The following is a 57,521-nucleotide window of genomic DNA, read 5'->3' on the forward strand; positions in this document are numbered from 1 at the left end:
TCTTCAGGTCTATTATTACAAAGGAGGTAAACACGTTTTTCCAAAGAGAATTCTATAAGTAAGGGACTATTAATTTTGGTTTTTACCCATACACCGATGTGTGTTAGCACTGTATACTCAGTACTTTCCCGAGTCCTGTGAAAACAAATATCACAGGCATATTACTCGGATGTGATTCGAACCCACGACCCTTGCAATTCTAGAGATGGCGTCTATGAGATGTACACGAGTTAAAAAACGAAGGGTGTGACACATTTTTATAGCGTCCACCAGTTAACCCTTCAAGATTAGGGGGGTGGTGGGGCTGACGCCCATGATATCAGTTCATCGACGAAATCTGTCTGTGTTGGGCATTGCACGGTAGGCTCCTCAAAATCACCGAAGAAAAATTCAAGACACTCGTCAAAATACGGCAATTTCGACGACGGTTGGGAACAGCTGTCCATCTCTTCCGAACAACCAATTAATGTATCGAGAGCATGATCAAGTTCGTCAAACTTTTCTCCATCGTAGCTCTCATTCAAATAGCAAATACAACCTCGGTTAAGTTGCTCTTCAAAGTTGGAAGGGAAACCTGTTCTAAATGTTGTATAAAACTCTTGGTAGAGTTGTTGTGCGCATGGGCACGTGGTATTCCAGTCATCGGGATGATCTTTGCCGATTGTAAGTACATCAAGACAGACCTCAAAATATAAAAGAGTCTCTTCATCAGGACAGACAAACACATCAGTTGAAATATTGGAAAAGGGTAAAGATCTGTTGTAAAGGTCAAGCAAACAACAGATGAAGCGCGGAAACGGAAAATCGTCGACAAATCCACAACGGTCAGTATAGGGCAGCTCTCTGACACTGCCCTCTTTGACCATGTCACCAAATTCACTTACATCGTGACAGAGACAGTCGGGTGGTGCTTCCGTTCCAAATGTAGCATTGAGCAAACTATTGAATGAATCCCAACATGGACACACAAGTTCATCGTCGGCATACGCACCCGAGTAAATTCCACCACATTGATAATAAAAATCGTAGTCGAAAGCTGGACAGACAAATCCATATGTGTGTATAACTGCCGAGTCAGAAATGTTGTTAAAGTAACAATATAGGAAGCGTGGAAAAGGAAAGTCACTGTAACACTCCCTGTGGTTTTTATTACGTTTGTGAACTCCATTGCTTCGCTTTGAACGATGATGATGATGAGAACTATCATCAATGCTACGACGGCGACGTTTTCTCCCACAGCCACACCCTCCATCTTCTCCTTCAAATGTTAAAGAGAGAATCTCAGACAAAGTATAAAATGAAGGACACTGTCCGGATCCATCACAAACTTCCGCCATATCGCCATAGTCAGCAATGAAATTACTGCCACTGTGAAATTCATAGCAAATGGCAAGCCAGTGAAGTTCATCGCTATCGGGGCATTCGAACCCATTCGTAAGGTTGAAGCCAGATGTTTCGATATTGTTCAGGCACTCGATGAAATAAGGGTATGGAAAATAAAACGGAGGTTCACCTGTACCAAAGGTTTCGTTAAGTATGTCATAAAGATCGTCTACACTGGGACATGAGACATTAAAGGCTTCTTCTGAATCACATCCATGTTCAAAATAAAGGTAATCACAATAGTCCAGAAACAATAAGGTTTCATTATCAGGACACACTTTTCCATTTGTTAGATTTACTGGACCTGGCTCATAAAATTTCTCAATACAGTAAAAGAAATTGGGAAATGGGTATTCCCCTTTACCATACAAGCGTTTACAAGCGACACTACTTCTGTTCGAGCCCCTTTTCATCCTTACACGGTAATCAAAATCGTGATACTCGTAGCGGCGACAATGTAATACTGGCGTCTCAGGTGTTGACATTTCTGTTGTGGTTGGTGTGTCAGTTGTTGTTGACAATTCTGTTGTGGTTGGTGTGTCAGTTGTTGTTGACAATTCTGTTGTGGTTGGTGTGTCAATAATTATTGTTGTTGACACTGTTGTGGTTGTTGGTGTGTCAGTTGTTGTTGACATTCCTGTTGTCGTTGGCGTGTCAGTTGTTGTTGACATTTCCGTTGTGGTTGGTGTGTCAGTTGTTGTTGACTTTTCTATTGTGGTTGGTGTGTCAGTTGTTGTTGACATTTCTGTTGTGGTTGGTGTGTCAGTTGTTGTTGACACTGTTGTGGTTGGTGTGTTTGGTGAGTCAGCTGTTGCTGACACTATGGTAGGTGTGTCAGTTGTTGTTGACATTTCCGTGGTGGTTAGACGTATGCCAGTAGTTGCTGGTATTTCTTTTGTAATAGACACTTTTGTTGTGCCAACAGTTGATGATAACCCGGTTGTGGTTAACACCTCAGTTGTTGTTTCATCTGAAATATAGAAAAATAATTTGTATTTTAGCAAACAACCCAATTAGAGTTCAATGGTTCCGTTCAAGGTGAATCATATAATCACAAGTCGTAGAATCCTTGTTCGGAGCATATTTTTCTGTATTTTTCCGTGCCCATTTGAAATCTGGACTTTTTGAATTAAACATCTAAAAAATCAATCTTCCTTGAAGCCCACGTAGTATATTCCTTTATATTGCGTGCAATTTTGCGCAAATAAATATTAAGATTTTAACAATATTGCTCAATACAAGAAGGTTTACATGTATTCGAGTTTATGCACCAACAAGAGTCTGCTAAAGTCACGTTTTTTCTTGAAAGCTGAAAATGTGTGTTTGAAGGCACTGGACACTTGGTAGTTGTCAAAGATCAGTCTTCTCACTTAATAACAAACCTGTATAAATTTGAACGTAGTTGGTCGTCAAAGTTGCGAGAGAATAATTGAAGAAAAAAACACCCTTGTCGCACAAGTTGTGTGCTTTCAGATGCTTGAATTTTAGACCTCAGCTGAGGTCATTCAAATAATATTTAGTGAGAAATTACTTCTTTTGCAAAAACTAAATTAAAGGGAGCCAATTCTCACAATGTTGTATATTATCAACAGCTCTCCATTGCTTGTTACCAACTCAGTTTTTATGCTAACAATTAAATAGTGTCTTTAAGTCGCGTTGTTATGTGAAAGCTGAGTGAGAGGATTTAACGTTTTATGCCTAATTGAAGAAATTTTGCTCATATAGTTATTGGAAGTATATATTAAAAGTGTTGAAAAGCCCATACATGTCATTAAATAATGCGACAAGGTTTCAAGGTGAACTAATGATAACAACCCTATAACTTATATAGGATTTGAGGCATTGCATGGTGAGGTATCAATGTATATTTGGTTTGCAGTAACACCATGTGTGTATCTACTTGCCAGGTAGAGTTGTTCTTAGGGAACTGTCTTGCTTTATTCTACTGCCGTGGAGTAGATAATCGGAGGTTCGGGAGACTTCTCAGTTCTGAAAAGAGCTGTCCTGCTTAATTAACTATTACCAGGGCGGATGGTATAGAAATTAGACTGGACTACTACTTTAGCTTATAGGATCGTAATTAACTGTATTGCCGCGGAGTCAGTTCTGAAATTGGTCTCAACGTTTCGACTAGCTTGCTCTAGTCATCGTCAGGAGACTGTATAACTTCAAACAGATCTCATGTAGTTGAAGAGGACGTATTTAAGGACGTTTGGTAAAGGGGACGATATATACTATGTATGAACAGACTGCCTCCACAGTGACAAGCACAATGTGTAGACATGTAAATGCTCTAAAAATGAATGTTTGATTTTGCATTCTCACCTTTACACTCAATCCCAAGAAAGCTCCCGGCACAGTTGCATTCACAATTGGGCCGGTCCAATGCCCCACCGTTTGCACAGTATAAATTACACGCTGAAAATAATGATAATAATAGTAATGTTTACACCATAGAAAAAAATACACATTTTTCTAAACGTAGAAATATGGATGGACATTTTGAATAGTGATAATGTGATTGCAACAAAGGGTTTTTAGTCCCAATGGTTTATCTTTTATAAATTTGGTAAGAGTGCCAATTGGTGTTCTATAAGAAATAACCGTCTTAGAAACGTCTCATGCTATCATGAAGTTTACTCCTCTTAAAGACATGGACAATATTGGTAATTGCAAAAGACCAGTCTTCTCTCTATTGTGCATACAAAAACAAACCTGTGAAAATCGGGACTCAATTGGTCGTCGAGGTTGCGAGATAATAATGTAAGAAAAACACCCACGAATTCTGAGGTCTCGAAATCAAATTCAAAAATTTTAGTGAAAATTTACTTCTTTCTCGAAAACTACGTTACTTCAGAGGGAGCCGTTTCGCACAATGTTTTATACTATCAACAGCTCTCCATTGCTTGTTACCAAATAAGCTTTCACACCAAAACTTATTTTGAGTAATCACCAACAGTGTCCAGTTCCTTTAAATCAGTTCTTTTCCCTCCACACACAAGTGTTCATGGTGAGACAATTGTGTACAAATATTGAAGACATGTTAAGTCAAACTCACTGTTATACACATGCAATGTGAATGGAACAATAGGTAACTCTCCGATTGAGCCCGTTGCAACTTGCTCTTCCATGAATGTCCTAAATTCCTCACGAAATGGTCTGTCCGGATTGACTGCTTGGTTGAATATGCTCTCAAAGTCTATTGTGAGGCTGCCAGGTCTGTTGTATCACAAAGAAATAAATGACAACAACATTGAGTACTGCGAAAGGTTATTCATCTTTGCTTTTGCAAATTCATATCGCACGATGTTTAATTATAGTATGCAAGTATTGACTGCTTTCAGTGCTATGGGTTATCACAGGGGATCATTGTTTCAAAGTGGGAATTCCTCGTGATGGAGTGATTGTCTACTGTTTTAGAGTGGGAATCTCTATATTTTAAGATATAGGCCATACAAAGACATACAAAACGCAAGGCCACTTTCTACGATTTCGGTTGGTCAGTTTTCTTTTACCACGGATAAAATTGCCCAACTTTGATTAACTTTTACCTTATATCGTGGACCACTGTTTCGATATACACGTCATTGAGTGAACTACTCTCGTAAATCATATCCATCTGTTAAAGTGATAAAAACGATCACAAATAATATTAACGAGATATTATTGGATAACAATCTTGTATCAAGTATGTTTATAACTATCACAAACACCAATACACACTGTATCTAGGACTACTACTAAATAGTGGGTGCGTTCGATTATCGATTAGCTTCCCCGGGTTTACCCCGATCTGCCCCCGGTACGTTCGAATAGCTGTGACGTCATTCCAGGGGCTCACCCGGGTCAGCCCCAAGTGCCCTGCTTGTGGAACGGGTCACATGGGGCTGGCCCGAGGTGCATGACGTCACCACGAGAGGGCGAGTGATCGTTCGATTAGCTCTTGTCAGGGGCTCACCCGAATGAGCACCGCAGGGTCGACACAGGGAAGCTAATCGAACGCACCCATTTTATTTTTATAGAATTGAAACCTATGAACATTTCATTCAATGGGCGAACGCGTTTTTGAGATATCGGCGAAATTCAGGAGCGAATTATTTTGTCCGCGAAGGAAGAATAATCCCTGTAAGGAATACATACTCGGAGAAGTTTTTATTATTCAAACATTTAGGGAGGTGAGACCCTTTCCCAAAACCGTCTTACTTCGAAGTAAAATTATCAATTCTCGATATCGAGATTTACGGATTTATTTTAAACACGTGTCATAACACGGCGAAACGTGCGCCGGGAAACAAGGGTGTGGGTTTTCCCCAATATTTTCTCCCGACCCCGCGATGACCGATTGAGCCTAAATTTCCACAGGTTTGTTATTTTATATATAAGTTGTGATACACAAAGTGTGGGACTTGGACAGTACTGTTTATCGAAAGTGTCCAATGGCTTTAAAGGCACTATGGCGTGTTTATAGTAATATATACAAATAATTATAGAGATCATTCATCAAAACAACCACTATAGGATTAAACAATATTGAATACCACGCCGTGGGCAAAGGCGCTTTAATTACAGCATCTAGTTTTGTAGACAAAATGTGATTTACTCCATCTTTCTTGGTGAATGTCCTTTTTTGTTTATCTTGGAGCAAGTTCGGGTGGCGACCATTTGTCAACCACTGGCCATTGTTCCATGGTTACCTATGCATTGAATACATCCTGGGTACCAGGCAAAATCAACCAATGGTTAACTATAGTCGACTATAGTGCCTAACTCGAACTTGCTCATGGCTGAACTACTGACTCAGAAATGGACAATCAAAAATTATAGATATGTTAAACTCCTAAGCACTTCCCTACCATTTTTTTTCCATGGGCCTTTATGGGCTCTGACAGCCGATTTCACGAAACGCTAAGATCAATCCTATTATATCTTGAGTTAGGACAAGTAACTTAGGATGGGTTCGATGCGTCCTACGTCTTTGGATACTCGTCCTAAGTCCTATGATTAATCCTTAATTAGGAAAAGTTTGGTGGAATCGACGGCTGGTAAATAAATCAACGAAACATACCTCTGAGATAAACGTTTTGGCAAGGTTTTGATATTCAGCTGATGAGTGGTCGTTGTATACTGGTTCTTTGTCGAACGTCACATTTCCACCAACAAACTCTACATATTTTAATCCAAACAAACACATAATGTTATAACAAGAACGAACATGGGTCTTAATATAAAGAACAATAATAATATGTTCAACATAAATATGAAGGCAAAACTGAAGTAAAACTTTATTATAAATATCAGATTAACATATGTCTCGATTGAATGACATATCCGAGATTACTACCAGCCAATTTTATGGATTTAGAAAACGTAATCTCTTTTCAATTACATTTTGTTTTTGCCTTTATTAGGATACACGTTAATTTTTTTCTGCGGAGTTAGTTACAAAAAGGTCAAACAAAATCGGAGTGTCACTTTGTGTATCCAAACATATTGCACAACACCAAACCTGTTTAAAATTGGACTCAAATTGTTCATTGATGTTGCAAGAGAAATTAAACGAAAGAAAAAACACCCTTTTTGCACACATTTAACTAGGCCTGAAGTCTTGTTATATTTGCGTGAGCAATTAAAAATAATTTTTTTTTTACTTCAGAGGTAGCAGTTTCTTACACTAACAATTTATAATACCAACATCTCTCCATTGCTCGATATCAAGTAAAAGTGTATGATAACAATTGCAACTACTTTGCGAAGGTCATCCGCACTCGTACCATTATTCTCTGCATGAGGAGGCCATTGGGCCAACTTTGTGTGCTTACTGTATGCATAAACGTTTTTCATCATATCAATTTCTCATGTATAGCAGAAAACTTCTAGGTGCTTATGCAAGTTCCCTATGGATTTGCATGTCGTCACTCGTGTGCTAAACCCGGGGTACGTATAGCCAGCATTTACCCTTGCTTACGGTTTAACAGCTTCCTCATTAGAGCACGCGCACACTGATGCTGCACAACAGGGCCCAATTTCATAGAGCTGCTTAAGCACAAAATTCATTGCTTAGTAAAATCAGATTACCGGCCAAGACTCCACTCAATTGTTATGCTAAGTAAACAACAGCTAAATACTAGGCATAAGCAATGTATATGGCATGAAATTTGGGCCAGTAACATGTGTAAAATAAGCGAGCTATTTTCGTGCTTAAGCAACTTTTTGGCTTAAGCAGCTCTATGAAATTGGCCCTGACTTGTGAACAAGTCGTTAAATGTCTGTCGCGGTGATTCTCGCGGTATTCCCTGTGATTTTTCGCGGTATTCTCGTGAGACTGCTGACCCCGCGAGACTATACTGCTCTGACGACAACGGTCCCATTAATGGGCAATAAAAAGTCGGCAACCAGCAGTTCGCGCGAGAGCAGTGATCCCGCGAGAGCAGAATTCGTTACGACACCACCACGACTCGACTATAGGCCGGTTCATACATCCTGCGAATGCAAATGCGAAGCGAATTTGACGTGAATGGGACGTCACAACCCTCCTTTTGCAGCGATATTCGCAAGTGAGTTGAGCAGAGTTCAACTGCTGCGATTTTTTCGTTGCGAAGTTATGACGTCGACATTCGTATCGCATTCGCATTCGCAGGAAGTACGAACCGGGCTTTATCTCACCGCGGCAGACCACCGACTTGTCCACAAGTATATTTCTGCACAAACAGCCACCGCAAAATCATAAATAAAAATGAAAACAATGTACGGAATTTGTTTTCCAAAGCCTCGCACAACAAGGGCACGCCCACGCACACTGGCAAGTTAAACAAATTAACAAAATGAACAATCAGTTGTTGGGACATGTCACAATATGGTACAGTAGTAGGCCTACGTGAAGATCAAAGGTTCAAATCAAGTTCAGTGATTGAAGCCATAGATGCATGACTTCATTCAATTTACTCCTGCATCAAGCTTCAGCTATTAACAGGGAATAAACAAAATAATAACCCAACCCTTCCCAGGTTAAACGCATTGAAACAAACGCCCAAAACCACAACAAATACATGTCTTTGTTACGGTTGGTGCCATAGATGCATGACTTCATTCAATTTACTCCTGCATCAAGCTTCAGCTATTAACAGGGAATAAACAAAATAATAACCCAACCCTTCCAAGGTTAAACGCATTGAAACCAACGCCCAAAACCACAACAAATACATGTCTTTGTTACGGTTGGTGGCTGCTATGGTGCACGCACGTTGTGTTGTACACGCATACTACTATTGTTAGTTTTATAATATTCTGAAATCAGCTTGCCCTTTAATCCTACCCTTAATGCTCCCTGCATCCAATGCCTATAATGCAGTTACCACCTTTAATATAGGTTTTCTCTGTCAATTTCGGCAAATGAGCGGCCAGCTAAGTCTATTTCGCACGAAATTGAATGCTTTACTGAAAATGGTGGTTAAAATAAGTTTAAAAGTACCAACAGAAACGGAGCCCGTGAGAATGGGAGGGGAGTGTTGCGTACGCGACGTTTCATCGTCTGTATGTGTTTAACACCCAGGAAACCCGTTAGTGGCAGTTGAAATGATTTTTGAGAATGTTCACAATGTGCATAAATCAAATTATACCCACATTACATTATAGCGTTAATTCAGTTAAAATATAATTTTGCATTCAAATATGCAATTTGTACTATCAACTTACAAAGTTAAATACTACAAATACCCAATGTGTGCTGACCAATCATACATTTCTGTCTTATTAAATCACTTTAAAATGTTAAAACCACATCATTGGTGTTTTTATTTATTTATCAAATGACTACTGCTGATCGATGACGATAGGGGAGCACTGGCCACAACCCAGGCTCGATCCAATGGGGTCAACAAACAGGCTGCAATTATTTGTTGCTCGATATGTGGCCAAAATCTGTGTGCACCCCCAAATGTATAGCTTGAGCCAATGAAGCATTGGACCAAGTTAGGCTGAGGTTGTATAGGAGGTGTTTAAAACATTCATTGAACGACCTCTACTGACCACCAAATGACCTTTGGCCAATTATTTTGTTGGCCATCCCTTAATTTTGAAAACATTAAAGACACTACACACTATTGGTAATTGTCACCTCAAATTCTAAACCTGATTTCTCGAAATCAAATTCGTGGAAAATTACTTCTTTCTCGAAAACTATGTCACTTCAGAGGGAGCCGTTTCTCACAATGTTTTATACTATCGACCTCTCCCCATTACTCGTCACCAAGTAAGGTTTTATGCTAATAATTATTTTGAGTAATTACCAATAGTGTCCACTGCCTTTAAATGATGTTAAATTTAACTATAAGAAAAGGCTTACCAGTTTCAATAGTCTCAGCTGCAAGATAATCAGAAGATAAATAATGTTAAAGTTGCAAACAAAGTACATGGTGAACCGACTAAACTAGATTAAGTCGTGGTAACTCACTATTCATAAATGTCTGAGACAGTTTCGTTATTCCTATTGGTGGAGAGCGCGTCACGTGGGGGTGTTTAAACCTTTGATAAAGACCAGTGTTTATAATCGGTTGTGAGCGGATACTCCGCGCTAGTCTTGATTCAAGCTGTGGGTGAGTTGGCCGCGCTGTGTGTGAAAGGAAAACCAGAACGTCTTGCACCAAGACTATACGCGTATGCGCACGAACGGAACCGGAAACTGTCGGAAATAGGCATGCAATTACACACGGACATCGTACATGTACATGTATAACATGTACATACCATGGAGGCAGAAACATACAGAGCTCATCGGAAACGGATAACTTTACAGAGTTTCTTAGTAATACGCCTTTTAACCAAAAAGGTACTTATAAATGGGAAGGGTAGCTACTAGTTCTTTCACGGCCGTTTAAAACCTTGCAGGGTCATTGCCTTGTGATAAAGGCCCTCGCCTTCGGCTCGATCAGATCGGGGTGATCGGCATGATCTTTATAAGGTCGTAGTGCTGTGTGGACGGGGTATAAAGGAACAAAAGACCAACAAGGATGATTGATGGCTTCATAAGTACAACTTCTATGATTAAATACTAACACGGGAGACTTATACAATACAACAGACACTGTACACATGAATTGCCACCTTAGGAAATCACTGCCGTCATCATTGTAGGCCTACTGGGTAATAGCCACAATTTATGTAACTGTCCTAAAAACATTTTAATAAGTCGTTCTACAAAACCTAAACATAACTTACCGGCCATTTCTGCAAAGGTCGGTTGTGCTGATGTGAGAGAGAGAAAAAACATAGTTTGCTTTCATTACTTCACGAAGTAAAATTGTACACTTAAGTAGATTGCACAGTATATGAAGTGGGGGAATTGTGTTTCAAAATATTGCTTAAAGGAACATTACAGAATTTGTAATTCGGCGAAAATCAGTCATTTAACTTTAACATGCGCACGATGTGATTAGATCTCGGTGGTTGGCTGACGTGGAGCCATGTGAAGGCCACCAGATAACCGCCAGGGAAAGTCACATCGTGAAGCAATGGTCACATCCCACGCCAATAATACTCACTGAGACATTCTTGGCTCTTTAAGAGTCTGTGTCCACAGTATGAAGATAATAATAAAAATAATAATATCGAAGTCTTATATAGCGCACGTTTCTACCAAACAAGGTACTCAAGGCGCATACAAACTTTCAGAAAGATAGGTTATTGCAGTGATGAATTCTGAGACCCAATTATTTAGCACCTTATAAGGGTTTACAAGGTGCTACGGCGCATACATTCGCCACAGCCAGGAACACATTCTCCCTTTTTTCCGATAACTGCACCTGGTTCTTTTACATGCGTTACACAACACATGGGACCAACGTCTTTACGTCCCATCCGAAGGACGAAGCAATGGTTAAGTGTCTTGCTTAAAAAGACGCAAGTGTCACAGCTCGAAATAGTGTTCATCTCACTTGGACGACAAGTATTTTTGTGACCTGTTTTACTAACTTTTTCAAAAGCTTCAGCTCCCCAGCAAGTAATAATTTAAGGGAAACTTTCTTCTATCATCATCTTCAAACGGTGTAAGTTTAATGTAAATCTGTGAACATTGTGTTTGTGTTTAACAAAAGGTACCAAAATCCGTTAATGTATCGAAAACCCAAGTTCACTGGCGACTGTGGTATACTTACAACTTAGATATATCAAAGAAACCAGTACTCCTGTAAGCAGAGCTAGAATCACGAAGATTAAAATCAAAACCACGATGACACGAAGTACACGTTGGTCGTCTGAGGGGTACCTTGGTGTATACCTGCGCCCTCTACGATCATCATTAGGAGTGTCTAGAAAGTCTTCTTCCACTCCAAAACGAGGCCAATGGAATCTACGTGTTCCATGTGCACCTGATGGGTTTGTATACATGTATACGGTATCCCCAACCTAAAGACATAAATACAACTCAAATCAGTCTCATTGTTAACATTGCCATTGGTTTGCTGAATTTGGTGCATTGGACAAAGCCGTGCTTTGAAAAAAATGTGTTTAAAGGTGTCTCACAAAAACACATTAGTTTTAAAAATGTGTCACAGTCACAGTCTATGAATGGTTTTTGTAAAAGAAACATTACAGAATTGGTAAGAAAGGTCTTTCACCCGTGACTCAATAGCTAAAGCTCATCATCTTCAAGATGGCCTGCCTATCTATTAAACTGCTATTATGGCTGTGAGACATACATGGATCCTACGGATCCTAGGAACACGTTGCCTTGGATCGGTCGAGTTGGTCTTTGAAAGCGTTTGTAACCGTTTTTTTTTAATAAAATGCATATGAGTAGAAAGATGTTGTAAAAGTAGAATGCAATGATCCACACAAACATGCCTCAAAATTGCACGGTTTTCCTTTTACCTCGTCGACTAACACGGTCGGCCATTATGTGAGTCAAACTCCCATAGATGGCCGACCGTGTTTAGTTCGCAGTAAAAGGAAAACCACGAAATTACGAGGCAAACTTGTGTGGATCGTTGTATTCTACTTTTAAAATTTCTTTCCAACCATATGCATTTTCTAAAAAAGGGTTTAAAACGCCTTTTATAGACCAACTCGTCCGATCCAAGGCAACGTGTTCCTTTAACAAAAACACGGGTTGGAAATCATACGGAATTAGCCACGTTTGTTTGTTTGAGCTCTCTTATGCATACTCCCCATCTCAGGGCCGCGGCGCAAACAAGGTCGTCAACGCCTACACTACGCATCGTGATTGTCACAGTATGTTCTGCTCCCCCACACAAGACGACATGATGGTACATATTGTGTTATAAGCCGGGTTTTTGTGGGTTTTTTTTGCTGCGATATAAAGTCGTATTCTTTCGCATAGAATGGTTTGAGCTCCTCACATTATGCTCTTACATTATTGTTATTTGTTTCAAGCGCAAACAAAATAATATTTTAAAGCCATTATACACTTTCGGTAAACAGTATTGTCCAAGTCCCACACTTCGTGTATCACAACTTATATATATAAAATAACAAACCTGCGAAAATTTAGGCTCAATCGGTCATCTGAGTCGGGAGAAAATAACGGGAAAACCCACTCTTGTTTCCGCACGTTTCGCCGTGTCATGACATGTGTTTACAATAAATCCGTAATTCTCGCTATCGAGAATTGATATTGTTTTCATGTTTTCTCAACAAGTAAAGCATCTCATGGAATAATATTTCGGGAGAAATCTTTTACCATTATCTTCTGTAAACCCTGTAAGTTATTTGTAAATCTGTGAACTTTTTTTTTCTGTACCGAAAGTGTATAATGGCTTTATAAACGTTCGAAATTATTTAGAGCAAAATGATTTCAAAACACGAAAATTATGCTATAACTTAAAAAATATTTGGTAAGAACTAACTTACTTTTGAGCGCTCAAAACGATTTAGTTCAAGTGATTTTTAAATGTTCCTGTTTCGAGACAGTCCTTATTATTTTTTGTCCTATCCATGTCTCTTTCGCTTCTCCGTGCAACCATTGATCTATTTGCCTTGGTAAAGTACACAAAATGGTCTCTTCATATTGCTCGGACTTAAAGGCAGTGGAAACTATTGGTAATTACTCAAAATATTTATTAACATAAAATCTGACTTGGTAATGAGTAATAGGGAGAGGTTGATAGTATGAAACATTTTGAGAAACGGCTCCCTCTGAAGTGAAGTTTTTTAGAAAGAAGTAATTTTTCACGAATTTTATTTCGAGACCTCAGATTTAGAATTTGAGGTCTCGAATCAAGCATCTGAAAGCACACATGTTTGTGTGACAACGGTGTTTTTTCTTCTTTCATTCTTGACGACCAATTTAGCTCAAATTTTCACAGGATTGTTATTTTGTGCATAGGTTGAGATACACCAAGTGAGAAGTCTAGTCTTTGACAATTACCAATAAATGTCTTTAAAACCAATAATTTCAGAGTTTAATAACAACCGGCATGCCCACCCAAAATACTTACCATGTTACGAGGTGAGTAAGATGACTTGTACATAGTGACTTAGTTTTTTTAGAATTTAGTTTCATCAAATCGAAACATCAAGCGTCCTCCTTCTGTTTCTTTAATATAGCCTACATCCACCAAACATATCACTGTTGTATATGAGGCCCAAATTAAGCGTTTTGGGGTTGATTCTGTCCGATACAGTTGATCGACAGACCCAATATTGAGGTTGACGCATGATGATTGCAACTCTAGAAGTAAAGGTTCATTGATCAACATAGACAGTTTGGTGACGCGTTTGAGAGCCTAACAATGATTATACTTAATATATTGGCCTCCGAAAACGTCACCGGTCAGCAAACTCGTTTTAAGTATTAATCATTGAACCTCTAAACTCACTCGGGTATAAGTTGGGTGTGTATTTAGCATGCATGACAGAAGGAAGGCCACAGAAAGGTATACCTTTGATTTCTTCGTTTCTTTTTCATTGTTAATATAATAGCGCATAGCGAGAGGTTTGCACTTTGCTTGTCAATATTAATTTATAGCGAAACACAAACCATACGTTAAATACGTTACATTTTTTGCGACTTTCCTGTCACTAGCGGTGGTTCAAAATTTGGGTATTAGCACACGAGGGTATTAAAATGTGCTGTTCGATTTGGGTTTTTTTCTTTATTAGGCCGTGTCCGAAACGATGACTTCGGCTACAGCTACGTCTAAATCAGCGCGTCTGCCAGTGTTGAAGAATAGCAGACGAACGCGATCTAGCCGTAGCTGTAGCCGAAGTCGCCGTTACGGACACGGCCTTATTTATATACATACGACATACGACACCATAGTTGAGTGAAGAACCAAGTGCGCACGCGCAAACTCACATACGCCAGGTTGCCCATTGTCTGTATAAGGTAACGTGGGTGATTCATTAAACGACGACCGCGGTACCACAGGTTCGGCTTTTTAAGGCCCTTCGTTCGAGCTCCTTTTCTTCCTTCCTCTATGGTAATATACAATAGATCAAAAACCTATGGGTAAAAACCTAAATTAAAGGGACACACCGGCTCACCGTCACTTACGCAATTTAGGGCTGTAGAATCATCAATAATGTTTTTATAGATGGTTGCTGTAAAATAACATTATCAAAATGTCACGTAATTAGCGAAAAATGATTAAAAACCCCAAAAGCGGCAAAAGGCCAGCGTGTACGTGTTTCCAGCCGTTCAACTGTCAAATCTTCGTGACATCGTCGCACAATGTTGTAAGTCTGGTGCTTTGTTTATAGCAACGTTTTACTACGACGCAGCATACGGATTCAGTCTATCCATAAACTATAAACAACCAACATATACGGATCAGGCAAATCCTTCGACGGTGGAGGTAGTCGTGCTTCGACGTACATCCAAAGATCGTCACGAAGAACACGTCGTGTGCCCGGCAAAAGGACGTAAGGGAAAGTTCCCGGCAGAAGGACGTAAGCAATTTATGTTAAAATTTGTGTTTCAAGAATTATGAGCGGGAAAGTTTGGTAAATTTGTTGCCATGCAAAAGTCATTCTAGAAAGGTTAAATTCTGCATGGGGAATGGGGAAACATGTCTTCAGGGTAATTCTAGCAAAAGAACAAACAAAAATGACATATTTTTCATGTCAGGAGCCATTTTGTTGCTTACGTCCTTTTGTTACTGGGACGAACTACTTTATGTTCCCGGCAAAAGGGCGTAAGGCCTTACGCCCTTTTGCCGGGCACACGACGGGGGGGACACAAAAAACTAACCCAGAAAATGATGGGACAGTGACAAGTCAATAAAGCATTCCTGGCACAAACTAGGCATACTACTGCAGTGCATAGGCATGATGCAGTTTGGAATGCGATCGTGGCGTACAATCATGCTCCCGACGTGCTACTCCTAGAACTATTTCAGTTTCGTCCGGCTGAAACCGAAATAGTTCTAGGAGTACCGACGTGCCAGGACCCATTCAATGCCTGTAGGCGCCTACAGAGGCACAGAAATTTGCTTAGCACAAAATAGTATTGCATAGCAGAAACTAGTCAAATTTTAAAATTTGAAATGATGTGAACTTGTGGCTAGTGCCCAACTAAATTTTTGAATAGAAAGAAATTTTGTAAGCAGTTTTTTTTGCTAAACAGATGAAACTGACGGATAAATGGGCCATGTTGTTCACAGTGAAACATTTTGTAATCTCGGGGGTGGGTGTCGGGAGGGGAGGGGGAGGGAATCGTGAGGGATTCAAAAACGTCCTTGTGAGAATGTATTTTGAAACGTAAGCGTTGTTGCAAATCTTGAAACGTAAGCCTAGCTTGACTCGGGATTGAAAGCGTAATTTTTTTATTATAGCGTAACAAATCTAAAAAATGTATATGGATTGTATAGTAGCTGCGTAGCTTGGAACGTAACCATATCTTTTGGAACGTAAGCATATCTTGAAACGTAAGCGTAGCTAGGTATCTTGGAACGTAAACGCAGCTGCGTATGGAGCATAAGCGTAACTTGACTCAGGATTGAAGCGACACGAGGTGTACCGACTGACAAACCCACGATGACAAACATGTACTCCCAACCCCTCCCAAGCTCACGGCGAGACCCGCAAGCTGGGAGTTCATAGCGCCTGGGATTACACCTCCAGCCCCCCACGAGACACGGCATGCGCGGTATGGTATAATGCCCCGAGGCTTACGTTCTGATTGCTCCACGCCGTGGGCTATACAACAAGCTTCCGTTACACGGACTTTTGAATGCGAATCTTACGTTAGATTTTTCACCATTATTTACATTTTGTAGCGATAACTTTAATACATGATCTTTTTCGTCAATTACCCGTTAATAATTTTGTAAAAAAAAATTTTAAATTTGGTTTGGTAAGTTACTTTTTGACGGCTGGAAGTAAAACTAGCCCGGAAGGTCACGTGATTGTTTGTACCACTTTTTGGTTAGAACAATCACGCGACCTAAGTTTTTGTTTTAAAATGCTCAAAAACGGCAAATTTGAAGATTTTTGTTATGGACTGTTCTTCTTCATTCCCGGAAGACTGCTGAATTCATTTCTTAGTCTATGTTGTAGCCCAAATAGCCCAATTCGGCCGGTGTGTCCCTTTAATATTCTTTATCCCGATGCAAGTTTAACATCTCTTTTATAGATATCCGTTTCTTCATAGAAAAAAAAAAAACAATTATCGAGAAAAAAACACCGTAGATTTAAAGTCTAAAGCATCGTTTAAAACCGTTTAATTATCAAACAACAACTCAGGACAATGACACTAGTTTTTAAGTCACGAATTGTCAACAATAATATTCAAAACGTGATTTTTCACATGATTAAACGATGATTAGTCGTAGTCACTCAATTAACCACTTTTCGTGAATGAGTTGGCCCTGCTGATGGGGAGCGGCACCAAGGGGGAAGGGAATCTTTCACGAAAAAAGCCATGCGGTAACTTCAACAGGCCACTCAGGTGACAACAAGGTGAACTATTTCTATTCTACATCTTTAATTTTCATAAACCTATGATACAAGGTTTGCCATGCTTGTCAATTTTGTATAGCGAAATATTTTGTATTGTGGTAATAACAGAGCATTTATAAAGCGCCATAAAATAACTGAGCGCAAGGACAAAAGAAAAACAAACGAATTTAGGGATTGGTTGTGGAACAGGAATGTATTATAAGGAGATCTATAAATACCGGCATCGAAATTGCTTCTGTCAGACCCAGCAGGAAGCTCATTCCATAGACCAATTCGACCAGTAGATGAAGGATTGTTGTTGACATATAAGTGATGATTTAACCAGGGAACACCTCGTTCGTCTTTCAAGTGCATGAGTTAGAAAAACGACGCCCTTATTTCATCCACTATCAACCAAACATTCACTCATTTTTAAAGGCAGTGGACACTGTTGGTAATTACTCAAAATAATTATCAGCATAAAACCTCACTTGGTAACGATTAATGGGGAGAGGTTGATAGTCATAAAACATTCTCGGGAGGACGGCTATGATGATGATGATGAATTGGCATTAGTTTCTGAGAATAAAATGCTTTATTGTATATCTTTTTAAAAAGCTTGCTTTACTGATCGGTTTCATACAAACGATTTTGTTTAATCATCAGGACAAATTATACACAAATTAAATATTATTTAAAAGCCGTGTGAGTTTGTGTGTATTGTTTCTGTTGTGAAACACTGTGCATGTGTCTATTAAGTATTTTAGTGATGTTATGTATCCTGTGAGGAACATTCATAAACACTAGCTGTCATTTCTTCGGACAGGCCTTTTACTTCCAAGTCCAAGGTAGCTCTGGAACTACTTTGAGCTCTGGAGCTATACCTTGAAAAATGACCAGTACTTACTTGCATTTTGTAGTATTTTCTTCTTTTTATTCATATAAGTCAGTAATAAACAGAAAATAATTTGCTTTTCATTAAAAGTAGATACTTTTAGCATTTTAGTAAATACTTTCCACTAAAAGCTTGTATTTCCTTTTATTAATATGGATGGTATTAAACACTTGAATTGTTCAAGTAAAATAAAATACTAGTTTTTATTCATACGACCATTGTGATAGTGTGAGAAAGTGGCTCTCTCTGAAGTAACGTATTCTATATTGAATTGAATCGAGACCTCCAGCATATAAGGTCTCAAATTCAAGGCAACTGAAGCACACAACTTCCGACCAAGGCCATGCAAGGGTGTTTTTCTTCCATCATCCTCTTGCTAATTCAATCAATTAAAGGCAGTGGACACAATTGGTAATTGTCAAAGACTAGCCTTCACAGTTGGTGTATCTCAACATAATATGCATAAAATAACAACCCTGATAATAATGAAAGAAAAAAACACCCTTCTCACACGAAGTTGTGTGCGTTTAGATGGTTGATGTCGAGACCTCAAGCTCTAAATCTGCATGAGGTCTCGAAATCAAATTCGTGGAAAATTACTTCTTGCTCGAAAACTATGGCACTTCAGAGGGAGCCGTTTTAGAAGGCCTTTCGAAATCGCCGCCCAACTTTTTTTTATTTTATTTAATTGTGGACAAAAAGGTGTTCGAAAATGCATCAAAAACCTGTTTAGAATAATTAAAACTCACATGAGGTACACAGGAGATGTTGATGGTTAATGTGGAGGTACGATTGTGTCAGATTATTTCCTTCCAAAATAAAACAAATCGACTAAAAAGGATGTCCAAAATCCTTCGCTCACTTTTTCTGCCTGTTGTGTCTTCGCTAGTGGAGCGCATTAAACGAATTTGCTAAATGAATCGGGAAAAACTTGTACGCAATAAGCGTTTTGCGCTCTGCCGAATGTAAGCTGAACCTGCTGGAAGAGCAAAAGCGTGCGCAATCCGCAAATCTGCGCTTTGTTTGTACAAAGTGTGTACAAACAATAATGATGATTCTGATAAATTGCGTGCAATCTGAAGATTGTGCAAACATTGTAGATTGCGTTTTTTGTACACACGAGCGCGATTTGGAAATGCATGTCGTTAATTTTTAATTTTTTTTCCCGGTCTGGCCCCAATGCGTGAGAAAATGGTTGCTGTGCGTGTGAGCGTGAGACAGAGCCCAAATGCGTGAGTCTCACGCCTAATGCGTGAGACTTGGTAGGTCTGCTAAGGCCTCACATCTGTCATCGGGGATTCACACTTGGAAGATAATAGTTTAAAAAGAAACATCATAATTATGTTGCCACTGTCAAACATCGAATTTATTTGGTCTCAAAATTCATGCTGTTTATAAATATTAATTTCTCTTAAAAACTATAGGCCTAGCGTTTAAAATCATGACACGTGTCCAATTTAGCAATGCATGTTGGACTTAACGTCAACAGCAACCTGAGCCGATTGTGCAGACAAACATTATCAAGATCATGATAAAGACCCCGATCGGGAAGCCAGCCACTTTCGCTGGTCTTTTTTTCGAATGCGGGACATTTTTTGGGTTGTTGACTAAAGGCTAGAAGGGGCGACACTTGGTGGCGCTCTATTGTACACATCACACAGAAACAGTAAACGGTCGCTCAACACACACACACGGCGGACGGAAAGCGCATCCGAGTGGAAAAGCGAAACATCTGCCAACCTAAAATAGCACACAAATTTAGCCTGTGCCATTTTCCTGGGTGATTGTTAATTCTTCTGCTGGAGGGTGTATTTCTCTCGGGGAGCATGGAGTACATTCGATCAATTCCAACTCACATGGTAAAATATTTGTCTTTTGTAACTCGTAAGTGGTTTTTATTTCCTTCCGGGAAAAAAATCCGTATGGCGCCACCATTTTTTCATTCATCCCATTGGAAATAATATGTTATCCAGACACAGTTTGTAACTAACTCATAACTGAGTTTTTTAGCCGCACGTTCACTGTTCACCCACCTGCACTGTATGTCTACACCCTCGCATGCACACAACTACCACAGTATGCAATACACCAGATGGTGGACTGTACTTTCACGGAAGAAGAAGGAGAAGAACTGGGCGCTGTTATTCAAAATTAATTTTTGACATTTATCAGTCATAAAATAATGTCAAATTTCGAAAAAAGGAATACGTTAAATAATAGGCCTATATTTACAGCGCCCTAGCCCCACTTGTGTGGCCAAGGATCCTTGGCCACACAAGTGGGGCTAACAGTGCCCCAGTTACTGGGTCTACTAGTTTATCTCAATGGCCGTGCCGGGATATCCTTTTTTGTGAAAATGAGTGGAAAATGGTGGCACAATACAGAAAGTTATCCCATTTGAAAGCCACAAAACTAAAGAGGCATAAAGCTGTATCCCTTCAACTGTGCAGCCGTAGTCTTGTACACACGGTGAGATGCGGAAATCAAAGAAACAGAGCGCCCGCTAACGTTCGATTATAACAAGCGTGTACAGTTTTTGCCGTGCATAGATCGGAACGTTGGTTGTGTGTGACCGCGCGACACCAATGGTCTTGGAACCAAGACTACGGCTGCACAGTTACCTGGATACACAATGCACCACACGCAGCGCTGAGTCGTTGACCCCGGTGACGTGCACAAACAGCCGAAGCTCCGTCCCCCTCAGATTCAATTTTTCAACCTGGGACATTTTTTACTCTTTCGCTCGGGGATCTGGTAAGTTTTTGTCCTTTTTCTTCAAATTATTTCCTCAATGGTGTTTTGAGTGATATGGTAGATTCATTAGACATTGAGGATCAAGTTCGTGTTCCTAGAATTTGTGTCATGATTTGGTAAAAAAGTGGTAAAAATGGGAGCAAATCTGCTGACAAGCTGTCGAAATTGTACGTTTTTAAACATTTTGCCCTGCACACATTGCGTGAACTTCATAACCCTCCAGCCTGCCGGTCGTTGGGAGGAGGGTTACGTTATCGCAACTAAAAGCTGTAAAGTTAGCTAAAGGAGTATTTTAATAAGTTTTAGGACTAGGTTACATTTCGGTAGGCCTATAAAAATTTATTTTGTTTTCTCGTGAACTAGTGAAAAAAGTATCTCGAAGCAGCAAAATCATTGGCCACTATCTAGTTGCGATAACGTTACCCTCCTGCTTCGCCGTCTGCAGGAGGGTTACGTTCGTTATCACCACTAGCCACCATCTTGTTTTTTAATCCCCTGCACAACAGAGACAACAACAGAGGGCGCTTTCCTGCATATGGAGCTTGGCCCAAGACGTCAATGATCACTGCCTGTCGTGTAAATTCATTGCTGACGTCTTGGGTCAAGGCTAACCCATACTAGTTGCAATAAATTAACCCTCCTCCCGAAGGCGAAGCCGTCGGAAGGAGGTTACGTTATCGCAGCCTCCACGTAGCCGTCGGGAGGAGGGTTACGTTATCGCATCCACCTCCCGAAGGCGAAGCTGTCGGGAGGAGGGTTATGTTATCGCAACTAAACCCATACCTGCCATTCGCGTAGTGGTTGAGTTGACGGCGAGTTGACAGTAGGTAGTAGGACAGGGTTGGGCTCCTCCTGATGGTTGCGCTGCGTCTACGTCGGACCAGGTTATATATCCTGGGCCCAATTTCATACAGCTGAGACTATAAATTAACAAATTTCTGTATGTCGCTTCCACGTTTTTTATTCGATGTGAAATAATATAGTATCTAATTTACCTCGACGAGATACCCCTTTTTGTAAAAATGAGTGAAAATTTGGTGGCGCCATATGGAAAGTTATCCGTCACAAATTTTACAAGTTCACATAACAATCAAGTGTATTTATACTATTCAATTTCAAGTGTAGCAAATAGCAATTTATGAATTACCACAACCGACATAATTTTTAGGGGCAACATCCCTGCTTGTTTGTAGCCTGATAATACTTTATGTTTTTTTTTGCAGGACTACAAGGGACAGAAACTGGCTGAGCAGCTGTTTCAGGGAATCATCCTTCTGTTTGCTGTGAGTCCGTTTGTCTAAATCAATACAACAGTCAGTACAAATTACATACATACTAACATTGATATAATATGATTAAAGGAACATGCCTTGGATCGGACGAGTTGGTCTATAAAAAGCGTTTTTAACTGTTTGTTATAAAATCCATATGATTGGAAAGATGTTTTAAAAGTAGAACACAATGATTCACACAAACATGCCTCAAAATTGCGTGGTTTTCCTTTTCCTTTGCAAACTAACTCGGTCGGCCATGTATGGGAGTCAACAATTTGACTCCCATAAATGGCCGACCGTGTTAGTCGACGAGTTAAAAGGAAAACCGTGCAATTTCGAGGCATGTTAGTGTGGATCGTTGTATTCTACTTTTACAACATCTTTCTAACCATATTATGCATTTTTCAGCAAACGGTTACAAACACTTTTATAGACCAACTCGACCGATCCAAGGCAACGTGTTCCTGTAATACAATAATATCGTAGTCTTATGTAGCACAGGTAGCTACCAACAAGGTATTCAATGCGCGTAGTATTATACAATTATACAGAAAGAGAGGGTATTAAAGTTCTGAGACCCAATTATGAGCAAGTTTGAGTGCGCACATTTAGTCCACCAGTGGTCGATCCATTCTGATTGGTCTAGAGGGCATCACGAGGGGTTGTTTGAACTGGGATATAATACCAGTAAAAAGTGTTGAAACATGGGGGTGACACGCGAGCTTGCACCTGTGCTTATAAGACAGTTTCTTCACAAAATTGTGACACATAATTGGCAGTGGTGAGAATATGGGACACTTTTACAGGGGGGGCACTGGTAGTGTGCTCCATTCCTGCACATTGGGTTCTCCCCTGGTTTTGTAATACGGCTGATGCTTGCTGTTGTGCATTTATTTAAAGGCACTGGACACCTTTGTTAATTGGCAAAGACAAGTGTTCTCATTTAGTGTATCTCAACAATGCATAAACTAACAACCTGTGAAAATTTGAACTCAAATGGTCGTCGAGGTTGAGAGAGAACAATGGAAGAAAAAACACCCTTGTCACACAAGTTGTGTGCTTTCAGATGCTTGAATTCGAGACCTCAAATTCTAAAGAACCTCAGCTGAGGTCTCGAATGCAATGCAAATATTTTAGTGAGAAATTACTTACTCAAAAACTTCCTTACATGTGCTCCAGAAGGAGCTCTCCATTGCTCGTTAACAAATTAGATTTTATGTTAACAGTAAAAATTTTTGAATTATTTTGAATTATTTCGAATAGTGTTCAGTGCCTTTAAAGCCAGTGGACACTATTGGTAATTACTCAAAATAGTTATTAGCATAAAACCTTACTTGGTATAGAGTAATGGATGGGGAGAGGTTGGTACATGTAGTATAAAACATTGTGAGAAACGGCTCCCTCTGAAGTAACGTAGTTTTCGAGAAAGAAGTAATTTTCCATGAATTTGATTTCGAGACCTCATGTTTAGAATTTGAGGTCTCGAAATCAAGCATCTGAAAGCACACAACTAGGGTGTTTTTTCTTTCATTGTTATCTTGCAACTTTGACGACCAACTGAGCTCAAATTTTCACCGGTTTGTTATTATGCATATGTTGAAATACACCAAGTGAGAAGACTTGTCTTTGACAATTACCAACAGTGTCCATTGTCTTTAAACCAGTAAGTAGTTTGCCATAACCCTTTTTTGTTTACTTGAATCATACCCTTTTTTGTTTACTTGTATCATACCCTTTTATGATGGTTATTTTTTCTTTTTATTTACTCATACTAGGTTGTTGGGTTCGTCTGGGGCTATGTATGTGAACAGTTTGTGCAGACCATCTATATCCTAGGTGCTGGTTTTATTCTGTCTTGCATTGTAAGTAGAAAATACCAACCAATTTAATGAGGCTTTGTGTCTCTGAGACCATTTCTTTGTCCTTCTACGTGTTCCATGTTGGAACCCTCTAGCATAGCAAGTTAATTTGTTGTTTGAAGTATATTTTCTACTTTGAGATGATTTTTACTTGAAAAATGGAGTTGCCTTTTTTTATGCTTTAATAAGGGAATCAATGTGTGGTGAAGAGGTTTTAAACTAGTCGTTTAAACCCGCCAAAACCTGGTTCTTTAATAATTTTATCGAGACGAAGTCGAGGTAAATAATCAAGAACCAGGCCTGGACGGGTTTAAACCACTCGTTTAAAACTAATTCAACACTCTTTGATTCAAATTCATGAACACCTTTACCTTCATAATGTTTTTAAAAAAAATATATAAATTTGAGAACGAAATTCTGCTACAGACAGCTAGCTTTGCCACTCACCGCTTGTCTCTCGACCGTACGCAATTGGTTATGTTATATCCATGTTAATGGGCCAATTTAATAAAATGGAACTATCATCTTGTTTCTGCCTCTCATATAAAACAGCTAAATGCGCTCGACTATGTTGGCAACCAGACTAAATTATTCTGCCGTAGACGACATTCACTCAACTGTTCAGGCTCTTTCACTATGAATAATTTTATTGTTTGGTCAATAACGAATTTTAATAAAAATTTGTTTAAAAAATGTCTCAAATATAGCCAGTTGCACTCCCCTTAATTCCACTTAGCTTCAGAATCCTCAAACTTTCAGGGATAAATTCAGCTAGCTTGGTTAAATAACAAAGTGATGTTCGAGGTTAGAACGCCAGAAATCCAAGTTGTGCACTTATACTGATTCAGTGGCCACACATAGGCTAACTGTGTTTAAACACTTCTGGCTGTGGTTATGTCATCCGTTTAAAAACCTTCACGTGATGTCCTCTAAACCAATCGAAATGTAGAAAATGTCCCAGATATTAATGAATGAATGACTATTGGTTGGCCATGCAGTTTTATACCTTCTCTACTCACTACCAGAAATGTTTTATTCCAAAAGCTGGAATACGACAGCCTTGTAACATTTAACGTTGCAATATCCCACCTGTCACCAAAAAACCACTGCTCACATGAAAATATATTTATCAATGTGTTGATACATAGAGTAAAATAAAATCAGGTTTGGGTGTAGTTGATGTAATATTCCATCTTAAAAACTAACTAGTGACCCCTTATTATGCAAATCTGTCTTTTCTGTCACAATTTGTTTTATCTTCAACTTTAGGTATGGACAAATTTAAAACTTTATTAAGAAATATTTTTCTGTTTAACACCAGTACTTTGCCTTTAGCAAAGTATAATAATTTATCATTAAAAAGTTAGTTCTTAGTAAAATAAATAACAAAACTACCCATGATTGTATTTGTGGACATATGGCGAGCTGTTTCGCCGATAAAAAAAATGTTTTAACGAACTTCACTGGGGAACAAAGAATGATAAGTCTTCTTGTTTTTAAATTGAGTGTAGTTTCCGTCATGTCTGTCACGCTGTATTCGTAGTTTTACTTTTAGATTTTAATTTGACCAATTTCATCCCAAATGTTTTTTGTTGGTGAAGTTCTGCAAATTTGAATTTGCCTTATTTATAGTGCTTTGTAATTATTTGCAGCTGACATTACCACCATGGTCGATATACCGAAGGAGCCCAGTCCAATGGCAGAAACCTCGTGTGGATTCAGAGTTAGAATCAAAAGAAGTCATTCCAACGAAAGAAAAGAAATCATCAAGAAGAAAGGAAAAAACCAAATGAGCAATGTGAAATAGTTACGCCTTTGCCAATGTTGCTACATAAACTATTCAAGTATTATACTTTAAAACCATCAACAGTGTCACAGTTTTTACAAGGTGGTAATAGCAGCACTTAAAGGCAGTGGACAATATTGGTAATTGTCAAAGACTAGCCTTCATAGTTAGTGTATCTCAACATATGCATAAAATAACAAACCTGTGAAAATTTGAGCTCAATCGGTCAACGAACTTGCGAGATAATAATGAAAGAAAAAAATCCCTTGTCACACGAAGTTGTGTGCGTTTAGATGGTTGATTTCGAGACCTCGAGTTTTAAATCTGAGGTCTCGAAATCAAATTTTTGGAAAAATACTTCTTTCTCGAAAACTATGGCACTTAAGAGGGAGCCGTTTCTCACAAAGTTTTATACCATCAACCTCGCCCCATTACTTGTTACTAAGTAAGGTTTTATGCTAGTAATTATTTTGAGTAATTACCAATAGTGTCCACTGCCTTTAAAGCCATTATACACTTTCGGTACAGAACAACAACAAAAAAGTTCACAGATTTACAAATAATTTACAGGGTTTACAGAAGGTAATGGTGAAAGACTTCTCTTGAAATATTGTTCCTTGAAATGCTTTACTTTTTGAGAAAACATTAAAACAATATCAATTCTCGTTAGCGAGAATTACAGATTTATTCGAAACACATGTCATGGCACGGCGAGATGCGCGGAAACAAGAGTGGGTTTTCCCGTTATTTTCTCCCGACTCCGATGACCGATTGAGACTAAATTTTCGTAGGTTTGTTATTTGGACAATACTGTTTATCGAAAGTGTATAATGGCTTTAAAGGCACTGGACACTATCGCTAATTACTCAAAATAATTGTTAGCATAAAATCTTACTTCGGAACAAGCAATGGAGAGCTGTTGATAGTATAAAACATTGTGAGAAACGGCTCCCTCTGAAGTAACGTAATTTTCGCGAAAGAAATAATTGTCCACTAAAGTATTTGAATACGATTTAGAGACCTCAGAATTTTGAGGTTTTGAAATCACAAACCTGTGAAAATTTAAACACATCTGCTCATCGAAGTTGCAAGATAATAATGGAAAAAAAAAAAACATTGGCACTCGAAGTTGTGACAAGGGTGTTTTTTCTTCCATTATTATCTTGCAACTTCGATGACCAGATGTGTTTAAATTTTCACAGGTTTCTTATTTTGTGCATATATTGAGATACACCAAGTGAGAAGTCCGCTCTTTGACAATTAACAAAGGTGTCCAGTGTCTTTAAAGACTAACTTATTACAATACAAAATGCATATGAGCTTTCATAGATACCATTGTATCTGATAAAATAGTTGCTACGAAAGCTTGTGCCCTTTTTTGAGGTTATTTGTTTTTCTTTATGAGCTACCCCTTGTACCTTCCTTGTTTTATTTGTTCAGACTAATACGACTATCCCTATCAAAGTTTTCACAGAAGTTCAAAGTTTTCACAGAAGTTCAAAGTTTTACAACATGTAGAAGAGGGCTTTAAATGGTTAAAATTCTTAATAAATACAAAGCACACTTTGTGTCAAAGGAAAATAAATCTCATATCCCCTAGGTATTCCATTTAAACTAATTTTGTTCAATAAATATCAGTTATTGTTATACCACGTTAACAGATTGTGACTATTTTATTGTATTGGTTGAGAAGCAATCACGTGATGTGATACAAAAACGCATGTACCATGGCTTAGGATGAGTGCTACGCACAGCGCGGAGGGTAACATGAGTTTTGTTATCTCGTCTAGGCCAACCTTACCTTCCCACCGTTGGTCGATTTCCAGTGCTTTGTATGAAACAGCCACGGGTTAGAAGGAATGGTGAAGAATTGTTTCAACTGTTCACCTGCTTATTAAACCACTGCATACTCCATGGTAATAATGTTTGAAGAAGAAGAATAATGTTACTTGGGTATAACAAAACATTTTTTGCACGCTGTGACATGGGTTTTGAGTTATATCGATTGTGCCCGGCCCACCATTGGTTGCTCTCACTTCCTTGTATAACTCCACTTTATAGTTAGGACTCTGGTACTACGCGCACTGATTTCAGTCCTGTGTAGGCAACAGTGAAGATTAAACTGTGGCAACTTTATCATAAAAATGTTTGAAGATGACAGCATGGCCCAGTTTCATGGCTCTGCTTACCATAAGCAAAGAATCAGCACTTACAAAAGCAGGGAATTCTGCTCTTTTGTCAAATAATACTTCACAGATAAGAAAATTATGCTTGCGCGTGTGAAGTCCACGTTACTGGGCATTCCGTTTACACAGCAAGCGCAGAAATTTAGCGCTTGATCTGTTAGTGAAGACTGCTGATGGCAAGTACAGAATTTGGCCTTAAAGGCAGTGGACAATATTGGTAACTACTCAAAATGTTTATTAGCATAAAACCTTTCTTGGTGACGAGTAATGGGAGAGGTTGATGGTATAAACATTGTGAGAAACGGCTCCCTCTGAAGTACCATAGTTTTCGAGAAAGAAGTAACTTTCCACGAATTTGATTTCGAGACCTCGGATTTAGAACTTGATGTCTCGAAATCAACCATCTTAACGCACACAACTTCGTCAAACAAGGGTGTTTTTTTCTTCTCGCAAGTTTGATAACCGATTGAGCTCAAATTTTCACAGGGATGTTATTTTATGCAATGTTGAGACACACCAACTGTGAAGGCTAGTCTTTGACATTCACCAATAGTGTCCACCGCCTTTAAGCAGAGGTATGAAATTGGGTCCAGATCGCCTCCAAAGAAGAGTACCGCTACTCCTCTGTTATCATGGTATGATAAAACGATTGGTCCACGCTGTATGGGGTGCACGTGTATCTCCTCGAGGGCAAATGGCACCCTTGGCTTTGCCGCGGTTCCCCTTGCCCCCTAGGTGAACATAAACACCGTGGACCCAACACAGCGTGCAAGAATTGTACTAATGTATCCCTGTTCTTTTATTAATAATAAAAAAAATAATCAAACGGCATTTGTAAGGCGCACTTTTTCTGTATGAACATTTAAAGGCGCCGGTCCAGGTCAATAAAAGAAATCTCAGATGTTGTAACACAGAGTTTTATGAGAAAAAAACTGTTCTCTGGTTAATGGATGAGACTATTAATTAAAGGAACACGTTGCCTTGGATCGGTCGAGTTTGTCTTTGAAATAGCGTTTGTAACCGTTTGTTATGAAATGCATGGGTAGAAAGATGAGGTAGAAGTAGAATACAATGATCCACACAAATATGCTTCGAAATTACACGGTTTTTGTTTTACCTCGTCGATTAACACGGTCGGCAATTTAAGTAAACGAAGTCAAAATTTTGACTCCCATAAATGGCCGACCGTGTTAGTTCGTTAAGTAAAAGGAAAACTGCATGTTTGAGGCAAATTTGTGATGGATCATTGTATTCTACTTTTCTAACCATATGCATTTCATAACAAACGGTTACAACTGAGGCAGCGTGTTCCTATGAGGATTTCTGCCATGGGAAATACTCCTTACAAAATCTTAGTCCCCCATGTCATGGATGCCCATATGGACATTGCAACCTGAACCCATACTTTTCAAGTCACTTCAATTTTTGCACCAAATAACATCCAGTTTAAAAGCTAATGCGCATAACATAAGTTGTCTATTGTAGCGGCGGTGCCGATCGACTGGTAGGGGGCGCCAGCACGACTCCCCTTCTGAGCAACGCTTGTGGCCCAGACGAGCCGATCGTGTCTGCTCGCTGGAGAGGGCGGTATCTGGCTTAGGGTTCTTTTTCGTATAGTTTTATGATTGTTGCGTGTGAATAAACCTCCTAAGAAATGGACAGAAAAGGCAGTTAATTGTACCTTCAATTGTGTCATTAAACTGTGTACAACGCAACCCACGGTCAACGCTACATTGGTGGCAGCGGCGGCACAGTTTGGACAAGGAATAAAGGTAGTTTTTCTGAGTTGATAAATACACGAGACCGAGCAAGTATGGAGTCCGACTCACCACACGGCGAGGACAGCAGTTGCCAGGGAGGAGGCCAGACTTATTCCCCCAATTTTCATTCTTTGACAACTGAAGACAATTTGCTATCATTAGAGGAACAGAGGGTAGAGGTGTTGTTACCCGAGATTTTTAGACAGTCTTTGGACACAGCCAGGCTTAGCCACACCAGGTGAAATGTTCGGAGGGCTAGGCAGCAAGCATACAAGTAGTACACAATTCAATTCAGAACATATACATGCTACACACACACTCACGTCGGACGGACATAACCACTCGGAGCCGTCTCGTTCGACACATTCATACACCAGACATTCATTTAATTTCAGAGCGGCCCCCGCGCTGCATACACATTTCTATCGGACTTACGGATTCACTCGGAGCCGTCTCGTCCGACTCTCAATCATACACCAGGCACACATTTCAATACAGGGCGCCCCCCCCCCCCCCCGCTGCATACACATTTACGTCGGACCCACGGAACCACTCGGAGCCGTACCGTCCGACATGCACCCATCACACAACTTACTCAGACATACCTCACTCCAGAGCAGCCCCCCGCTGCATACACATTTACGTCGGACGCACGGAACCACTCGGAGCCGTACCGTCCGACATGCACCCATCACACACCACAGACACATCTCACTCCAGAGCAGCCCACCGCTGTGTACACGGTTCTGTCGGACGCACGGAACCACTCGGAGCCGTACCGTCCGGCACACATTCACCACCCGGAGATTTCAGAGTTCCCCCACAGGATCCGCATACCACTGATGCTGCCGGATCAATTTGATGGAGTCTCCCCGTGGGCAGATTATCTTCTTCATTTTGAGAGCGTTGCCACAATCAACCAGTGGAGAGAAACTGAGAAGGCAATGTTCCTGGCTTCACATCTGAGAGGCCTGGCACTGGAGGCACTTGCCGACATGACACCTGAGGCACGCAAAGTGTATTCATCCATCCTGGAGCATTTCGAGGAACGATTTGGGGATACAGCCAAGGTTCCAGAGGTCACGGTGAAACAATCGGCAGTTTGGGACAGTTCATTCAACGCTTAGTATCCAAGAGCTACCCTCAGTTTCCCGTACAGGCACGGGAGGACTTGGCAGTGGATGCGTTCCGTAATGCGCTGGGGGACGAGCAACTACAACAACACATATTTTCCCGGAAAGTGACAACTCTGACTGAGGCAATCACGCTCGCTACCGAGATGGAGGCATTCCTTGACTGGCAGGCACAGCAAAGGAAGAACAAGCAAGGCGTTGTAGATGTGATGTCAGTAGAACAGCCTCCACCCCCTCAATCGGTGATAAACAAGAACACATCCACGTCATTGGAGAATACAGTCAGTGTTGTTATAATGGGAAGGCGTATCTGGGGCACGCCTGGACGGCTGGGACTAGGCTCAGGAGATACCTGGCAAAAGGCGAGGTCCCGAGGACAATAGTGTTACATCTAGGGACCAAAGATATATTGAAGGAAATTTCGGGACAGATAAGACATAGGGTAAAAGAGAGCCTAAAGGTAATTAGGAATATCCTACCCTACACACGGTTAATTTGGTCAGACGATTGTTAAGTGCGAAGTATCAAAGTAAAGTTAAAGGAGGGCACTTGGGATTTTATGCAAAGAAGATACTTCGGGAGATGCAAAACGCACATGTTATAAAACACCCCCATCTCGTTACCCCTTCCCGGAAGGTGCGTACTGGCAAGACATGATTCATTTGGTTCATAACATTTATCAGACGGGTTGAGGTTCTCTCACACTCGGACAAAGTTTTGTAAATAAAAATCAAACAAAATAATAATAAAAAAGGGGGGGTGGTTGGGCGTTTGGGCAAATTTTTATATCAAAATTTGCTTTGTCGGTAAGTTTAGGTTGTTCCTATAAACAAGAAGCTAATAGGCATGGAAGCCTGTGAGGAAGTGGTAAATTAATTTATGTGAATTGATATGGATAAATATGGTGGTAATAAAATGATGTGATTGTATATAAAGAAGTAAATTAATTTGGTACCTTCTTGGCAACTCGCTGGAAGTGGGAACCTCATTGACCCGGAGTTTTCTCCAGTCAATGAATGCATTTATAATTATAATAATTGTAAATGGTCTGGTACCTTCTTTGGCAAATCGCTGAGAATTGGGAACCTTTGCGGATTGGAAATTTACCGTTCGCAGAGTGTAATTGGGAACCTTTGCGGATTGGAAATTTACCGTTCGCAGAGTGTAATTGGGAACCTTTGCGGACTGGCTGCAAAGTGTATTTATAATTGGAACTGGTATACTTCTTTATGAGTGGATACCACTGGATGGAATTAAATAAAGGGAAATCCCTTATATTATTATGAATTGGCGTTTTACCACGGAATTCAGAGTACGGAATAAATTAACTCTTGGCAGTGTTCACTACAACAACAAATCCTTGTGTCTGTGTATATTTATCAGGTGGTAATGAAGGAGCAGCAGAAGTAATTGATCTTTCACCCCATGATGTTATGGCCAGGGGGTTCCTGAAAAGATGTTTGTTATTAGATCGCATATAGACTGGCGGTTGGAAGTATGGGGTTGGAGTCCTTCTGAGAGATATGGTGATAAAGTGCCTTTTGATATGAGCGATAGACATACACAAGGATCTTGAAGATGATTCTATCCTTAATGGGTAGCCAATGTAGATCTTGTAGGATAGGTGTGATGTGACTCTAGTGTTGGACCGAGTTACAATTCTGACGGCAGTATTTTGAAGGCGAGACAAGCGGTAAATTGATTATTATGCAGTCCATAGAGGAGAGAGTTTCCCATGACAAGTCGGGAGGTTACAAATGTGCGAACGAGTTGCTCTGTAGTATTTGCTTCATTTACTTTACTTACTTCGTTTATTTGTTTATTTTATATTTTTAGTTTAGGGGTAACCAACTACATATTGTGCTCTCATTGCATGTTTGCGTCGTGTGAAAGCTTGCGAAATCTCTTAATGTCATCCCATTTGTGATGAACCACTTTGGTAGTTCTGAGGACTTTTCCAACACAGTTGATTCTCCGCGATTTGCCCAGGTGTCGGCCTTTCTATTCAGCGTTACAACATCTGAAAATTTGTTGTTAAGCACCTACCAATCCAATGCAACAAGGTAAACTAACTTCACTATCTCAGCAGGCGAGAAACTTCGCCTTCCAATACCCCTTTGCCTCCTCGTGTTGAACGGTCTTCCTCCTTGCTTTAGTCTGGCTCTCCATGTTTGCAGGGTGACAAATATCTTCTAAATACCACAGAGACAGCATGGTGCGTAGTTATAGAAGATAAGAAGAATGAACTTGAATATAAAGTGGTAATGAATCTGAAATAAAAGATTCGTTTTTACAAATCCAAAATTATGTATAAAGTATACTTTACATATAATTTAGTACTAGTAGTTACGTTTCACTCCTAAGCTAGGAGCTTTGTAAATTATATGTTTAGTAACATCATACACAATTTTGGATTTGTAAAAACAAATCTTTAATTTAATATTCTTCCGCAATCCAGACGAACTTATTTAATGGTAATGAATCTATTCGTCTTATTTTCTTTTTCTTTGTTTTTGTTATTGTTCTTTTTAAAGTTTGTTTTCTTGTAGAAGTATCTCTCATCGAAATAGTTACACTTGATCAAGCCTTGACTTTATAGATGTTTTCAAGAAATTTATAGTTCCACAGCATTTAGTTTTCTCTCGGTCACATGAAGTAAAGGATTTATTTCACTAAATGTTTTTTACAATATTATGTTTTGTTTAAGACGAATGGCAAGCAGGTAAAGACAAGACAAACAGCAAGTACGTGTGGAATTTGGAACAATTTAAAGACGTCAATCCACTTGAAACTGACAATATTTTAGGTGAGTCGTTGCTTCATGTACCAATTTGAACAAGTACAATCTATCGTCTGTATGGCACAGCCAATGTAACCAAGGTTTGTCGTTTGGAACATGATTTTGTCTACAACCCTTGCGCCGCATCTATACTGAGCTAAATGTACATGTACGTACATGATGTGGGGTTGTGTCACTTATTGGCACGGGCTTTAGGCTAGATGCCGCACGTCGTCATTTACAAACTGCGGTGACATAGACGTAGGCTACCATAATTGCCGTATAATGAGAGTTAAGTTTTATATTCCAACAAACCTAATTCGGTTTTACCCCATTACATTACTTTTTTTTGCACTTTTTTTTATTATTTTTATTTTTTATATCACAATATTACGTACAATCTGTGTCCGTCTTATTAGAGAGGTTTCGCAGAGTCGCGGATACGAATACGCATACAGATATCGAACCGTACGCGTTCGCGTCAAGAGAGCTGTGTAGTTTTGTTTTGCAAAATTCTAACGAATACCCTCAACTTGAGGCTCAAGAGGGCGCTATTAGCCAAATGTACAGTACATAAAAACTCCACAGGCTAAACTGACATCCGTCGCCTAACTTTTTAGTCCATTTCTCTTTTTTGAAGCATGGTGGAACAATGTCCAACTACATCCATGTATGATACCTCTAAAAGACATGGTGAAAACTTGGTGCATTAAAAAATAAAAATCCGATCCAAAAACATGAACAAAATATAATCGTTCTTACTTAAGTGTATGGCGACAGATTCCCGTTTTGAGCGACTATTCTAACTTGTGTACAACGGTTATACGTCACATCCCCAGGGACCTCAAAAAGTGATGACGTATTATGACGTATCCGTTCACGTAAGAGTATCGGTGACTCTGCGGAACCTCTCTAATAGGGAGCTGTCAACCACGGAAGAAACCTTTGACTATCTAATTTATCTGTAACACGGAACAGTATTTTTAACAACAGAATTTAGTTGAAGAAATCATTCCTTATTTATTTTTGCAAATGCAGTTATAACATAGAAACCAGCAATAAACTTACAATAGAAGTTTATGGCCAGGACTGATTACTAATCGGGGCACAGAGGGGCTTTGTCCAAGTCATCAGGGATTAACAGCCGCCCATCTATTCCTTTGTGTACCAAAAGCTAGGAAGCAGGGGCAAGGAGATCATGAATATGCAGGTTACCAAACCAAGCGGTGTGCATTCACCTGTTGATAATCATGCTCATTACAGCACCGGACGATTCGGCCAGTTTCGGCCTAGCTCTCGGGGGGTTAAATATATACGTGCACCCTAACCAGGACGATTTAATATAGAAACTTTTATTTGACAGTTGTATTAACTTTGCTTATTTGTTGCAACGTCATATGAATTGGACAGAGTTCAAAGACTACAAACTAGTGCAGCTCGTTTAGTATGTTCCACACCCTTGAGAGAACATATTATTACCCCTACACTTAGGGAACTTCATTGGCTACCAATTAGAGAACGAACCCATTTTAAGATTGCTCTTCTCGTTTTTATGCTTTAACAAAACTACACCTCATTATAACCACTTAACTGTCACATTACACTCCTCCACGATTTCTTCGATCAATCGCTTGAATGTTCCCCGAGCAAACAAAGTCTCTCCAATAGACCGTGTAAGTCTCACGATGATAAGGTCGCCACTGAGCTTCCGGGCACCACATAGCCATCAGCTGGGGAGATTAACGTGCGTGCAATTGTAGTGTGATTTTGTTTCTGTCTGATCACTTTTTGTCAATCCACAAAACATATTTATCGAATGATTACATTTACAGTTACCAGTCACTAAAATCTGTAAACTTAAACAAATTAAAATGAATAAGAAATGCGCCACCATCCGGCTCGAAGTGCCCGATTGGTAAGTAAAGTGAATATGTTGACTACACTAGTACACCGAAGTTAGTTTTGTTTAAATAAACATAACATTTTCATCTTATTCGAGCAAAAATATTCACCTAATTGTTTCTATGACACATCATTGCCCCCTTGGCTCGAAACTCCAACGGCAGTTTCGCTTTTTATCATTGGACAGACATTTATTAAATATTAAATTAAATCGTTACCTCAAACAAGGTCAAAAAAAAAAAAAAAAAAAAATACATTGTCAATTTTAATGTATTTTGTCAGAACAGACTAATTTGCAAGCACATAAAGCAACATAAGGCAAGTTGTGTATTGCTTTTTACACGAACGTTTTACTATACTACTCAAGTCAAGCTTTAACAACTTTTTATTTCAACAAACTGAGGATTTTAATTTGAAGACACCTTTTCTGGGGTACGTTACACCAAACCATAAGTTAATGGCTAAATTCTGTTGTTTTGAAGCATTTTCTAATACCTTTCAAAATTCAACAAATAATTGTAAGCATAAAAACCTTACTTGGTGATGAGCAATGGAGAGATGTTAATAGTATAAAACATTGTGAGTAACGGCTCTCTCTGAAGAAAACTAGTTTTTGAGAAGAAGTACTTTCTCGAATTGTTGAGGTCTCAAATTCAAGGCATCTGAAAGCACACAACTTGTGCGACAAGGGGTGTCTTCCCATTATTCTCTCGCAACTTCGACGACCAATTGAGCTCAAATTAATATTCACGGGTTTGTTAATTTAAGAATATGTTGAGATACACCGAGTGTAAAGACGTAACTAGTGCTTGCAAGTTTCTTAATGTGTCCTGCCTTTGCCCTTAAAAGGTAATTTTAAACTGATTTTCAATTGTATCCATTGTTTTCTCAGAGTCTCCTTCCGCACAAATGCTTTTGGGAAACAAGAATATTCAATGGAGCAAAACAAATTAAATGAACACATTGCGAACAAAATGTTTTTACTATTTACAACTTTTGGACGAGATTGAAGTCTTGTTGATTGTTTAACACGTAACGCAGGATTCCGCCTTGGGCCGGTGTTTCATGGAAATCTGTTCCCTGAGATTCTGTCCCAATTTTGGGGAGGTGTGTCAGGAGATTATGTTCTCCCAAAATTCCCTCCCCCTTATACGGCAAACTTGTTACAAACTACTTGTGATAGCGCCTTCGTTTAAGTCACCCTCACTCAGCCCATGTTAGAGTTTCCCAAACAGGGGAAAGAATCTCCGGCAGCAGTCCTGGAGAATTGCGCGTGGCCCTTGAGGTAGTTTCCTCCTCCACAGTGAGCGGTGACCATGGTGGTTTTTTTTTACTTTCGAAAGCACCCTCTTTTGGTTCAATCTGCTTCCGACCGTAATGATATCAGAATCTCCGACGACAAATCAATAGCACTCCGGCTCTTCGTTAACTGCGGCCCCTACCAGCCTGGGGAACCTTGGAGGGACCAGTTCATTTCGTTTGTTTGCAGTTTTTTCGAAAGCAAAAAAAAACATCATGTTCTGTCGCCAGTCAAATGAGCCGAGTTTTGTTCCTCCGACAACGGAGCCTCCAATCCCGGCCAAAATGCTTGGGCCAACCATTCCTACGTTATATATAACCACTCCCTGTCTATTTCACACTGACAATAAATCTTGTCTGCCCCCGTCCCGCCCCTCTCAATGTTGAATGTAACGCTGAAGACCGGCAGTCGGAACCAACTATGAAATGGGGCAGGGGGGCCAAAAAGATATGGCCGGGATTGCAGTCTGGGTAACAACACCGCAGACTGTATGTACGTAGTAAATATAAATAAAAGAGGGCGCTATTGTAATTTTCATCCCCTGGTTTCAAAGAAAACGGTGTTCGCAAGCACACATACAACCAACGTTCAGATCTGCACACATCACATCGTACATTGTTGACAAATTTATACGAAGAGAGCGCTTTGAAAATATATTCCCAATTAAAATAACACCACGGAGCCACAGCGCCCTCTACGTATATTTTCTTACAGTTTGCCGTCTACATAGGGTGCGTTCGATTAGCTTCCCTTGGTCGACCCCGCGGTGCTCACTCGGATAAGAGCTAATCGAACGATCACACTCGCCCTCTCGTGGTGACGGCATGCACCTCAGGTCACCCCCAACTGACCCACTCCACAAGCAGGGCACTGGGGGCTGACCCGGGTGAGCCCCTGGAATGACGTTAATGCAATTTGAACGTACCGAGGGCAGACCGGGGTTGACCTAGGGAAGCTATACGAACGCACCCATAGATTGTTGGTTGTGTACAGGGAGAGGCGACCGGGGATTATTTGTCCAGGGTTTAGGTCCAATGCGCAGGTGCGTAAGTCAGTCAATGCATGTGCTTTCCAATGAGGCACTGGGACCGATTTGCTCGACCCCACCGGTCTCATCTAGCAACACTGGGAAGGGCTGATGAGCTTGTACAACTTATATCATTCATGAGGGTCTGGTCAATAATAAGAGAACAAGTTGAATTCTAGATTATCAGACTATAAGAAAATAAAGCTCAACATTTTACTTAATTGTGCTGGGCAAACGGTTGTTATACCATTGTGCCATTTAAAAAAGCGTGCTCTGAACTATTTGACACAGCAACTTCAGTCTGATGATTTCAAATTTAAGGGTTTGGGTTCTTTTTGTAGGAGGACAAAAACACAATGTTCACTGATTTACATTAAACTTACACTGTTCAAAGATAGTAGAACGTTTCTCTTTAACAACTACTTGCTGAGGTGCTGTAGTTTTTGAAAAGTAGAAAAAACAATGTTGGGGAAATTGTTTAGCTTGTAAACTGTGTTTAGCAGTAATGATATTTAAAAACTCATTATATATCCAAACGGAAAAAAAAAAAAAAAAAACGATCGACTGATACTACGTCAATGTTTATTCCTTAAAATGTACTTATTTAAACAAACAAAATACACTATTTCTAGAACTATGATATATATCTTAACATTAGTACACTAAAATAATGATTAATAATTTGTTGATAAATAATGATTTGTAGCAATATATGTATCAATTATTATCTCATGTATTCTAACGTTAATCCAAACATTAAACACAAGTGGTTTCGAGGACCTCTAATGTTTTTTGTTTAATTTTACTGCCAACGACACTTTTATGTAGTAAGGGAGATCAGACAAGATAAACTGCAGTATTGTGTAACCAGCTCATGAGGAAAATTGTATTTTCCAAATTCACAGTAAATGGTGCTTTTTTGTTGGTAAACCTTCTTGATACAGCAAGATTGGTTTCATGCCGTTTTGACGGTTAAACCAATCGCTGTACAGAAATGTGCATCCCCTCTTTAACAAGTTATTGTGACATCATCAAACGTTTTATACAAAGGTTGTTCAAAACGAATACCCAATGTTTCATCTGCACTAAAAAGGTGCTCTCTCTTTTAAAAACAAACTCACGCGAAACTACGAGGAACAGTTATATGTTTCATAATATCGAGACGTGTTCGGGAAAGGAAGACACAAAAGAAATGTTTTCCAGGAACTTTAAAACGCTATGACCTTTTGATCAGAAGTTATCATTATTTTGTTTAATATCATAAGACATCAACATAAGACAACTGTTACCAATTGTTAGGTGAAATATTTGTATTTTGTTGCTTCAACAGGGTACAGCCTTTTCCACCAATTTAAAATGTTTGAATAAAAATTGCAGGCATAACCGGCGGCCATAATGAATTCTATCAAGGAATATAAAGTTACAGTTGTTTTCATATACTATTAACTAAACTATCGGTTTTTTATTGCGTAGTTTCATTTTGCATATTAATTTGAATGTCGTAGAGTCGTTTCAAGGACTCATCATTGCACCCTCGGAATTACAGTAGAAATATAAAATTTTCCCGAAGATGTGATAAAAAAAAGAAAAAAAAAGATGAACTGATATTTATCGCACAATTAACGTGACAGAAAAAACAACACATTTTAATGTTTTCGCCACAATAAACACGTTTGCAATACCACGCTCTAAAACATAACGTTTTTAATCAAACTAATTGTCCTACATGCATTAAAACAACTGTTAATTTATTATATTCATCTAAACAAACTGCCCCATCTAAACACAATTAACTAGGTGATTATTGTATTTCGAAACACATAAATCGTTATATAAAACAGTAAAACGTTTCCGTGTGTTTTTATGTTTGATTTAGATTTCGTACAGCAGGAATCCTGTAAAAGACGTGTCATGGTTAGAGCCACTATATACTGGACCGTTTACAGCTAAGTGAACTTGATCTCCGTAGTGCAGGGGAATCACTGCACTGCTGCTCACTTGATGATAACCTGCATCGTATACACTCCCTGCAACAATGTTGTTACCGTTCTTCCTCAGGAGGACATATAGGTAAGACTCACTTGATGATTTATAGACTGAGAACATCAATACGTATACCCCAGGCACATTACACGTAAACGTGCCGTTATTCAAGTTGAAATCAGTCCCTTCCTCTGAAAACAATAACTCTTCAAAGGGCAGGGGATCCCAGGAGGATGGAGGGCTGAAGACGGCATTCCTCACTGCAGTGAAGGCGGACCGTCGCGTACTACATTCACCTGCTTCACCAGTCTGTCCAGCTGGTCCAGGTTCACCTCTCTCCCCCTTCAGACCATTCATCCCATGCAGACCTTGAGGTCCTTGTTTTCCTGGTTGACCGACTCCTTGATCTCCCTTTTGTCCATGATCCCCTTTAGCGCCTGGCTCACCACCCAGTCCATCTGACCCCTTGTCTCCTTTAGCCCCGGGTTGACCTACCTCACCAGGGGAGCCTGCATCACCTCTCGGGCCTACAAGCCCTTGACCATGGTTTCCATTAGATCCGGGGATTCCCGGTATACCGGCTGGGCCCTGGCAGCAGGAGTTACACGTCAGTCCCGGATCAGGTGAAACTGCTGCTGTAGCCACCAATAACCAAACTTGCATAAAAGCCAAGACAATGGCCACTGCTATAGTAATCTTCATCTGTAAGTTGAAAGACAGACGGAAAACAAACAATTACAACATTTATAGCAATGTTGTTTTCGTAGCTGGGAGGGTTGGTCATGTGTCAGTTGGTCCAAACTTTTTATGTATTCGCCCGTAAGGTATTAGATTTGATAAAATGGTACATTAGTTGACTAACCGAATTAAATTCTAAGTTTGATGAACTAAATCAGTAAAATAAATGAAGTGGGTGTTAATTTTATTTTGAAATCACTTTTTTTTCAAAAGAACTGGACTTATAAACAAAGTTAGCTTTAGTTAGTTGGCATAATTACCCCCCATTCTAATGTATGGTGTTTGTTTTGCAAGAGCAGATATACTAATGAATATGTATGTTTAAGTTTACACTAATGAATATGTATATTTCTCCCAAAGGCTGTGAACTCTTGTTATTATGCTAATGTTGTAACTTGGTTTATGAATAGGAGTGCAGAGGTCAGTGCCTTCCCTTTCCTTGTGGTATGCAATATTTTAGGGAGTGGCATTGAAGTGCCTATATCTCAACAGTGTCGCGCTACAATTACAACCTTTGAGGTTGTTCTTTTACTGCAATTGTAATGCTTAATCAGAAACAGATTTCTCAGGCTGTTATTTTAAGCAATTGATTGGCAGAGAACTGAAGTGGCAGAGATCGGCAGTTTGAGATTGGAAACAAGGAAAAAATCGTAAATTGAAATATTGCTTATTGTTTTTGAGGATAATGATTCTAATTGAGCAGAATTCTTAAAACTAAATTGTTCTTTGAAATGTGTATTTCATGCTGTATTAATGGAGCATTGGATTTGAATAGCTTTGTAATTTGAATACTCTGAATTTGAGAAGAAGAAATCAGACAAAAAAATTGTTTGAGAAGTGCATGTGTATTTATCAAAATGAAGGAGAGCATCAGGCATTATTGTATTTGTTTTAATAATTATTTTATAGATGGCCATGATATTGAAGTGGGAATCTAAACCTCTCCTAGAAGTTCAAAGGGACTATACCCTCCCTCATAGAGTGAGAAGCGTTAATGGAAGTTCTGAGACGGACAAAAAGGAAGGCAGGAGAGTCTATGACACGTGCCTAAGTGTTAGAAGAAGAGTGGAGCAAGACATTGGTACCGCAGGACAGTTTAACCTTTGGACATTTTCACGGTTGGCCAATTTTATTCACCCAATATTTTGAACATTTTGGTCGGAGTTGAAGTCATAAGCTTTATTTGACAAGATTGAGACGAAGTGTTTTGAGTTTATTGATTAGTTTCCGTAGAATCAAAGATATAGTTATTCAGTGTACTTTTTCAAGAAATGGGGCAGTGTCCCCAGTGATTGTAAATAAATGTAAAATAATTGTAAATACAATATCTTGTCGAAGAGACTTTTGTTCTAGAGTTAGCAAACTGTCTTTCGCGTCACGGTTGCATTGGGTTAACTGTGACATTAGTTTTCCAAAATGTTGTGGTCTTTTTGAAAGCAACTAAATGAGAACGCCTTTAGAGTGTTAAAACTGTTTATAATTGATATTATTATCAACAGAAGTGTCGTTGCCGAACGGTTTAGAGCACCAAACTCTGGTGTTTCTGATCAGCAGAGTTAGGGTCCGTTCCCGAGCCGTGACACTTATTGCTTCGTCATTAGGAACGTAAAGCCGTCGGTCCCATGTGTTGTGTATAACGCATGTAAAGGAACCCAGTGCACTTATCGAAAAGTGAAGGGGTTCACCTGGTGTTGGCTGCTGTGTACGCCGTGCCACCTTGTAACTCCTTCTTAGGTGCTACATAAATGGTTCTCATCGAGTTCTTCGAGTTCATCACTTCAATAAGTTATCTTTCTGATAGTTGGTAAAATTATACTCAGCGCCTTGAGTACCTTGTTGGTAGATACGTGCGCTAGATAAGACTTCGATGTCATTACTGTGTATTATTCGTCGGATTGCCACTCTACGGGTGCGAATGATAACAGGTCTGTTGTATATAATTTGGTTTGCGCCTTAACACCATGTGTGTACCTACTTGCCAGGTAGAGTTTGTTCTTAGAGAACTGTCTTGCTTAATGCTACTACCGCGGAGTAGATTGTTCGGGTGCTCGGGAGACTTATCAGTTCTGAAAAGAACTGTACTGCTTATTAACTATTACCTGGGCGGATGAAATAGAAATAGGCTGGGACTATTATTTTAGCTTATATGATCGTAATTAACTGTACTACCGCGGAGTCAGTTCTTGGGTTGCTCTAGTCATCGTCAGGAGCAACCCAAGAACCATGGAGGTTGACTTTAGAATTGAATTATATGTTGTTACCATTTGAAAGACCTATTTGAAACATCACAGTTTCGATCCATACATATGATACCTAATTAGTTACTCGGCGATTATGTGGTGTCACTTGGAGCCACTCAGACAACAAAACTGACTTGAAAAACAAATGTTGTCAAAAGTGGAATGTGAACCTTGGACCCATATTGTTTCGGCGCTCTCCAACTGAGTTATCAATCCATAATGTTCACGATTTACCTTTTTGCCAGAAATGTTTAAAATAGTTTTTTTTTACTAATGTTTCGCACAAAATAGAACTAGAAAACATTTTACTGAGAGTACAGAGTAAGGGTAGAACCGAGAGTAAAGCTAACTTAATTCAAAACAAACCACAATTGTTTTTATATGTGCTCCTTTGTTAAGGCTGGCTCACACTATGACGATAAGGGGGTACGGCATGCTACGTTTAGCTGCGAATCGCAACTGCGAGTTTGCCGACATTCATCGTGTGTTGTCGTCAATTGTCGCTGACGAATCCGCTAGAGACCGCAGACGGCTGCAAAAATTAGTCGCGTCCGTCCCTACTATGTAAGCCAACCTTTAATAAGGCTGGCTTACATAGTAGCGGGGCAAAACCCAAACGGAAAGTGGCGACAGTGAAAATCCCAAGACGTTGGCGGCAAAGTAAAGGCAAAAAGCCCAAAGTGAAAAATCATAATTAGCTGACGGGGAGGGAACGACCTTCAGTGACAACAGGAAAAGGGTCACACGGCTGGCAGCGGATTGTGTGGCGGCAAGGAACGGCGGCTGATGAAGGTGGGTTGTGGCGACGATGACGTGACTCGTTTGCCGACATCAAACCGTCTGTGTGTGGGTTGTATAACAGTCGAGTTTGGCCTTCCCACTCTTCACAATATTCTGGTCATCCAATCATCAGACAACGACTACCAACGAAATTGTGACGACCTCAAAACGACAATTGATCCCTTGCACGCGCGTCACACGCGGCGACTGATACCACGCTCACCATGTTGGTGGCCAATAGATTTACGTGTGAAAGCAGAGTCGACTAAATAGCGCACTTCTCTGAACAACACACGTTGACATTGACCACCAAAATGGCACCTCCAAGATTATTTTGATGATGACGTCAGGTGAATTGGGTCAATAGGCGGAATCGCACGGCATGGAAATGTCATGCGACTGATAATTGCGGCCGTCTGCGTCAAGGAAATGAGGGTTTGCGTTCTCCAACGAAATCTGAACGGACACGACTGATACTTTCGACCGTCTTTGGTCGCTAGCGGGTTCGTCAGCGACAATTGACGGCAAAACACGTTGATTGGCGGCAAACTCAAAATTGCAATACGCAGCTCGACGTTGCTTGCCGTAACCCTTATTTGTCATAGTGTGAGCCAGTTAGCACCAGGCCGATGACTTGTTCGACCCCCCAAAACTGGGACACTGTTGTCGAGATAATACTTTTGAAGAATTCGTTGACAAGACTTTAGTTTTGAGATGACCTCGTTTTCAAAAGTGATGATTTCAGCGCAGCTATGCATGCAATAAATTATCGGCATTATATAGCCCTGTTCGTACTTCCTGCGAACGCGAATGGGATACGAATGTTTAAGCCACATCACTGTTTTTGCAGGGATTGAACACATTTCAACTGATGCGAATTAAACGTTGCGATTTTGTGACGTCAAAATTTGTAAATATTCGCATTCGCATTTGCAGGAGGTATGAACATAGATTTTTCGCTTGAAAAAGCTATACATCATGGCATTAACGGTGCTTCTAACAAATTGCAGGCGATTATTTCGCTGACCGACTCAATCACAAAACTGTTCATAACAAAAAAAACTGGTACAAAGACAAACAATCACATTTCCTAAAGGGTGAAGACATTTGTAAAACGCACAACAACTGCACTGTAAACAAAAACAAGTTTTTAGGTTCTGTAACAGGTTTCGAACGCGTCAAAGGGTGTATAGGGTTAACACGTAACAGTGTATGGGGCCAATGAGTTGTGTTGAAAGCAATGGTTTGTGCCCATTTATAAACGGCTGATGCGTCAAACCAAACTCGTCAAGCGTTTCGTTTATACTATGATGCGTTTAGTTTGACGCATCAGCCGTTTACTTTATGTTAAGAATGTGTTTATAAGAAGCGTTTAAAATGTGTTCAGCACATCGACGATTGCTGACCACACCAGTGTTTAAGTTTGATGTAGAAAATGGGCGAAACCCAATGTTTTACAACACAACTCATGGGCCCTATACAGTGTTACGTGTTTAACCTAAACCCTTAGATGCGTTCGAAAATTTGTTTTTTGCTGAGGCTTACCATCATTTTAGTTTTTATGTTTGCCATTATTACGTTAAATTGGGTCGAATTTTGCAATTTTTGTTGTAATCTCGCATGATGGCAATGTAATGCCTTAAAAAAAGTACTCAATTGCCCTGGTTAAACAAAACAACTGTCCCTTTAACCGTGGCCCGCCAAGGTTAAAGGATAAAGTGTAAAGATTATCTTAAAACCTTTGGAGCAGGCGATACCCTCGTCTTGCCTCGGTTATTGCCCCCTCGGTTTCCCAAAAGACCATCGACTTCTTATTCTAGGTACATATCTTATATAATGTTCAATCTGAAATAGTCTACCTAATTACTATATATAAAATAATGCAATGGTCACGTCAAACAATGCAATGCCATACCTTTATTGACCATAATTATCTTTAAACAATAATTATGCTTTAAACGAGCAGAAAGTCAAGCGCCGTTTATGTCAATCCAGTGGAAAAGAACTTGAAGTCAAATTTTGTAACAAGGCATTGCACTGAAAACCAGTGTAAAAATTGCCTCGTCCAAAACCACCCGCAAGTACGTATAAACGTGAGAAACGAAACCTTTGAGGCAATTACGGCAAGGTTTCAAAGGGAGATGCAACTGGGTGCACATGTGTGTGTACAATCATAGTACCACCACAGTTCACTAAGATGGCAGAGCTTTAGGAGAGAAGAGACCTTAGCCACTGCATGAGAATATCAGCTGTATCGAGTGGTGTCCCTTTTGGAGCAAAAACTGCAACCGCATTGCAATAGGCTAACCTTAAACCCACTACTTGTATCTGGAAACGAAAGCTTCAGTACGGCAGTAGAATGAGGAACACTTACCTTGATGATGTGTTCTTGTAGTCCAAACCTTCTCAGTTCCTCTCTTCTGATGCAAAGTTGTTATGAACACTGCTGCTGGTGCAGCGCATTTAAATACTGCTGTATTTCCATTGAAGTGCTCATCAGTCTACTTCGGGTTTGATTGACAATCGATGAGCAGCCAATCATAGATACGTGTTAAAGTAACTGATTTATTGCAGTGACTTACTCTACCATCGGTTTGAACGAGGCTGTATGTTACAATAGTGGATCAATACCGTGTTAAAGTCACTGATTGAAAGCAGTGACTTACTTTATCATTGGTTTGAATGAGACTGTATGTTGAATGGATACCAATGGTGAGTCAGTGAGTGAAAGCAGTGACTTACTCAATCATTGGTTTGAATGAGACTGTATGTTGAATGGATACCAATGGTGTAAAACTCTACACTACATTGTGGATGTGTGAAAGTCACTGATTGAAAGCAGTGACTTACTTTATCATTGGTTTGAATGAGACTGTATGTTGAATGGATACCAATGGTGAGTCAGTGATTGAAAGCAGTGACTTACTCTATCATTGGTTCGTATGAGGCTGTATGTTACCAATGGAGCTCAATGTGTACATGCTTTAATGGTATGGTATTTTTACATGTATATCCGCCCTACTGGGTTGCACTGTGTGATTGCTTCCTGAAGTTCCTGGCCGTTTTCCTTCTATTTCCGCTCAATTGATGTATTTCCCTGATGATTGTGAGTTAAAGTGCAAGTTTATTATCATAGAAAGAACTGTGTACGCAATATATATACTGTTAAGATGGATCTCTTTCGTGCTTCCACTCTTTTGAAGTATATGTTTACCAACACTAACTCAGTGTGTTTTTTGCCGAAATCGAAATGCAATGACAATGTATTTATAGTAGAGTGCGCCACCAACAGAGCAACATTAAAGACACTGGACACCATAGGTAATTACTCAACAGAATTGCTAGCATAAAGACTTACTTGGTAATGAGCAATGGAGAGATGTTAATTGTATAAAACATTGTTAGAAACGGCTCTCTCTGAAGAAACCTAGTTTTTGAGAAAGAAATATTTTCTCGAGTTGTTAAGGTCTCAAACTGAAGGCATCTGAAAGCACACAACTTGTGCGACGGGGGTGATTTTCCCATTATTCTCTCGCAATTTTGACGACCAATTGCACTCAAATTAATGTTCACGGGTTTGTTAATTTAAGAATATGTTGAAATACACCAAGTGGAACGACTCACTAGTGGTTGAAAGTTACCTATTAATGTGTCCTGCCTTTGCCCTTAAAGGGTATTTTTAAACTGATTTTCAATTGTATTCTTTGTTTTCTCAGAGTCTACTACCACCGAAACGCACAAATGCTTTTGGGAAACAAGAATATTCAATGGCACAAAAATAATCAATACAAAACACACAAATCAAAATCAATCAAATGAACTTTTGGATGAGATTGAAGTCATGTTGATTGTTTTAAAAAACAGGTAAGACAGGATTCCGCCTTGGGCCGGTGTTTCATGGAAATCTGTCCCCGGAGATTCTGTCCCCATCTTGGGCAACCTCTTTGACATAAAGGACTCGTTCATTTTATTGAAAATCTCAAAATCGTCAAAATGTGCTTAAAGGCAGTGTACACTTTTGGTTAATTACTCAAATTAGCATAAAATCTTACTTGGTAACGAGTAATGGGGAGCTGTTGGCAGTTTGAAAGACTGTGAGAAACGACTTTCTCTGAAGAGACGTAGTTTTCGAAAAAGAAGTAATTTTCCACGAATTTGTTTTCGAGTCCTCAGAATTAGATTTTGAGGCTCTCAAAATCAAGCATCTGAAAGCACACAACTTCGTGTTACAAGGGTGTTTTTTCTTGCATTATTATCTCGCAACTTCGACGACCAGTTGAGCTCTAATTTTCACAGGTTTGTTATTTTATGCAAAGTTGAGATGCGGCAAGAGTGAACACTGGTCTTTGACAATATTACAAAAGGTGTTTACACACATTTGCTCCGAGCTACATTCAGAGTACAGACAAGTTGCAAACACATAATTATGAGAGATTTATACAAACTTTGATCAGGATTTATTTAACACAAGTTTGAATCTACAAGTCGATGTCAATTGTTTTTGGCCTTTTCATGTAAACCGAAAATGGCTTTGCTATATTAATAAGAATAAATTGTGCTAAGTCATAGTCTTGAACATTCGTTTCAAACTGGCAGGGTCGTGGTCGTAGATGAAGGACCCGGCCTGCCTTCGGCTTAGTCTTTTGTTTACGGCCAAATTAACGCGGGGTCCAGTGGGAACGGGGCCTAAGATACTGTTGATTTTAGACAGACGCTTAAGACCTCGTACCACTCCCCTTTGTCATTGTTTTACTTTTGTTATGAACAAACAAATATCTGTAAATACAGGAGAAGATTGTTGAATAAATAATTAGCATTGAAGAAGTCGAGGGCCCAGTAATTTAATAAATACTCAATGCATGTCAATGAGAGGCCTACAATTTATTAAGAACGTGTACATTTAGGATCAACTATTTCGAATATTGCTAAACAAAAACGCCAAGATATTTTGATTCGGTTATCACAATTTAGAGTCCATCGTTACGGAATCATCAAAACGTGTATGTTATTAGATTGTATGCACATTCAATCGTTAAGGATTTGTAACGCTGATACGCCATCCGCTATTTACGCGGGGAGGGGTGGGGGTAGGGATGGGAGGGGAGGCGTTGGTGAATCCGCTATGACGAATCAAGCCGTTATCACAGATTTAAACATCGTTGTTTTTTTCTGGAGGGCTTTCGTAACTATTAGTTTTTCGAGGTGATTTTTTTTTAAACAAATCTTATTACAACTCCTCATATAATTATGCTGAAAAACCGTTACTGCAACACAAAGTGTAAAATTGACCGACATAGTATACCACTTTAGTAAAATGCAGAGTTAACCTCGGCACAATACTTTGAAGGAGTCCCATTTATTGTAAAACTTCACAGTAGATTAATTGGTATTAAAAAATACAGATGTGAAGTTGATGTTATAGCATAAGTACCGATATAGATAATGGCTATTTGAAATATGAAATTAAAGTTCAAGAACCAATAATTTATTTTAAAGGTTCAAAGCCCCCATAATCACCAAATGGATGTTTTATTTAGTAAATAAAAGTTGTTTTTCCAAAATTATTTATTTAATTAAGAGCACTCTTGGTCAATTTGTTATATTTACTAGGAGCTTCAAAATATGCAAAGGCTAAATTTAGAAACCCAAACAAATTGCACTAATGATCTTCGAGTTCTAAGAAGACGACACTATATCTAAGTGTCTTCGAGTAATGTTGGTATTTTATAAAATCGTTGTAGGTGCGAAATACTGGAACGAACTGGCTTACGACAGTTTGCAGAAAGCTATTAAACCAGGGAGCAAACACTCAACACGAATAAAGCTAAGAACGTGTTTTTTTTTTCGTCGGAGATGGGATGGGTATAACAACCGTGACGGCTGCGAGGATTCTCAAGGGGCAACTGGAAGGAGATCACGGGGAAGAAACATACCTCGAATGGGATAAATTCCCTAGTGTAGCGTTGTCAAAGGTAAAAATGGTGATGTCTCAAACCTTACACACCGAAAAAAACTACTGGAGATTTTCATCGTTTAAAAAGCATCCCCCTTAATGCAGGCCTGGTTCAGGTTTCAGGTTTAGGTTTATTACCATACCATTTGTTCAGGGAGACTTTTAGGACGCTTGGTGGCAGCATACTTACCAGGTAAAATCCATTGTACTCGATCATGTGCGCACGCTCAGAACTAAGTAAACAATGGGCATTTGTACCTGGTAAGTCTGCTGCCAGCTAGCGTCCCAAAGTCTCCCATTATAGAACTTTTAACAGTATGGGGAGGTCACAGACAGGTAGACTGGTCCCCTGTCTTAATACGGAAGGATAAATACAGGTCCCAGCTTCAGAGATCCAGTGATTCCATTGGATACAATGACATTGGATAAACTTGCACCCAATATTATGCCCAAACAGTTCACTGCTCTCAAGTCCGCAATAGAGTTTGACTGCGAAATATGAAATGAGGTCAATGGTGAATCTACACGCCGGTTTTGGAGACTGGTCTCTGGTGTTTATTCACGAGACTCGAAGAATGACGTCAGACTTTCAGGCTAGCAGACAGGAATCCCAGGCTTGTAAAGACAGTTATACATGAAACGCCCTTACTACTACTTTTTAAACGGCAATGCAGGTGTAACTAGTAATCGTGCAATCGTTCATGCAAACAAATTGCACTCGTCAAAGCCCATACTCTATCAAATGGTACCGCATTGAAATAAGTCAAGTCGTGTCAGTGTAAAGTACTAACAAAATAATGTGATTTATGAATACAATTGTTTAACTATTGTGCGGAAAGAGTATCATTTTGCACCAAGGCACGTAGTGAGGGAGTGTCATCTTGCATCATTGTGGATTATTAAGCCAGCCAATGGGTACGTTTTTGGCGAACAACTGTTTCGGTTGAATTGGTTAATCACTGGACAATGACCGAAACATTTATTGGTTACGACCGCCAATACGCACCCCTGTACTTTGATTTGGACATTCAAATAAAAAATACTGGGTGCGTTCGTTTAGCTTCCCTTGGTCGACCCCGGTCTGCCCCGGTACGTTCGAATAGCTTTGACGGGGCTCACCCGGGTCAGCCCCCAGTGCCCTGCTTGTGGAGTGGGTCACTTGGGGTAACCTGAGGTGCATGCCGTCACCATGAGAGGGTGAGTGTGATCGTTCGATTAGCTCTTGTCAGTGAGCAGTGCGGGGTCGACCCAGGGAAGCTAAACGAACGCACCCATTGAGAGCGCACCACGTGGTCAAAAATACGGCGCATAAAATCAGTCTGTGACTATTTCCTGTCCTATTTCATTCTTTAGACCTACAATACCGACAGGCAAGTACCGGACTCGGCTGGTACGGCTACTGCTTATTTTAGTGGTGTTAAAATCAAGACATCAGTGATAGGGATAGACGATTCTGCTATTACAGGAGATTGTAAATCTAGTCTCATCGTAATGTGGAGTCTGTTATGATATCTGCTCAAAAGTCTGGTAAGTTAAAAAAAAACGTCAAAATATTCATATAATGTTTTATAACACACCTCTTGCTTTTCCTGTATTCTGGTTGGCTGAAACACGGTGTCGTGGGATGAGCTTAGTCTAGTGATCGGGCGCATGTGTTTTGCCGGAACTAGTTCTTTGAAAATAGTGCCCGGTTACAGCGCCCTCTGTTGACTTGAACCGTGAGCAGCAACTACAAAACTTCCTTTCTTTTCCACGTGTTGTTCTTATTTCACATTTAAGACCGAGCTGTATAATAATACACAATATTGACTGGCATAATTCGGTAACTAGTGTACGTCTATTCCCCCCTCGGGCTTGTTAGTGACCAGAAGAGGGGCCTATTTCCCTTGGCCTTCAGCCTCGGGAAATAGGTCCCTCTTCTGGTCACTCAAAATCCCTCGGGGGTAGACGTACAATTACCTCATTGCCAGTCAGTGTGTGTATAATAAGTATGATTTACTTTCATTGATTTGTTGTCAAGTGTTTGGTAATAATTTTAATCTTGTGTTCTTGAATTTGTATCGATCGAATAATAATATAGCTAATAAGTTAGGTTTTCGTTGCTTTGTGTGCTTTCTAAAAGCAAGGCAACGGGATTCGTCAGCACTGCCCGTGTGACACACGCTACCCCTGCCGCACTTTACGCACATTCGCCCCATCGAGAGTGGGAGTGTGACTGATATACCGCAGAAGGAAACTGACATTGGTTGCATTGACATCGCTCAGCAACTCATAACACTCGGACAGGTTACACATGTACAATCTGCAACATTGACACAAACCAGTGTTTGCGTTCACTATTCTGAATGTATCGTTTGATTATTCGCCACCCTCATCAATATCATGGGTTGTTTTGGTTTTTGAATCAAAATATCTCACAAACTGACCGGCAATGAAACAGATAGCTGGAATCATTCGATATAGAACATAATAGATGTTAAATAAGTAAGCACTTACGTATTACTAGTTCGTTCTTAGCGAGTTGCGTCATATTCACGAAGCACTCGTAACTTCAATCGAGTGCGTAAGTCCTTACTAGTGCTACGTGGGGTGTTTTCGGCTTCGAAGCGTTTTCTTAAGCCCTTTTTCAACATTCCTGGCCAACATTTTAGGGCGAATTGAGCTTTATGTCAATTACAACAACTTTTAATATGTTCTACAATCCTTGCGACATGTTCTCAAACTTTCCCAAAATTTTGGAGAATTTACTGACTTATTTTTTCCCACTTTTTAGTAAACTTTTCGTGATTTTGTTATTTTATTTTATCATTAATTAAATATTTATGTTTATTTATTATTTTAGTTAATAGTAATAATAATAGTGGGCATGTATAATGCGCGGGTATCCATCTAAATATGCTCATGGGGCAGTGACACAACAAACGGGAAAAAGTTATGAAGTCCTCGTTAGATGAGGCTTGAGGGAAGTTGTGAACAAAGCTAGGAGAAAGTTTAACATGATCCGGCAAGTCGTTCCATAATGAAGGAGCAGCAGAAGTATAATTGATCTTTCACCCCATGATGTTATGACCAGGGGTTTCCTTAAAAGATGTTTGTTATTAGATCGCGTATAGACTGGCGGTTGGAAGTATGGGGTTGGAGTCCTTCTGAGAGATATGGTGATAAAGTGCCTTTTGATATAAGCGATAGACATACACAAGGATCTTGAAGATGATTCTATCCTTAATGGGTAGCCAATGTAGATCTTGTAGGATAGGTGTGATGTGACTCTTGTGATGGACCGGGTTGCAATTCTGAGGGCAGTATTTTGAAGGCGAGACAAGCGGTAAATTGATTATTATGCAGTCCATAGAGGAGAGAGTTTCCCATGTCAAGTCGGGAGGTTACAAAGGCGCGAACGAGTTGCTCTGTAGCATTTACTTCATTTACTTGGTTTACTTCGTTTATTTATTTATTTTTATATTTTTAGTTTAGGGGTAACCAACTACATATTGTGCTCTTATTGCATGTTTGCGTCGTGTGAAAGCTTGCGAAATCTCTGAATGTCATCCCATTTGTGATGAACCACTTTGGTAGTTCTGAGGACTTTTCCAACACAGTTGATTCTCCGCGATTTGCCCAGGTGTCGGCCTTTCTCTTCAGCGTTACAACATCTGAAAATTTGTTGTTAAGCACCTACCAATTCAATGCAACAAGGTCAACTAACTTCACTATCTCAGCAGGCGAGAAACTTCGCCTTCCAAAACCCCTTTGCCTCCTCGCGTTGAACGGTCTTCCTCCTTGCTTTAGTCTGGCTCTCCATGTTTGCAGGGTGACAAATATCTTCTAAATACCACAGATACAGCATGGTGCATAGTTAAAGAAGATAAGAAGAATGAACTTGAATATAAAGTGGTAATGAATCTGAAATAAAAGATTCGTTTTTACAAATCCAAAATTATGTATGATGTATACTTTACATAATTTAGTACTAGTAGTTACGTTTCACTCCTAAGCTAGGAGCTTTGTAAATTATATGTTTAGTAACATCATACACAGTTTTGGATTTGTAAAAAGAAATCTTTAATTTAATATTCTTCCGCAATCCAGACGAACTTATTTAATGGTACTGAATCTTTTCGTCTTATTTTCTTTTTCTTTGTTTTTGTTATTGTTCTTTTTAAAGTTTGTTTTCTTGTAGAATTATCTCTCATCGAAATAGTTACACTTGATCAAACCTTGGCTTTATAGATGTTTTCAAGATATTTATAGTTCCACAGCATTTAGTTTTCTCTCGGTCACATGAAGTAAAGGATTTATTTCACTAAATGTTTTTTACAATATTATGTTTTGTTTAAGACGAATGGCAAGCAGGTAAATACAAGACAAACAACAAGTACGTGTGGAATTTGGAACAATTTAAAGACGTCAATCCACTTGAAACTGACAATGTTTTAGGTGAGTTGCTGCTACATGTACCAATTTGAACAAGTACAATCTATCGTCTGTATGGCACAGCCAATGTAACCAAGGTATGTCGTTTGGAACATGATTTTGCCTACAGACCTTGCGCCGCATCTATACTGAGCTAAATGTACATGTACGTACATGATGTGGGGTTGTGTTACTTATTGGTACGGGCTTTAGGCTAGATGCCGCACGTCGTCATTTACAAACTGCGGTGACATAGACGTAGGCTACCATAATTGCCGTATAATGAGAGTTAAGTTTTATATTCCAGCAAACCTAATTCGGTTTTACCCCATTACATTATTTTTTTTTTTTTTGCACTTTTTTATTTTTTTTATTTTTTATATCACAATATTACGTACAATCTGTGTCCGTCTTATTAGAGAGGTTTCACGGAGTCGCGGATACGAATACGCATACAGATATCGAACCGTACGCGTTCGCGTCAAGTGAGCTGTGTAGTTTTCTTTTGCAAAATTCTAACGAATACCCTCAACTTGAGGCTCAAGAGGGCGCTATTAACCAAATTTACAGTACATAAAAACTCCACAGGCTAAACTGACATGCGTCGCCTAACCTTTTGGTCCATTTCTCTTTTTTTGAAGAATGGTGGAACAATGTCCAACTACATCCATGTATGATACCTCTAAAAGACATGGTGAAAACCTGGTGCATTAAAAAATAAAAATCCGCTCCAAAAACATGAACAAAATATAATCGTTCTTACTTAAGTGTATGGCGACAGATTCCCGTTTTGAGCGACTATTCTAACTTGTGTACAACGGTTATACGTCACATCTCCAGGGACCTCAAAAAGTGATGACGTATTATGACGTATCCGTTCACGTAAGAGTATCGGTGACTCTGCGGAACCTCTCTAATAGGGAGCTGTCAACCACGGAAGAAACCTTTGACTATCTAATTTATCTGTAACACGGAACAGTATTTTTAACAACAGAATTTAGTTGAAGAAATCATTCCTTATTTATTTTTGCCAATACATAACATAGAAACCAGCAATAAACTTACAATAGAAGTTTATGGCCAGGACTGATTACTAATCAGGGCACAGAGGGGCTTTGTCCAAGTCATCAGGGATTAACAGCCGCCCTTCTATTCCTTTGTGTACCAAAAGCTAGGAAGCAGGGGCAAGGAGATCATGAATATGCAGGTTACCAAACCATGCGGTGTGCATTCACCTGTTGATAATGATGCTCATTACAGCACCGGACGATTCGGCCAGTTTCGGCCTAGCTCTCGGGGGGTTAAATATATACGTGCACCCTAACCAGGACGATTTAATATAGAAACTTTTATTTGACAGTTGTATTAACTTTGCTTATTTGTTGCAACGTCATATGAATTGGACAGAGTTCAAAGACTACAAACTAGTGCAGCTCGTTTAGTATGTTCCACACCCTTGAGAGAACATATTATTACCCCTACACTTAGGGAACTTCATTGGCTACCAATTAGAGAACGAACCCATTTTAAGATTGCTCTTCTCGTTTTTATGCTTTAACAAAACTACACCTCATTATAACCACTTAACTGTCACATTACACTCCTCCACGATTTCTTCGATCAATCGCTTGAATGTTCCCCGAGCAAACAAAGTCTCTCCAATAAACCGTGTAAGTCTCACGATGATAAGGTCACCACTGAGCTTCCGGGCACCACATAGCCATCAGCTGGGGAGATTAACGTGCGTGCAATTGTAGTGTGATTTTGTTTCTGTCTGATCACTTTTTGTCAATCCACAAAACATATTTATCGAATGATTACATTTACAGTTACCAGTCACTAAAATCTGTAAACTTAAACAAATTAAAATGAATAAGAAATGCGCCACCATCCGGCTCGAAGTGCCCGATTGGTAAGTAAAGTGAATATGTTGACTACACTAGTACACCGAAGTTAGTTTTGTTTAAATAAACATAACATTTTCATCTTATTCGAGCAAAAATATTCACCTAATTGTTTCTATGAAACATCATTGCCCCCTTGGCTCGAAACTCCAACGGCAGTTTCGCTTTTTATCATTGAACAGACATTTATTAAATATTAAATTAAATCGTTACCTCAAACAAGGTCAAAAAAAAAAAAAAAAAAATACATTGTCAATTTTAATGTATTTTGTCAGAACAGACTAATTTGCAAGCACATAAAGCAACATAAGGCAAGTTGTGTATTGCTTTTTACACGAACGTTTTACTATACTACTCAAGTCAAGCTTTAACAACTTTTTATTTCAACAAACTGAGGATTTTAATTTGAAGACACCTTTTCTGGGGTACGTTACACCAAACCATAAGTTAATGGCTAAATTCTGTTGTTTTGAAGCATTTTCTAATACCTTTCAAAATTCAACAAATAATTGTCAGCATAAAAACCTTACTTGGTGATGAGCAATGGAGAGATGTTAATAGTATAAAACATTGTGAGTAACGGCTCTCTCTGAAGAAAACTAGTTTTTGAGAAGAAGTACTTTCTCGAATTGTTGAGGTCTCAAATTCAAGGCATCTGAAAGCACACAACTTGTGCGACAAGGGGTGTCTTCCCATTATTCTCTCGCAACTTCGACGACCAATTGAGCTCAAATTAATATTCACGGGTTTGTTAATTTAAGAATATGTTGAGATACACCGAGTGTAAAGACGTAACTAGTGCTTGCAAGTTTCTTAATGTGTCCTGCCTTTGCCCTTAAAAGGTAATTTTAAACTGATTTTCAATTGTATCCTTTGTTTTCTCAGAGTCTCCTTCCGCACAAATGCTTTTGGGAAACAAGAATATTCAATGGAGCAAAACAAATTAAATGAACACATTGCGAACAAATTTTTTTTACTATTTACAACTTTTGGACGAGATTGAAGTCTTGTTGATTGTTTAACACGTAACGCAGGATTCCGCCTCGTGTTTCATGGAAATCTGTTCCCTGAGATTCTGTCCCAATTTTGGGGAGGTGTGTCAGGAGATTATGTTCTCCCAAAATTCCCTCCCCCTTATACGGCAAACTTGTTACAAACTACTTGTGATAGCGCCTTCGTTTAAGTCACCCTCACTCAGCCCATGTTAGAGTTTCCCAAACAGGGGAAAGAATCTCCGGCAGCAGTCCTGGAGAATTGCGCGTGGCCCTTGAGGTAGTTTCCTCCTCCACAGTGAGCGGTGACCATGGTGGTTTTTTTTACTTTCGAAAGCACCCTCTTTTGGTTCAATCTGCTTCCGACCGTAATGATATCAGAATCTCCGACGACAAATCAATAGCACTCCGGCTCTTCGTTAACTGCGGCCCCTACCAGCCTGGGGAACCTTGGAGGGACCAGTTCATTTCGTTTGTTTGCAGTTTTTTCGAAAGCAAAAAAAAACATCATGTTCTGTCGCCAGTCAAATGAGCCAAGTTTTGTTCCTCCGACAACGGAGCCTACAATCCCGGCCAAAATGCTTGGGCC

General features: G+C 39.6%; 3 protein-coding genes across 3 annotated transcripts; 1 reads left to right on the forward strand and 2 right to left on the reverse strand.

Moving 5' to 3' along the window:
• Nucleotides 1–287: 287 nt before the first annotated feature.
• Nucleotides 288–5,002, reverse strand: LOC117302177. The gene is made up of 4 exons (XM_033785992.1): nt 4,935–5,002; nt 4,442–4,602; nt 3,709–3,801; nt 288–2,353 (listed from the first exon to the last, which is right to left on the reverse strand). The coding sequence occupies exons 1-4, from the start codon at nt 5,000–5,002 to the stop codon at nt 288–290; spliced, it is 2,388 nt and encodes a 795-aa protein (XP_033641883.1).
• A 14,821-nt stretch (nt 5,003–19,823) lies between these two features.
• LOC117302483 (signal peptidase complex subunit 1-like) lies at nt 19,824–26,031 on the forward strand. Its single transcript, XM_033786438.1, has 4 exons — nt 19,824–20,028; nt 22,147–22,206; nt 23,973–24,059; nt 25,709–26,031. The coding sequence occupies exons 1-4, from the start codon at nt 19,996–19,998 to the stop codon at nt 25,847–25,849; spliced, it is 321 nt and encodes a 106-aa protein (XP_033642329.1). The 5' UTR covers nt 19,824–19,995; the 3' UTR covers nt 25,850–26,031.
• Nucleotides 26,032–39,801: 13,770 nt separating this feature from the next.
• LOC117302178 (complement C1q and tumor necrosis factor-related protein 9-like) lies at nt 39,802–46,125 on the reverse strand. Its single transcript, XM_033785993.1, has 2 exons — nt 46,045–46,125; nt 39,802–40,614 (listed from the first exon to the last, which is right to left on the reverse strand). The coding sequence occupies exon 2, from the start codon at nt 40,612–40,614 to the stop codon at nt 39,802–39,804; it is 813 nt and encodes a 270-aa protein (XP_033641884.1). The 5' UTR covers nt 46,045–46,125.
• Between the last annotated feature and the right edge of the window lie 11,396 nt (nt 46,126–57,521).

Source organism: Asterias rubens, chromosome 18 (assembly GCF_902459465.1).
Source record: "Asterias rubens chromosome 18, eAstRub1.3, whole genome shotgun sequence".
NCBI classification, from domain to species: domain Eukaryota; kingdom Metazoa; phylum Echinodermata; class Asteroidea; order Forcipulatida; family Asteriidae; genus Asterias; species Asterias rubens.

What these genes read in the sequence shown, in the direction of transcription:
- LOC117302177 (XM_033785992.1), bottom strand. Translation starts at nt 5,002, where the DNA reads ATGGATATGATTTACGAGAGTAGTTCACTCAATGACGTGTATATCGAA. An exon ending in ACAGTGGTCCACGATATAAG is followed by an intron (nt 4,603 to 4,934) that starts GTAAAAGTTAAT and finishes GTGATACAACAG; the next exon opens with ACCTGGCAGCCTCACAATAG. An exon ending in TCTTGGGATTGAGTGTAAAG is followed by an intron (nt 2,354 to 3,708) that starts GTGAGAATGCAA and finishes TCTATATTTCAG; the next exon opens with ATGAAACAACAACTGAGGTG.
- LOC117302483 (XM_033786438.1), top strand. Translation starts at nt 19,996, where the DNA reads ATGGAGTACATTCGATCAATTCCAACTCACATG. An exon ending in GATCAATTCCAACTCACATG is followed by an intron (nt 20,029 to 22,146) that starts GTAAAATATTTG and finishes TTTTTTTTGCAG; the next exon opens with GACTACAAGGGACAGAAACT. An exon ending in GAATCATCCTTCTGTTTGCT is followed by an intron (nt 22,207 to 23,972) that starts GTGAGTCCGTTT and finishes TACTCATACTAG; the next exon opens with GTTGTTGGGTTCGTCTGGGG.
- LOC117302178 (XM_033785993.1), bottom strand. Translation starts at nt 40,614, where the DNA reads ATGAAGATTACTATAGCAGTGGCCATTGTCTTGGCTTTTATGCAAGTT.